The sequence below is a fragment of the Sorex araneus genome, chromosome 6 (genome assembly GCF_027595985.1).
Source record: "Sorex araneus isolate mSorAra2 chromosome 6, mSorAra2.pri, whole genome shotgun sequence".
In the NCBI taxonomy this organism is placed as follows: domain Eukaryota; kingdom Metazoa; phylum Chordata; class Mammalia; order Eulipotyphla; family Soricidae; genus Sorex; species Sorex araneus.
Window position 1 is genome coordinate 109,755,625 of NC_073307.1, and position 71,484 is coordinate 109,827,108.

General features: G+C 45.1%; 1 protein-coding gene across 2 annotated transcripts; it reads right to left on the bottom strand.

Annotated features, from left to right (window-relative positions):
* Window positions 1-234: 234 nt before the first annotated feature.
* RIC3 (RIC3 acetylcholine receptor chaperone) lies at window positions 235-40,523 on the bottom strand. Of its 2 annotated transcripts, none has more exons than XM_055142011.1 (6): window positions 40,232-40,523; window positions 23,287-23,513; window positions 22,132-22,207; window positions 18,623-18,716; window positions 15,254-15,399; window positions 235-2,176 (listed from the first exon to the last, which is right to left on the bottom strand). In XM_055142011.1, exons 1-6 carry the CDS (start codon window positions 40,353-40,355, stop codon window positions 1,746-1,748), a joined length of 1,098 nt encoding a protein of 365 aa, XP_054997986.1. In that variant the 5' UTR covers window positions 40,356-40,523; the 3' UTR covers window positions 235-1,745. The 2 variants fall into 2 exon arrangements, with proteins under 2 accessions (XP_054997986.1, XP_004613727.3); XM_004613670.3 differs by having other exon boundaries at window positions 235-2,215; window positions 40,232-40,519.
* Between the last annotated feature and the right edge of the window lie 30,961 nt (window positions 40,524-71,484).

Consider the following 71,484-nt stretch of genomic DNA (forward strand, 5'->3'; position numbering starts at 1 on the left):
AGGAAGGAACCAAATCCTTCTTTCCCAGTGGCTCTCTCTGAGCACTGTCAACTAAATCTAAAAATGAATAAGGAAAAAAAAAAACACATTCGGTCATTTCTCCCCAGGGATTCCCAACTTAAGGCAAAACAAAACAGAACCGGGAACCCAGGATTCTCTTCATAAACAAGACCATCATGGTGAATCGGGCAGAACATGGAAAGCAAGTTATCCAAACAGCAAAGCACACCTCTATTTTATTGTTCCGTTTTAATTATTTTTTATTTATTTTTTAAACCATATTCTTTACAAGTCAAATATTCCATATAGATATAGATGCAATATACTTTCTATAGACTTAACTTTTCTCTATAGCTCAATTAATTAAAAAAGAAATATCTAGTAGTAGCTGACACATGATCTCGATCTGACCCCATACCTTTGGCATTAGTATAAACTTCTGTGAATGACTGAAACTGTTTTCCCAGCATTTACTCGCAGCAGATACAGTGGAACGCTGTGGCCACTTCACACTCTTTCTCAATGCTTCAAGTCTTCCAGATTTCATGACTAGGAGCATCCTGAGGAATGCGCCTTCCTGAAGTTCTCAGATCTTATGTACGTGAACTATAAGTTCACTCATCTTTGTTACCCTTCTTGGGTGCCTTCTCGTCTCTAGAAGGTACAGGGCAGCCCTGGCTCCCCCTCTCCCCTCCACTCTGGCTCACCCCACAGACCCTGCGACCTGGATGCCATGTGTACAGTCTCCTCTGCCAGGCATCGCTGCACTGCTACTCTAAGACAGCTACACCCGGCACTGTCCCTTCGGAGTTAGCTGGTCTACACACTCAGTCTTCATTTGTTTCAAGTCACATGACTGTGAGCACAAACTCCCGGGAGTTTATTCAGAAACAGGAAGTTCTAGGTAAGTACTGTAAGTGCACGGGTCGTCTCTCCTTCACCCTGGCCTGAGTAGCAGAGATGGGGAACAGGCTCTCCTATCGCCCCAATCGCCTCAACCCTTTGTCTGGCTGGGCAAGAACGAGTCTCTGAAGCATCCTCCCGCTACTCTGGAGCAGAGGTACCAAGGTGCTTTGGGACTCGCAGTTTAGGCAAGCAGAACAGGAGTAAGGGGGCTGGAGAGCCAGGCAGCGTCTGCGTGAACAGCTCGCCCTGCCTCTAGGCTCACTCTGGGCATCCTCTACGGCCCAGAGAGGCTGTAGGAGGCAGCGTGGCCCTGAGGGAGACGCTCCAGCTCAGACAGCAGAGTCCTACCTTACTCTGCACCCCCCTCCCCCCAGGAAGCTCATAGAGGAAATGGCTTCTTCTCAAACCCCAGGAGCCACTACACTGCTCAAGTTCCCCAGGATAAGGCATCTCGGACAGGGACATCTTCACACTCTGGTGCCCGTAAGGCCTCCTCACGAGTAAGGTGATGTCCAGTCACAGGGGAGTCATCTGCTACTCCTGCCAGGGAGAGTCAGGCCTTGGCGCCTGAGCGGTCCCATCTGTAATCACGATAAATCAAACAGGAGTGCGCCGTGCCTCGGCTGTGACGGGGGGAAAGGCAGGAAGAGAAGCAATGATGCTGCCCGGTGTTCCCACTAATCTCGAGGGTGTTCTACAAGGTGACAGGTGTGTGAACACCAGCAACGACACACGATCCATGGGTGTAACTTGGCCGGCGATGACATCTGAAGACAGGGACGGTGGTACAGGGCACAGGGCCAGGACGCATCAGAGAGCAGGCAGCAGTCACCGTGGAACTAGAGTACTGGGCTTCCCCAGGCTGGCGGCTGGCACTCAACACTCTGTGGGGTTCTTTTCCTCAGTGCACCAGAGGCACAGACCTCCTCGGTGCCGGTGCCCTGACTTTCCTCGCTGAAGCCGTGGGGCCACACTTCTCTGGTGGCTTCCTCCGGCTCACTGAAACTCTCTGCCGCGAACCCGGCGTTCTCCGCCAGCACGGCGGGGTCCTCTTCCTCGGGAAAACAGCAAGGACACGTTTCTGGCTTTGGGTCGTAAGCAGGAACCGAAGTGTCTTCCTGGGCTCCGGGATGGGCGGGGGCTGCCCAGCCCACAGGGCCGGTTTCTTCCTCTTCCAGCACGGCCATTCTCTCTGCTATTTCTTCAGCAGAAGGCTCTTTGGGGTCTGGGTAATCCACCAGAATTGTTTCCTGCCTACGCTTGATGCAATCTGAAATGTCATAAATTGGGTAAGTCTCCTCAGGGTAACCTAGAGAGAAAAGTAGCAAAACATTTTACAAAGAATGTCTTTTTAAAAAAATATACAGTGTCAGGCGCACAGGGGCTACTGAGGCAGCAGCCATTTTCTTTTAACAGTTATTTTGCAAAGAACTGAAGAGGAGGCTGGAGGAATAGTATAGCAGATAAGGCGCTTGCCTCCGCACAGCTGACCCAGGTTCAAGCCCAGGCCTCCCGTATGGTCCCTTGAGCCCTCCCAGGAGTGACCCCTTGAGTGCAGAGCCATGGTTAGCACCTGAGCACAGCCAGGTGTTGCTTAAAACAACAACAACTAGAAAAGGACTCCTTGGGGCTGGAGCAACAGCACAGCGGGTAAGGCATTTGCCTTGCATGCGGCCGACCCAGGTTCGATTCCCAGCATCCCAAATGGTCCCCTGAGCACCGCCAGGTGCAATTCCTGAATGCATGAGCCAGGAGTAACCCCTGTGCATCACCAGATGTGACCCAAACACACACACACACACAAAAAAAAACCCAAAACCTAAAAAAAAAAGAAAAAGGACTCCAACAATTTTATGTGTCACTCAAATAAATTCTATGTGACCCAGCTGACTCTGTCGGTACTCTCTGAAACACCAAGCAATTCAGATGAGGACCTTTCTTAAGTGCAGAGTGCTTGGGGCAGGATGGTTCAGAGGCTCTGCGCTACGACAGCAGTATGAGGTTCTAACAAACGCGAGCGTCGGTTGAAAAAGAAAAAAGCAGCACCAAGCACCAGATGGAGAGAGCACAGCTCCCGGCTAATGTTGAGAATTTCTACATAGAACCGTTTCCAACTCTTCTGTGGGAGGGGGCGGGACTGGGGAAGGGAGAGGCGGAAAGGCCGAGAGGCCCTTTGGAACATGCCCTGCCAGCATTCTCCTTTTCGAAACAGCTGAACTCGCTTGTGAGGGTCCGAAGCAGAGGACGCCCAGGAGCCCCCGGGGACAAGCACTCCGTTTCTAGAAGCAGCAGCCCTATTCTTGGTTTCTTTGTCTTCAGAAAATGGGACAAAGGCAAACAACAAACTGGTAAACAAAATGAGGAAGGCTGGTGCTGATTCCCAGCTACGGTGATGAGAGGAAACGCTGCCAAATCAAAGAAGGAAACGCAATGAATGTGTGTCAGCAAGCCGCGCCCGAGCAGATGGGCCCCGCCGAGCTCGTCTGCCTGAGCTGGCACAGCCCCCACGCCACGCTCAACGCAACACGGGAAGCAGAAGAATTCAGAATCCACATTATCATAATTGGCAAACTCAACCCTCATGTAAACCAATTATTGCCTACAAATTCTAAAAAGCCGGGGTCTTTTTCGGTGCAGTGGAGTGTGTCAAGAGATGTTTTAACATTTACTCTTTATTATCATTATTGTTATTGTTATTAGCATTATTATAAAAATCTAACTGTAAAGAATTCGGAAAATGTAGAATTTAAAAAGAAAACGAATCATCCAGAATTGAATCAGATTATACTATAAAAATGCTCTACCCTGATTTTTTTTTTTTGCAGTGCCAGAAATCATGTACCCTAAGTTTTCTCATTTAACATTCTATCATGAGCATTTCTCCAGGTGATTAGATACTAGAGTCGGGGGAGGCTGGGACACACCCAACAGTACTCTGGGGCTACCGCTTACTCCGGACTCAGGGGTCACTCTTGGTGGTGCTTAGGGGACTGTAGGTGGCACCAGGGACTGAACTGGGTTCAGCTGTGTGCAAGGCAAGCACTTCAACCCTTACTGTCTCTTTAGCCCTCTGTCATGGACACTTTAAAGTTGGCTATAGAATATCCCCTCACACAGCTACATAATTGGCACTAATGCCACATTTCTAAGACATTCAGATTCTTCCTAGTTTTCCCTTATTATACATCACACAACATAAGACCTCTCAACGGGGGACCAGTGGGATAGGAGGCAGGTAGGGGATTTGCCTTGCAGGTGGCTGACTGAGGTTTGATCCCTGGCACCCCATATGGTCCCCTGAGCATCATACAAGTGATTCCTGAACACAGAGATAGGAGCAAGTAAGCAAGAAAGCAAGCAAAGGAAAAGCAAGCTCTGAATACAGATCCCATGTACTCTCCTATTGAGAACAGACTTCTAAAAACATGAAATTAGACCAGGTGTTTTTTTTTTTGGGGGGGGGTCACACCTGGCAGTGCTCAGGGGTTACTCCTGGCTCTGCACTCAAGAATTAACTCCTGGCAGTGCTCGGGGGACCATATGGGATGCTGGGAATCGAACCGGGGCTGGCCACGTGCAAGACAAACGCCCTACCCGCTGTGCTATTGCTCCAGCCTCAAGACCAGGAGCTTTTAAGTCTTTTTCACCTGCACAATCTTCAAACTTACTTTCTTGAATTGTGTTCATATTCAGTCTTCCCATTGATGTAAGAAACTGTCCATATGGTCACAGCCTCACTGGCACTGACAGGAGTTATGTTTGTCAAGTACCAAATGATCTCTCAAATAGAAACAGTATGGAGCTAATAGCAAACCCCAGATGCCAGTCTATGGACCAGGGTTTGCTCCGTAGGTGTGGATGAAGATGGGGACAGAGGGGAGGTGCAGCCAGCCAGGGCAGGGGTGGTGAGGTGGTGTAGCAACACCGCCTGCCTGATGCTACTAACAATATTTGTACATCGAGTTGCCTAAATTAAAAGACTTGATGCAGTCTGAAATTTCCAGGCTGGGGGCCAAAGGGATAGTACAGCAGGCAAGGTGTTTACCTTACATGCAGCTGACCCGGGTTCAGTCCCCAGAACCCCATATGGTTCCGTGTGGCCACCAGGAGAGATCCCTGAGCACAGAGCCAGGAGTACACCCTGAGCAGAGCTGAGTGTGGTCCCAAAACATAATGAATAAACAAAAACTGGCCAGGCTTAAGAAAAGCTGGAAATGGAGCTTTCACCTCAGGCCTGGGGAAGACACTGAAGCCTTTACAAGTCTGTTTCTTGGTATGTTCCTGCTTTCACCCCATGGCAAGAACAAAACTGGCTGGAGTCCTTCCGTGGTTCTCTGGTTTAAGATGGGGAGGGCTGCTGATCAAAGAATGAGGATATTCCTCCGTGAGATACAGGGTAGGTTAAATGAAAGCAAAATTCAAAGGAATTGTTGAAGAAAAAAAAAATTTTGTTTTTTCTGGTGTGTAAACACACACAAAAAAGAAGGGGGCACTACACCAGGCACAGGGCAGCAGCGCTCTATCTCTCCCGCTGCCCACATTTGGTAGTCTCCAGCTGCTTCCCCCACCCTGGGGAGGTAGATGGCGATGATGAGGCAGGTGAAGGAACGCAGCCAGGCTGGTTGGTCTCAGCTGCAGTTTATTCCATTCCCATCTCCATTCTCCTCTGATTCTCCTCCTGCTTCTTCCTCCCCCATGCTACTTCATTCTCCTTCTCCTCTGGATCTGGATCTGGATCTGGTTTCTCCAGATCTGGCACTGGGACTGGCCCCCAGCCCACTCTTTCAGCCTAGTTAAATCCCCCAGCATGAGGGGTTGGGGCTTACACATACATAGGTGTGGTCACAATCAATAGGGGTAAAATTCTTTCCCTCAGGGGATGCTTCTTCTAGGACAGATTCTCTTTCAGCAGGACGACCCACCCAAGAGCAGAGTCCCATGGGTGTGTTTCTCCTCTCCTTGTCTAACTAACATATAAGTATTCATAATATCAATCATTTTGTATGGACACAGCAAGAGATGCATTAAACTTACAGAATTGCTCTCCTGGGATCATCTCGATCTCAGACTACAGTGCTCAGGCCAGATTAGTCTTTCCTATCCCTAGCAGGGTCCTAGTCTTGTCGTTACTTTTGGATCATGACAGCATTTGTCCATGACCGAGCTCTTAACTTATAGTTAAGCATTAGGCACTTTGGCAAGGCCCATCTCAATGCCACGGTAGCACATAACTCACCGCTTGCCCTGGGTCCGTCCCGTCCCTCGTCGGGACCCTTCTTTTGGGGGTGCTAAGAAGTAAGGGCAGCTGAGGCTTAAGTCGAGAAAGCAGATGCCCAGGAGTGAATAATATTCAAAGCCAATTAAATCCCATGTTACAAAAGCATATTAACAACGGTCTTTCTTTGTCCATACAAAAAAGACATTGCTTTAAAGTAAACCATTCAAAAGACATAAGGAGAGAAGAAAGGCAATATTAACTTACAATACAAATTCAGTGTCTTAGAAAGGTCTGACCTTACAAATTAAGAGTCTGATTAGGGGGAAAAGCTGATTAACTGGTTGGGGAAGAGAGCATAGAGGAGTGGTAACAGATAGACAAAGGAATGGGAGTGACTCGGGAGCACTTTGATGAGTGTGACCTAAGCTCCTTGTGAGCCTAAGCTCCTTGTGACAAGGAGAACAGGACATACCAATGTTGTCTTAAAATGTTTAGAGATTATTACCAGATAAACCCAAACTCTTTGTGGCAAGAGAGAAAGGACAAGTCAATGATATCCTACACCTGGTGTTGGAGATTAAATGTAGGGCCTCAAACATGCAAATCAGGGGTCAGAAATAGTATAGCTTGTTCTTGCATGCTGTGGATTCAAGTTTGATCCTTGGTGCTCTAACTGGTTCCCTGAGCACCACCAGGAGTGATCCCTGAGCTCAGAGCCAGGAATAATCTCTGAGCACTAATGAATGTGATCTAAAAACCAAACCCCTAACCCCTCCCTGCCCCAAATCACCCAAGGACAAAGAAAACCAAATCGTGCAAATCATGTGCTTTAGAGAACAATCACTTTTATTTGAGGAAGAGGAGGAGTCTCTAAGAAGAGCTCAGGAGCCCTCAGGTCCCCTCCCAACAGTTTTCAATCAAGCAGGCCAGAGGCCCAGTGCAAGGGCCCAAGGCTAAGATGGTGCTGGGGATCACCCGGACACCCCAACAGTGTTTGTGGAAACTGTTCAGGGCAACATGGGCAGTGTTCAGGGTCATGCAGTGTCGGGGACCAAAGTGGGCTGGACAGTGCACGGCGTGCATCTTTTTTTTTTTTTTTTTTTTTTGCTTTTTGGGTCACACCTGGCGATGCACAGAGGTTACTCCTGGCTCTGCACTCAGGAATTACTCCTGGCAGTGCTCAAGGGACCATATGGGATGCTGGGAATCGAACCCGGGTCAGCTGCGTGCAAGGCAAACGCCCTACCCGCTGTGCTATCGCTACAGCCCCACGGCGCGCATCTTAACCCCACATGATGTGCTACCTCTCTGGCCCCTTTTAAACTAGTATTCTCCAACAGAAGAGAAAAAGTTTTATGAATTTAAGCTATCCTACCATTTTCCTTTATAATCTCTTGTACTGTTTTATAAAAAGTAACCTTTTTATTTTGAGGTCATTGTAAATTCCCCTGTAAAACATCATCATCATCATCATCATCATCATCATCATCATCATCATCATCATCATCATCCCGTTGATCACTGAATTTCTCGAGCGGTCTCAGTAACATCTCCATTCGTCCTAGCCCTGAGATTTTAGAAGCCTCTCTCTACTCGTCCTTCCCAACCATGCTGCATTGGAGGCTCTTTCAGGGTCAGGGGAATGAGACCCAGCATTGTTACTGGTTTTGGCATATGAATACACCAAGGGGAGTTTGCGAGGCTCTCCCATGTGGGCAGGAAACTCTCGGTAGCTTCCAGGTTCTCCCAGAGGGAGAAGCAGGCTATAAAATGTTGCTTCTGGGAGCTTGGTTTTAAGTCTCTGGATGTTGGTCGTTGGTGGGATTACACAGCTCAGGGGGCAGTCCCTGGGTGTGACTGCCTAGCTACTGGAAAATGGGAAATCTGGGCGGAAGAGGCCCAGTCCCAATCTGAGCAGGCTTGGAGGTCTCAGCTCCGGGTCTCCCGCAGCTGCATTCCTCTCCCGGTACTTTCATGCATGAGGCTCATCTGAACGTGTGGAGAGGAGCCTTGAGCATGGCTGTGGCTAGGCTCCGAAGGTGTTTGGCCGCCAGGAGCTCTGCTCAGGGCGGGGAGGGAAGCTGGAGCCCACCCACTCCGAGGAGCCCTGGGGAAGACAGCCAGGCGCTCGGGCAAGAGACTCTGCGTTGCTCTCTTCCTGGAGCTTGGTTTTAAGTCTCTGGATGTTGGCTGTTGGTGGGATTACACGGCACTGGGGGCAGTCCCTGGGTGTGACCACCTAGCTACTGGAAAATGGGAAATCTGGGCGGAAAAGGCCCAGTAACATCTAATTTTTTTTTCTTTTTTGGGGGTCACACCCAGCGATGCTCAGGGGTAACTTCTGGCTCGGCACTCAGGAATCACTCCTGGTGGTGCTCAGGGGACCAAATGGGATGCCGGGGATTAGAACTCAGGTCGGCCGCATGCAAGGCAAACACCCTACCCACACTGGCCCACATCTGAAAATTCTTGCCTAATACTAAATACCAAGGATTTTTCTTTTTGAAAAATTAAAAAGCTTGTAGTCTTAGGGCTAAAAAGCTAGTTCAACAGGCTGAATTACATGCCTTGCACGTAGAAATCTGAGGTTTGATCCTGACACTGCATGGTCCCCCCATAACAAGTATCACTAGGAATGTTCCCAGAGCACTGAGCTGAGAGTAGCTCCTGAGCACCACTGGTATGGCCCAAAACCAAATAATTTATAATTTTACATCAATTTTATATGTCTATGTTACATTTTTAATTTTTGTGTAATGCATGAAACTTATGTTATAGGATTTTTTTAAAATTATTTTTATTTTTGCTTTTTGGGTCACACTCAGCAATACTCAGGGGTTACTTCTGGCTCTGCACTCAGGAGTCACTCCTGGAGGTGCTCAGGGACCATATGGGATGCTGGTGATTAAGCTCAGGTCGGCCATGTGCAAGGCAAACGCCCTACCTGCTGTATATCACTCCGGCCCCATTAGGTTGTAGTTTTTAATACAGAATTCTCACTCTCAACACAGTTTATTCAGGCTTTTTTCTATTAAATTGCTTCTGTACCTCTGTTCAGAAACCAGGCGAACTGATTACTTTCCTTTAAATATTTTTCAGTTATCCTATTTCTCCCCTATCTCTTTTATAGTTCTATTTCGGGGCCACTCCTGACTTACTCCTGACTCTGTGTCCAGAGATAACTCCTGGGGGGCTTTAGGGGACCATGTAGGGTGCCGGGGATGGAATACAGGTTAGCTTTGCAAGGCAAACGCCCTACTTGCTGTGCTATTGCTCCAGCCACTATTTCTTCTGCATCTCTACATACAATTTAAAATATCTGTACCTACAAAAAAAATCTTGCTGAGTAAAAAATTATCAACATGAGAACTGAAAACTGTACTACACGGAATCTTCCAATCTATGGGCAAGCATGCAAGAAAGCACCTTAACTCTACTATCTCTCTGGCCCAGTATTTTATTTTATATGTTCATGTAACAGTATTTATTGCTAATACCTATAAATACAATTGTACTAGCAATGCTTTTGTATGCTTGACCTGGATCCTGAAACTTCCTGAGCTCATTTATCAGTTCAGGAGTTCTATTAATAGATCCCGGGGGGGGGTGTGGGGGTGCAGTGGATATAGCTCAGCAGCAGGGCATTTGACTTGCATGTGTGAAGCCCTGGGTTTGATCTTTGATCTCTGGCTGCGTGTGCGCGCAACGTGCACACGCGCATGCGCACACACACATGCACACACACACGCACGTGCACACACCACACACACAAACACATGCTCGCACACACACACACCCACCTACAGAGATCCATGAGGCTTTTTTACATAGACAACACAGAAGGATAGTTTTGTTTCTCCCTTTTTTCCTGTATATCTTTATCTTTTGTTTATCTTACTCGCCTTACTGACTTACTGAACTACCTAGAACTTACAGCACCATTCTCAATTAAAGTAACTATGCTGGTCTTTTCACCATCTTAGGAAGAAAGAATTCTTCTTTTGCCATTAAATTATAAGTTAGCTACGGGGTTTTGTTGGTTCTCTTCATCAAGATGAGGAAGCTCCCCTCTATTCATACTTATCTGGCAGTTTTTATGATAAGTAGATTTTGCATTCCTTTTATGATCAAAATTGTTCTTTCCTGTCAAAAGGCCAGTACACAGTTACAATCATTTCTTTCCTCCCTTTTTGTCCTTTTTTTCCTTCATTATTAACTATATACTACACCTTGGATTATTTTGGTACTTAATGTGTGGTTCTTCTGCTATAGATGTTGGTCGTTGGTGGGATTACACCACCAACGTGTAATGAGAAATCCCACACCAAACCAAACATATGAAGTACCAATTTCCAAATATTACACAACAGGTGGTGCAGCCTGTTCCCTAAGAAAGTAAAACAGAGCCCAGTGGCCCCACTGAGTTGGAAAGAGAGAATGATCACATAATATCCAGGGAAGCCCAAGTGGCGGAACTCATGGGAAATCTTTCAGAAATAAAGGGGCATCATAAAGAAAGAACTCCAGAGATCTGTAGAGAGAATGTTTAATGGTTTGGGCTGAGTTCTGACCTGTACCTATAGGGGACAGAACTACAGCAGGCCAGAAAAGTTCAGAAGGGATCAGGCTGAAAATTTCACAGATCTGCTGAGTGAAATGAGTCAGAAGGAGAGGGACAGATACAGAATGACTACATTCATTTGTGGTATATAAAAAATATATATATATAGTAGAAAACTAATATCCATGGCCAGGGTAAACAGAGGTTAGGGGACTGGTCAGTGGTTGGAACTAACCATAAGTGCATGTGGAGCTGAGGGTAGGTAAGATAGAGAAGAGACCAGTATGACAATAATAGCTGGGAATGATCACACTGGACAAGATCTGAGGGTTAAAAGTAGGTAAGGGATATTCTTGATAACTTTTCAGTATCAATATTGCAAACCACAATACCCAAAAGAATAGAGAGGAAGAGGGGGAGAGAGGAAGAGGGGGAGGGAGGGAGGGAGGAGGAGGAGGAGGAGGAGGAGGAGGAAATATGGAAAATTAGTGGTAGATTATATGGGCTGGAGAGATTATACAGTGGATAGGGCACTTGCCTTGCACACAGTCGACTTGGGTTTGATCTCTGGCACCAATCTAACACCCTGAACACCACCAGGTGTGGATCCTTGAGCTCGGAGTCAGGAGTAAGCCCTGAGCACTGCAGACTATAGCCCAAATCTTCCCAACAAAAACGGGAATAAACTAGATCTCGGGTCGGGGGTGATACCGGCATGCTCTCTGCCGAGATGCAACCCAGGTGGCCGCACCGATCAGAGGCCAGCTAGACTACTTTTGGTACCAGCAGCTGCTTGCAGAAATGTCTCTAGACTGTGAACTAAGCCATAGCCCCACACCAGCCCAGGAGGCGAAAGGTCTTTCTCTCTAGGTGTTTTTCCCCTTTTCGGGGAAAGACGGCATGGCGTCCGCCATCTTATAAGGACCATTAAGGAGGTACTAACTTGGAGGAGTGGGAAGGAAAAAAAAAGAGGTATGAACTTGCAACAGTGGGACGCATGGGCGATCTCCGGACGGGGGCGATACGAGATGCAACCCGGGTGGCTGCATGTGTGTGCGGCCGCTCCGCTGCTGATCAACAACAATCCAGAGGCCAGCTAGATTACTTTTGGTACCAGCAGCTTCTTGCAGAAATGTCTCTAGACTGTGAACTAAGTCATAGCCCCATGCTGCCCCAGGAAGGGAACTGATGCAATTTCTGACATAAATCTCCCTGGATTTAGTTACTAAAATACTAAAATACAGAAATCCCAAACCCAAAGAAGACTTCATATCTCTTCATTCTCAGCAATGGAAAACTAATTATCAAATGCTTCCTTTTCAGCAGGGCTGTTTTTTGGGGAGAAACTACAAAAACAATAGTGTGTTTTGTGTTGAAATATGGAATGTAATCAAGGTAAAGAGAAAGTGAAGTGAAATTTATCAGCTACGCAGGAGGGGGCGGGGAGGTGGGGGGTGGGAGGTATACTGGGGTTTTTGGTGGTGGAATATGTGCACTGGTGAAGGGACGGGTGTTCGAGCATTTTATAACTGAGACATAAACCTGAAAGCTTTGTAACTTTCCACATGGTGATTCAATTAAAAAAAAAAGAAAAAAAAACCTTTGGTACATCTACACAGTGGAATAGTATGCAGCTGTTAGGAGAGATGAAGTCATGAAATTTGCTTACAAATGGATAGACATGGAGAGTATCTTTCTAAGAAAAATGAGTCAGAAAGAAAGGAACAGACATAAAAGGACTGTACTCATTTGTGGCGTATAACATGAGGCTGACACCCAAGGACAGTAGATACCAGGGCCAGGAGGATTGCCCCATAGCTGTACACCTGCTTCATGAGCAGAGGGGAGAAGGCAGATGGAATAGAGAAGGGATCACTAAGAAAATGATGGCTGGAGGAATCAGTCGGGATGGGAGATGTGTGCCAAAAGTAGATAATGGACCAAACATGATGACCTCTCAGTGTCTGTGTTGCAAGCCACAATATCCAAAAGTAGAGAGAGAGTATGGGGAATATTATCTGCCATGGAGGCAGGGGTTTGATCATTGTGTGATTGTAATCCAAACATGAAATCTTGTAACTATCTCACAGTGATTCAATAAAATATTTTTAAAAATTAAAAAAAGGGAATAAACTATATACTACAGAATAAAGACTAATATATTTATTTGTTGAAGAATAACAGAGTAATGCATTTATATGTTGCAGAATAAAAGAATAGTAATTTCGAAAACAGCAAGAAATGCTACTCCAAATTATGCTTGGTGAGAAAAAAGACTGACAAAGAAATGAAAGAGCGATGTCTGGGTAAATCAGTATCAAAAGAATGAGAGAGTTCTAGAATAGTAACAAAATTACAGTTAAAAATACGTGAAAGATCAAAGCTTCCACTTTGAAACACGAGATGGAGAATGACAAATTAAATTAGAGCAGACCAGAGAAAATGAAACAGTAAAAAATACAATCAACTATGTAGGAAAAGGGAGAGGGTCAGGAAGAAGCCAAAATATAAGGCTCTAAAAAGACACAATATTGATTAACCTCTGGTGAGTCAGATGAGGTAAAAAAAAATTTAGAACAGAAGAACAAACTACCAGTATCAAGAACCGAGTAAGGCACATCCCTACAGTTTTTACATATAGTAAAGGAGAGATAAGGGGACTTAACGCATCTTACAGTTATAATAAATATGACACTGGAGAGATAGTACAGTGGGTAGGGTGCTTGCCTTACATGTGATTGACCTGGTTTTGATCCCCAGTATCCCATATGGTCCCCTGAGCCCCACCAGGAGTATAATTCCTGAGTGCAGAGCCAGGAGTAACTCCTAAGCGTTACTGGGTGTGATCCAAAAAAATCTCCTTTTTAACTTAAAAAAATCTCAGTGTATGTGTTACAAGCCATAATGCCCAAAAGTAGAGAGAGAGTATGGGGAATAATGTCTGCCATGGAGGCAGGGGGAGGGTGGGAAAGGGGGGGTATACCAGGGATATTGGTGGTGGAAAATGTGCACTGGTGGAGGGATGGGTGTTTGATCATTGTGTGACTGTAACCCAAACATGAAAGCTTGTAACCATCTCACAGTGATTCAATAAAATTAAAAATAATTTTTTTTTAAAAATGGCAATTTGGATAAAATACATAAATTCTGTGAACTATACAAACTATCAAAGCTCACTCAAGAAGAAACAGATAACCTGAAGAGCACTGTATTTGTGACCCAAGGAAAATATAAGTCTGCCATGAAAAAAAAGCTTAAAGCCCAGATGGTACAACTGAGATGGTTCAACTGGCAAATTCCATCTAATATTTCAGTAGGGAAAAATAGCAACTCTACACAAACCATTCTAGAAAACAGAAGGAGAAATATATCCCATTGCATCTTATGAGCTCAGCCATACCCTAAAACTGAAATCAAAAACTATATAGGAATGTAAAATCATAGACCAATATTCTTCATGAAATCAGAAAGAGAGGGCCAGAGAATGCACACTCTGCATGTGTGAGGCCCTGGCACCAATTCCCGGCACGGAGAAATAAAAGGGGAAGCGGAGGGAGAGGGAAAGGAAGCAGACTGCATCTGGTCCTACGCAAAAGCATAACAAAGTGATGTTTATCCCGAGAATGCAACGTTGTTTAAACATTCAAAGATCAATGCAATTTGCCATGCTAAGTAAAATAGCAAATATGATCTCAGTTGATTAACTGAATGCACTTTTTAAAAATCCAATATCCATTCGTGATTAAGTGCACTCAGCAAAGTTAAGCTAAAAGGAAGCTTCCCCGGCCTGAAAAAGGGCATCCATGGAAAGCCAGCAGCCTGCAGAGCAGACAAGGGTGTGGCCCCCGGGGAGCAGTGCGACCAAGTGTGTGGCCCCGAGACCCCCAGTCACAGCAGCAGCAATAAAAGGAAGGGGGTGAAAAACCCTGCAGCTCACGTCACACTAATGAAGAGCATTTGGATGGTGCCCACCCCGGGACAGGAGCGTAGAGGATGCCCGCTCTCACTTCTACTCAGTAACGTGGTGGAGGTTTCCCAGCCAATGCAAGAGGAATAAACACAGATCAGGAAGGAATATGTAAGAATCAACAACTTTAAATACAAATATAGCAATCTAAACTACTCATATATTTGTGAAAAAAAACATGTTAAGAAAGATTGTACACGGATTAAACTACTGCTGGGATGGGCTGGAGAGAGTATGGTGGTTAAGGAGCTTGCCTGGTGCATAGCCGATCTGGGTTCTAAAATCTGGGGGGCTGGGGACGTAGTATATGGGTCATGCACCCATCCCTAGTTCGACTCCCAGTCTCACACAGCCCCCCTGAACATCACCAGGGGTAGCCTTTGAGGCTGTCGAGCACCGCTGGGCTGGTTCTGAGGGTTATCTGTGACCAGCAGGTGCACACCGGGCCCGAGCACTGAATGAACAGCAAGCCTGGTTGGCCTGGAACTGCCACGAGTGAACTGACGCCTGAGCACCATTTGGGAGCCCTCCCCCAACAACAGAGACCTCTAAGCTCAGGGATGGCGGCCAACTAAAAAAAACTAAGGAGACGGCTGTTTACCTTCCCAGTCCTCCATGTAAGGGGCCTCCTCAGCTTCTTTCTCTGGAGTGACTCGGTCAATGAATTTTCCTTCTTTCATCACCCTGGTGATTTCCCGGAGCTGATGCAGCAACCGTTTTTCTTGGTCAGAAGTCACAGCCTGTGCTCTGTTTAGGAGGATCAGACAATCTAGTCAGTTAGTGGAAATACGCCCAGGCCACGAATATTAACCCCACCACAGTCTGTCTGGATGCTAGTCTTTTGCTTTTTGGGTCACACCCAGTGAAGCTCAGGGATCTATTCCTGGCTCTGCACTCAGGAATAACTCCTGGTGGTGCTCAGATGACCATATGGGATGCTGGGAATTGAACCCGGACTGGCTGCATGCAAGGCAAACGCCCTACCCACTAAACTATACCTCCAGCTCCTGGATGCTAGTCTTAAGACAGCAAATAATTGTCTAAGAACTGATCCTGGGGGGCTGGAGTGATAGCACAGCGGGTAGGGCGTTTGCCTTGCACGAGGCCGACCCGAGTTCGAATCCCAGCATCCCATATGGTCCCCCGAGCACCGCTAGGAGTAATTCCTGAGTGCATGAGCCAGGAGTGACCCCTGTGCATTGCCGGGTGTGACCCAAAAAGCAAAAAAAAAAAAAAACCAAAAAAAAAAAAAAAACTGATCCTGGAACTATGTGGCTAGGAACTAGAAATGTTAATTCATTATTTTTATTTTACTTTTCCTTTGGGGGTGGGATGAAAGTTTTGGGGCCACACCCGAGTGTGCTGAGGGCTTACTCCTGACCCTGAACTTACGGATCATTCCTGGAGGTGCTCACGGAACCAAATGTGATTCAGAGGAGCAAACTGGGTTAGCCACATGCAAGGCAAGTGACTTACCAGCTGTATTATCTTTCTGACTTCTTTTAATTTTATTTTTAGGGGTCTCTTTGGGTGGCGGGGTGGCACATATTTGGGATAACCTCATTTATTGCCCAAGGAGATCACTCCAGGTGGTGCTCAGGGGATGAAGAGGTAGCAGGGATGTAACCTGGGCCTCCGACATGCAGAGCACGCACTACAGTCTGTTGAGCTATCTCTCCAGCCCACTGGTTTCATTTTAAAGTAAAATAAATAGGGATTAGAGAGATAGTACCACTGGTAAGGAACTTGATGCATTGGATTCAGTTCCCAGCACCACATATGGCCCCCTAGAGCCCACCAAGAGTGATCCCTGAGTGAAGAGTCAAGAGTAAGCACAGCCATGTGTGGTCCAAAAGCCAAAAAAATTTAAAAAATAAAAATAAATTTAAAAAAATATCACCCCAGGATTGGGGCTTTGGGGGATGTGCAGAGACATATCCCAATAAGCTGCCAGAGCACATGTCACTGTTTGCAGGAGATCTGGGCTTGACCCCCAACCCAGCAGGATCCTCCCCCGCGCCTCCCCAGCACCAGAACAGGGAATAACACCCAGAATGCCTGAGTGTGGGCGAAAAACAGCTAAAATCAAATTAAACATGGGAACACTAAGGCGCTGTGGATCAAATGATCGCCTGAGGCCTCCCAGTCAGGCAGTGTCAATCCTGGGACCCCGACCCCAGTGCCTTGCTCTCAGTCCAGGTCCGTCCCAGGACACTTCACATGGCCCAACATCTCAAATCTCAAGACAAGGTCATTGTTACTCATGTTACTCCATTAACAATAAGTCCCTTTTCTTTTAATTTTGGTGAAGCAAGACAGAATTTGTTGAAACTGACTTAGAGGTGAGGCGAGAGAAAGAGAGGAAGCAAGTGTTCAGGAGAGAACCTGGGCTTCACCGGACTGGAAAAAGCAGAGAGACATAAAGACGAGCAAGCGAGATGGATGTTCTGTGGATAACCTTGGTCTGGAAGAGCGAGCCTATAGGTCACTTTTCTTGAAACAAGGTTATCAAAAGAAAATGCCATTAGCCTCAACTAGCCAAAAAAGAAAAGATAAGAAGAGAAAATAAAGGAAAAGAAAAGAAAAGAAAAGATAAAAGAAAAGAAAAGGAAAGAAAGGAAAAGTGACTAGGCCAGTGCTAGAACCATCAGGCTTACTCTGTGAAGAAATAAAGATACCAGGAAATACATCCTAAAACTTCCGAGCTGGATCATTCTGACCAAGAACTAAAACCAGAGAAATTGGGGAAACAGAGGCCCACTGAGGGGAAACTGGAGACTCAGCCTGGGGACCACTAATAGTTCCTGAGCACTCAGTGTCGATGACGCCATCCATGCTCTTGTGATTTTACCATTGTACTCCAGCAATACTACACCGCGATGAGACAATGAGGAATCCACTGAGACAATCATTGCAACAAAAGTAGGAGATATAAAGGACATAATGAATGATTTGATATAAGTACGGGGTGCATTAATTCTGAGTTAAGAGGACGCCTCATTTGGAATTCTTCGAGGGAACTTCTTTCATCTATTTCTGCTTCTCTTAACCATATCACCTCTCTTTTAATGAAGGATTTTGTCCCTGAGTTGGGACACAAGAGAATCAAGACAGCTGCACTTAATACAGAGCAGATGGCACTAAGTTCAGCCCAAGCAGTAACATGTGCCACCCGAGGTAAGAGCTTGTGATGAGCACACAGGGTGACCTAGCTGTTCCAGAAGCTTCCTGCCAAAAGGGCTGCTATAATAGCAAGAATCTGGGATAATGTAAGAAAGGTGAGTGGTCGTGATGAAGCCAGACTTCTGCACTGATGGAAGGAAGGGACTGCGAGAGCCCTGATCAACGTCACATGTGCAGCGGACAGGCTTGCGGCGTCAAGGGCAGTGCTTGGAGGAAAGGGAGCTCCTGATTCTGTTTCCTTCCCACTGGGATCTGCGGGAATGCCCCATCTCCCTTTCCCTCGATTACCATCACACCACTGGAAAAAGAACAATTTTTTTTTTTCTATTAGTCCTTGGGGCTAAATTTCATTCCAACAAACATAAGAAGAAAACAGATGGGGGACAGCATGATTAGAAATATAAATGGCTGGTACATAAAGTATCATGACTTTTTCTTCGTGACTCTTAATGTTGACTTTGAATGTCTTTGAGTGGGCCCTGAGTGCAGAGCCAGGAGCAATCCTGGAGCACTGACGAGGGTGGCCCAGAATCAAAACACGAAAAACTAGTAATTTCATCCTGCAGGACCTTCCTCATAAACTTACTCACTTAGAGCAATGTGGACAGCACTAAATACACATCCTGAGACTGAGACTGCCAGAAAGGACACAAGAGGAAACACTGGGTGAGAAACATGTGAGTAGTAGGCTGACAATCGGAAACCAAGCAACTCAGAATAAAAGAAAAGCATTTTAAAACAGCAATTTAAATGGGGAATAAGCTGAGTCCTGTGATGGGAAACTTACCTCTCACCGTTAGATCCCACTCTGCTGATCAGTTTTTCCATGGCTTCCTCTGTCTCCTTCAGTTTTTCCTGAAGTTGAGCGAGCTCAAAATTGGCTGGAAAAAAATAAATAAAAGCTTCAATGTAAAAATCATGATACACAACACTGTAAGCTCTTTTCTGGAAAAGAGCTGGCTGTGATACTACAAGAAGACCATCACAATCTGTCCCGCTAACCAGTCAGGACAAAAAGGGAGGTGATAAGTGCTTGAGAACAGACAAATGGATAAAGAAACTATGATACATCTACACAATGGAATATTACCCAGCTGTTAGGAAAAATGAAGTCATGAAATTTGCCTATAAATGGATGAACATGGAGAGTCTCATGTTGAGTGAAATGAGTCAGAAGGAAAGGAACAGACATAGAATCACTGCATATATATATATATATGTATATGTATGCTCAAGGAACAGACATAGAATCACTGCATATATATATATGTATATGTATGCTCACACACGTCATATATGTATACACACGCACACACATACATATAAAGACTAATATGCACAGGCAGGGAAAACAGGGGCTAGGAGGACTGGTGAATGTCAGAATCAATCACAAGTGTGTGTGGGGCAGAGGGTAAGATAGAGAAAGGATCAGTATGACAATAACAGCTGGAAATGATCACTCTGATTTAAAGCAGTTAAATGCTTAAAGAAGTAGTTAAAGAGATATATCTGATAACCTTTCAGTATATGTAGTATCTGTACTGCAAACCACAATGCTCAAAGCGGGGAGGGGAGAGGGAAAGAGAGAGAGAGAGAGAGAGAGAGAGAGAGAGAGAGAGAGGAGGGACAGACAGACAGACACAGACACAGACACAGAGAAGAAAAGTGCCTGCCAGGCTGGGGGGTGGGAGGGAAACTGGGGACACTGGTGCTGGGAAATGAACACTGGAGGAGAGACGGATGTAGGAACACTGTATGGCTGAAGCCTAATCCTGAACAGCTTTCTAAGTATCTATCTTACAGTGATTCAATTTAAAATTTTCAAAAATTTTAAAAGGGAAGTGAGGTCTGGGTACCAAGATCAGGCAAAGGTACATTTCATTTAGTGCAAGATAAACAAATCACTCTCTTGCACGCAAAATATAGCAGGAACAGCTAATGAACAGACTTAGGAGTGATGAAATACCCCTGACTACACTGTCATCCTAGAAAAATGAAGAAAATAAACAGATCCTTTACTAATCCGGATCAGGCTTGAGGGTAAAGGACAAAAACCTAAAGGATATTCGAGAAAAGGGGTGTAAGCCCTGGGATGAGGGGTTGGGGGAGTGTTCAGAGGGCTGGAACACACACGCACCTGTCCCAAGTTCACTCCCCTGTACCATGTGGCTCCCTCAGCAGTGGGGGCCCCTGAGCACCGATGATGTGGCACTAGTTCAAGCCCCACACCACAGTGCCCAAGCAGTGACCCACCAGGCCCTCGGAGCCAGGCTGAGGACCCCTGGGAGTGGTACCAACCATCGTTTGGGAGACATACACAAAAAGTGGGGGGCACAGGGGAAGACCCTAAGGTGAGTAGTATTTCACCTGCAGTAAAGATCTGAAGGTAGAGCTGGAAGATAACAGCTTAAGTGTTGGCAATCCTTCAGCCAGGGAAACCTGGAGTGAGGCCGGGGCTCTCCCCACTCAGGGTTTTCTGCCCTGGGCTCCCCTGGGGTGAAGTGGTCTAACTCTGTCTCCCGGGGGGGAGTTTTCTCCACAACAGCAGAGAGCACATCTTCCGAGTGGAACTAAAATTAAAACGCTAAAACAGACAAAAGATTACCCCATCAGGACAGAAAATGGAACTTTCCGGGGAGAAGAGAGTAAGACTCTAATCCCTGTGTAGTAGTTCTCATACCGGAGCATTCTAATCTCACCGAGACATCTTTAAGGGTCGCTGCAAAATGGCATCTTTCAAATGGCTTTTAATACTTGTAGAAAACTAGGCCACAGAAAAGTTCAGCTTATTTTCCTTTTCTGCATGACTCAATATTAAATAGTAAAGAGCGCAGGTCTATGAGCCTGGTCCAGTCCTCGGCACTGCATGCCTCCTCCACATGGCCGGGCACGGTCCTGGTGGCCGTCAAGCACCTCTGGGGATTCTAGAGGTTCCCAGCACCACAGGTCCTGAGCAGTACCAATGCCGGGGTGTTTACTCACACTGTCAGTTGGTTGGGCATCACTCAGAGCGGCCCTTAGGTACCCTCAACACCGCTTGGGGAGCAAAAATAAAAATGTGACATAACTGCTACTACATTACAGAATACCTGTCCTGAGAACTTCACTTTGCTCTGTTTTAAATAAATTCTGTGACAGGATATAGAATTTGTGCTTCATCAGAGTCCACAAACCTGTAGAAATTATTTCACTGATGCATTTAGCATCACTGTTGGTTAGACACAATTTCTATTATAAACTGTAGCCGTCTTAAAAGTATTCCTTGGAAAATTTTAAGATTTCCCAAATAAGATCCAGAATATGACTGGGATACCTAATTCCACATATAATCCAGGAGTAAATTTTAAAAATTGCTATGGTCAAGAACAGAGAGATTAGTGGTACACCCTCAAGTCATTCTGCTGATGTTTTTTTTGCTTTTTCAGTCTTCTTGGCCTATATCCCATGGTGGCTGGGGGCCTCTCTTGACTCAGTGCTTAGGTGATACGTGAAGTACCATATTATGCCAGAGCTTGAACTGGCCTAGTCCCTCTCTGAAGATGTCTATTTAAAAACAACAACAACAAAAATCTTTAGTGATACTTCATTATCCAAGGATAGAGCAGTTTGGGCCCACCGCCTTCACCAACACACCATTAGCTTCCTTCTCTCCAAGAACGATGCCCCTTTCCCATGGTAGCCCTGGTCAGACTGCCTCTTACTCAAGCCACCCTAGCTTCTGCCATGCCCTCCTCCACAGACCCCCAACTGGTTTCTGCCAAGTTCCTTCTCTCTAAGCAGTAAACTTGCCATGTGTTACTTTTCCTGACAGCCATCCTAGATGATATAAATCCCTAGATGAAAGGGGTAGGCCACACACATTTTGCTTCCCCAGAGAGCACAGAATACTCTAGTTGTCCAATATATTGTGAATGACTATGTTTCAAGAGTAGAAGCTTTAAACACTATCCTTAAAATCCAACAAGTGACGTGGCAATGACCTGTGTTTTTCTACCTCAGTTTTCCCTTCCTGAGATAGTGCTAGCACTATCGTGAAAACTAAATGAGAAATGTGAATTTACTAATAATTTTGAAAGTGAACAGATGCTCTTGTGCCTTTCTAGCTTTGCCTGAAAAGCACAGCATCTGTATGGACACTTCGAAAACTCCCCTTACTAAGGTAAAAATGGTATCAGCTTTAACTTGAGACAACTCTGAGGAATGTGTCCGATATATATATTCACAGACTGTCCTTCTGCCCGTATCACAGCCGAATTGAAACTTGTTCATGCATAACTTTTCTAAAGGGGCACTTACTAATTTTCCTGTGGGTGTTTCCAGGTGTGGCAGTCGAGCATTTCCGATCCTCTCCCGCAGCTTTTCCCTTCGAGAGCTGAGAATTGAAGGAGGTACAGCAGGTCAACAGCAGCTCAGAACCTCAAAGTCATGGAACCCCTCATATTAAATGGAAAAAAAAGAAAGGTTTGGGAAACAAAAATTAAATCAGAAATCAAATATTAGCAAAACACTGTTTTCTAAAAAAAAAAAAAGAAGAAAGAAGAAATGAAAAGTTTCCAAGTCAATGATCAAGTCACAAGGAAAAAGATTTCTGGAGGGGTCATCTGCCTTGCTCAAGCTCACTGAAAAGGGAATCTCTTTTAGACTCAGTGTGGGCTGCTTACAGAATAGCCGGGGCAAGAGGAAGCTGACCTCATGCTCTAGTTAAGAGGTCAGAGTGACTCGGGACTTCATTAGGAATCTACTTGTAAGAGACTCAAACTATGTCTCTCCAGAACTAGAAAATACCAGGCTTAGTTTCAGTGCATGACAGGTCAGATTTAGGACAAATACTGGAGATATTAAACAGCACCTGGTGGGGAGAAAGAAGAACCAAGTGTGGTCATTACCTGGCCTCACAGTGGCTGCTTAAGAGATCACTGTACCAATCTTAATAATAGAATATTTCCTGCTACAGAAATTCTTCCTGGAACATCTTCATACCTTTTTAGCTTACAATTCAAAAGCAAAACTGAATGACCTTTGTGACTGTTTTTTGTTGTAGACCGGGGGGAGGGGCAAGGGTTTTTGTTTTTGATAGTGGGAGGACTAAACCTAAGACCCTACACATGGAAGACACGCATTTTCCACCGAGCCACATTCCACGTCCTCGAGTGGACCTTCAACACAACTACTCACTGCACCTGGAGCTAAGAGCTCCAAGTTCAAGTTCGAGTTCTGTAATTTTAGTTGCAAATTTTTAATTTGCCTCAGCTGCAAACTGAGGCAAATCATTTAAACTCTGCACAGAGACTTATTGTTTAAAGTCTATAGAACTGAGATGACAGCTCAATGCACCATAAAAAGTTCAAAGAGATGGTGGATGTGAAAAATGGTTATGTACTGTAAATGGGTTTTCAGGCCACCATGATTTTTATGATGTTCAGTGGATACAGTCAAGATGATTTCACTTACCTTAAACAGAATGTACAGTATATATAAAAAGATCCCAAAACCATAGATTGGGATAATCTGTCCCATCAAGCCTCTTCTACTACCTCCTCCTCCAGTGCCTCCACTGGACCCTTTGGCCTTTGCAAAGGCCTCTGCAAGGTGAGATCTCTGGAAACGAGCCCCGGGGTTCTGGCCATCTGGGGGTGCCTGGTGTTGATGCATCATGGGTGGAAATCGACCTAATTTGCCTGAGAAAATAAATCAATTAGTATTTCTTCTATTAAAATGTGCTTATTATGAAAACAACTCATGTATTAAAGTATAGTTTTTAACGCTTTTCCCTTTTTTTAGGGATCAACAGTTTCCTTTCTTCCCTTCCTTCCTTCCTTCCTTCCTTCCTTCCTTCCTTCCTTCCTTCCTTCCTTCCTTCCTTCCTTCCTTCCTCTCTCCCTCCTCCTTTCTTTCCTTCCTTCCTCTCTCCCTTCCTCCCTCCCTCCTTTCTTTCCTTCCTTCCCCTTCTTCCCTACCTCCTTCCCTTCTTTTTTCCTCCTCCTTCCCCCCCATGTGCTCAGGACTTATTCATGGTTCTGTGCTCAGGGGTCATTCAGGTGATGTTCAGGGAACCATATCTAAGGTCAAGGACCAAACTGGAGTTTCCTGCATGAAAAGCAAACAACAAAATCCCTTTATTATCTCTCCAGCCCAAGATGGCATTTTTCAATTTCCTGAAAAAGGCAAACGTGACCATATGATTGAGCTCAAGTTAAAAGAAATAATATGTGCTTGGCGTATACACCTTCCACTGTACTGAACTCCATGTTCGGTTCCCTTCTGCAGGCTAGAGGCTGATACCGAGACCTTAGCAATGTATTGGAATGGGTTAGCCTCCATCTTCAGGGGTCCTGACTAATTGTGGCAGAGCTCTCCTTTGCTATCATCCCCGCTCCCAACTTAGAACTCTTTTACAAAGGGGTCGCATACTCAGTGGTGCTCATGGTTTATTCCTGGCTCTGTGCTCAGGGATCATGCCAGGGGACCATATCAAAAGCTGGAGACCAAGCCCAGGTCAGCCGTGTATAAGGCAAGTGCCTTACACAGCATAATCCGTGTAAGATTACGTACCATCCACTATACTGTTGCTCCAATCCCAGAACTATTCAGATTTTCATATGAATTCATGTGTATAAGAAATAAACCTGTACTGTGTTGTGACTGTTATACATGTTGCAGACTGTTACAGCAGTTCGTTACCACTAATATAGATAAAACTAGAAATGGAAGGTCACCAGAACATGAGGAAGCTAATCTCATACCCTAGCTCAGTGTTTCTGTCTATGGGCCATTCACCTTCCTCTATTCAATCTCATCTGTAGACCATTTCTACGATTTCTTTGTGATATGAAGAGAAAAAGCACCTTTAACCCCTCAATTCTTCAAGAGGCTAACAAAAAATGGTCAAAATTATAAATTTTTTGAATGACAATTTTGAGCGCTGAGCAAAGTCTCACATAGCACTAACAGGGCCACAAGTGCAAGACAGAGCAGGACTTAAGAAAGGAGGAAACTGGTACTGTATAGGGGTTATAATGCATGCCTGTGGAGTATAATATAGAAGTTAAGGTTAAGACACTTGCCTTGGGGCCAGAACAATATAGTACGATGGGTAGGGCAGTTGCCTTGCATGTGGCTGACCCAGGTTCAATTCCCAGCATCCCATATGGTTCCCCCAGCACCACTAGGAGGAACCCCTGAGCATCTCTTGGTGTGACCCAAAAGGCAGGAAAAAAAAAAAAGACACTTGCCTTGCATTGCATTCACCCTACCCTGCTTTAATCCCCTGAGCAGAGCCAGGAGTAAACCCTGAGCACTGCTGGGTGTGGCCCAAACATTAAAATTAAATAAACAAATAAATAAATAAAATAGCACTTATACCTACCAAAAGGGGCAACAATGAAAATGATGAATGATAACAGCAAGAGTTAGTAAAGCTGTGAGTCAGTGAGCACCCTCATGTACTGTGGATGAGCGAATACGCTCAAATAAGTAGGTAGAGACAATGATTTAAATTGGAAGGGATTATGGTTAGAGAATGACTGACTATACATTTCCACATATTTGTTTTCAGGTAGAGGTGGCATATTCAGAGGCATTTTTTCTAATTAGACTTTAGTGGGATTTTTATTTTTTATTTTTTTTAGGTTGTGTGGTTAGGCTTAAGAAACTTGAATCTGGGGCTGGAGCGATAGCACAGAGGATAGGGCGTTTGCCTTGCACGCGGCAGACCCAAGTTCGATTCCCAGAATCCTATATGGTCCCCTGAGCACTGCCAGGAGTTAATTTCTGAGTGCATGAGCCAGGAGTAACCCCTGTGCATCGCTGGGTCAAAAAAAGCCAAAAAAAGAAAAAACCCAAAACTCAAAATCAAAAATCTAGTTTAAACTGGGTAAATGACAATACCAAAATCTAAAAACATTCAATTACCAAAACCAAATGACTAGCTAAAAAATAGATGACCAGCTATACATACACAATTAAATACTACTCAGCTATAAGAAAAAAATGAAATCATGCCGCTTGCTGCTACATGGATGGGGCTGGAAAGTATCGTGCTGACTGAAGTCATCCTGAAGGACAGGGACAGAGACAGAGTAATATCTTCTATGTGGGATATAAAGAGACATAGTAAGAGAAAAAACCAAATGGCCAAAGGCAACAGAACCTGAGAGCTGGTCTACAGAAGTGGGGGAATACAGAAGGTAGGACATGTGCCCTGCACACAGATGACCTGAGTTTGATCAATCTCCGACATCCCGAAATGGTGCCCTGAGCACTTCTAGGAGTAATTCCTGAGTGCAGAGCCAGGAGTAAACCTGAGCATCACCAGGTGTGGCCCAGTGCCCTGTCACAAAAAACGGAGACTTAAAACTCATCCAGTTTTTCAACAATTGGTATAGAGATCATTTTATCATTTTATATCCCCACGCAAAAGAAAGACATCAGACTCCCTACCACAAACCATAGTCTGTCTTTTAAAAATTAATTCAAAAGTGGGCTAAAGGGGCTGGAGCAATAGCACAGCAGGTAGGGCGTTTGCCTTGCACAAGGCCAGCCCAGGTTCGATTCCCAGCATCCCATATGGTCCCCGAGCACTGCCAGGAGTAATTCCTGAGTGCATGAATCAGGAATAACCCCTGTGTATCACTGGGTGTGACCCAAAAAGAAAAAAAAAACAAAAAACAAAAGTGGGCTAAAACCTAAATGCAAAAACTGAAACTATGAAACTTATAGAAAAAAAGATATAAAATTTCCATGATTTTCAACTGGGTAACAGTTTCTTAGATAAGACACTAAAAGCAAAAGTAAAGAAAGGATATATATGTATATGTATATACATATATATAAATAAGTTAGACTTTATAAGTTTTAAAACATCTGTGCTGCAAAGAATACCATTATGAAAATGACCACAAGCTACTGAACATGAAAAATATTTGCAAATCATATCTAATAAGGGTCTAACATCCAAATTTATAAATAATTCTTGCCATTTTATAAAATAAATCAAAGAACCCGATTAAAATTAGGGAAAATGGGCTAGAGAGATAGTATAGTGGATAGGGCATTTGCCTTAAAAGCAACCAACCTGGGTTCAAATCTCAGCACCACATAAGGTCTTCTTAAGGCCCGTCAAGGAGTGATCCTTGAGCACAAAAGCCAGTAATAAGCCCTGATTATTGCCAGGTATGGCCCAAACCATGCCCCATCCCAAAAAAGTGGAGTAAAGATTCTAGTAGGCATTTCTCTAAATATAGTTGTGGCCAATAAGCACATGAAAACATATTCAACACTATTAGTCATCAAGGAAATGCAAATTAAGCCCACAGTGGGATACCACTTGACACCCACCAGGATGCTATAATCAAAAAGACAGACAATAAAAACTATTGGCAGGGATGTGGAGAAAATGGAATCCGGACAGACTTCTGGTGATAATGAAAAGTTCAGTCACTTTTTAAAAGTCTGGCAGTTCCTCAAAAGGGAAAACAAACTTTTCATATAACCTATCAATTCTATTCTTAGGTGTATAGGTGTATATCAAAGAGAAATATACTCACAAACAGTTCTACACATATATTCACACAGAATAGTCATAATAGCTAAATGTCCGACCACTGACAGGTAAGCAAAATGGTGTATATACAATGGAATAGTATCTGACTATAAAAGGAATGAACAATCTAAAATAGGAATAAACTTTAAAAATATTATGCAAATAAAAAACTAGTCATATATGACTACATATTATATGACTCCATTAATATGAAGTGTCCAGAATGGGCAAATATACAGAACATGAATCAGTGGGCTGCTAGTTTGGTTTCCTTTTTTTTTTTTTTTAAAGGAGGGAGGTATAGCAGTGATGTAGTAAGAAATAAAGAAATCTTGGGGCTGGAGCGATAGCACAGCGGGTAGGGTGTTTGCCTTGCACGCGGCCAACCCGGGTTTGATTCCCAGCATCCCATATGGTCCCCTGAGCACCACCGGGGTAATTCCTGAGTGCAGAGCCAGGAGTAGCCCCTGTGCATCATCAGGTGTGATCCAAAAGGGAAAGAAAGAAAGGAAGGAAGGAAGAAAGGAAGGAAGGAAGGAAGGAAGGAAGGAAGGAAGGAAGGAAGGAAGGAAGGAAGGAAGGAAGGAAGGAAGGAAGGAAGGAAGGAAGGAAGGAAGAAAGAAAGAAAGAAAGAAAGAAAGAAAGAAAGAAAGAAAGAAAGAAAGAAAGAAAGAAAGAAAGAAAGAAAGAAAGAGAGAAAGAGAGAAAGAGAGAAAGAGAGAAAGAGAGAAAGAGAGAAAGAGAGAAAGAGAGAAAGAGAGAAAGAGAGAAAGAGAGAAAGAAAGAAAGAAAGAAAGAAAGAAAGAAAGAAAGAAAGAAAGAAAGAAAGAAAGAAAGAAAGAAAGAAAGAAAGAAAGAAAGAAAGAGAGAAAGATGGTAAGAAGTGTTTAACATCTGAGCATTTTATAGTTGAATCTCGCACAGCAGAGCCTGGCAAGCTACCCGTGGCATATTCAATATGCCAAAACAGTAACAATAATGGGCCTCATTCCCCTAACCCTGAACATGACAGGGACGAATGGAGACATTACTGGCACTGCTCCAGCAAATGGATGAGCAATGGGACGACAGTGATACAGTGATAGTTGATGTAATAGTTCGTGTACTTACTACTACTTACCTGTCAATGTACCAGATACTGTATCTGACCCTGACATTAAAATTATAAATAAAACTGCAATGCTGACAGCCCAGAACTTAAGGAGTTTGCCTTGCATCCAAACAACCCGTTTTACTCCCGCCCCTGCTGATGGCCTTCTGAGCACAACCAGGCGTGATCTCTGAGCACAGAGCCAGGAGTAAGCCCTGAGCACCACCACGTGTGGGCAAAAACCAAAAAAACAAAATTATAAATGAATCACTATCTTTAAACAATTTACACACAGAAATATTGCCATAGCAAAATGATAACAGGATCATAACCACCAATAGTTAAAAATTCTAATGGCTTTTTGCTTAGTTTTCACACATAAGATTCCTCTGCAACTCTCAAAAGTGGTTATCATGTTTTATTCCCTCAATAAATATTGGATCGATCTGAATAAATCCTTGCCAAACTTTCCTGCCTTCATCTCCACAGCACATCACTCTCCCAAACTCTTCTTTTGCATTATGGGTCCTTTAATCTTACTTCTCATTCTCTTTCACTGGTTCTTCATTAATCCCTTTTCCCCTAATTTTATCTCAATTTGTTTTTTTATCCCTTTTCCTTTAGCAAACTCATAATTCTGAATTTACTCGTTATAATTCCCAAAAGGTACACTTTCAGTTCCCACTCTCAGGTTCTCATCTCTTATTTCTTTTATTTCCCTTTTCTTTTATTTCAGTGTCTAGGCCACAGCCAGCAATGCTCATGGCTCACTCCTGGCTCTATGCCAAGAGGTCACTCCTGATAGGCCAGGGGACCATATGCATGAATGAAACTCATTTGCCCCTAAAACCTGTTCTCCTTCTAAATTTTTTCTTTGTGAATTATTTTTCTCACGCTTTGAGGTTTGATAGCTATAACCACTGCCACCTGTGAGCAAGAACATATTTGAGATAGCAGGCTGGAGTTTTGAGTGTTGAATTTTGTTTTGTTCTGTTTTGTTTTATTGCTTTTGAGCCACACCCGGCTGTGCTCAGGGATCACTCCTGGTGTGCTCGGGGGACAATATGGGAACAAACGCATGCCTGTCACAGGCAAGATAAGCGAAAGAATGCTGAGCCTGGGAGAGATGTTTTCTTTCTTGGATCTTGGCACCGCAACTTTCCTTAGAAATGAAAACAAGGGAATGAAGGAAAGAAGGAGAAAGTCAATGACTATGAACAGCCTGGAGATGTACAGCTGAAATGATTTTTTTAAATACCATGATTTACAGTACTGTGAATGATCATTCCATGTGTTCCTCATTTCAACATAGCACCCTCTTCCAGAGTGCCTGCTTCCTTCCACCAACTCCCCAAGGTTGAAACGATTTTTAAAGAAAAACTGTATGAATATTCGATGTGCACAAAAATGATAATACAAGCATTAGTACATCTACCATGCATTTGTGGCTCTCTGCGGCAGCCACAATTCTAATTTAGTGTTTGTTAACATGTGTGCTTTTAGATTTTTACTGTGTAGGAATGTATGCATAATTTAATAAACTGCATTGTATGTTTTAAATGTTTCTATTATGAACAGATGATGATAATGCCTATATAAAAAGGTGAATGTAACTAATGTTATTGATGGCTGATGTATGTAATTAATGTCATCTAATGGTTAAAATGGTCAATTTGTGGAGCTGGAGCGATAGTACAGCGGGTAGGGCGTTTGCCTTGCACACAGCAAACCCGGATTCGATTCCCAGCATCCCATATGATCCCCTGAGCACCAGTAGGAGTAATTCCTCAGTGAAGTGCCAGGAGTAACCCCTGTGCATCGCCGGATGGGACCCAAAAAGCAAAACAAAAAAAAAGTCAATTTGTGTCATAAATATTTTATTACAACTTTATGTTATGGTATTATAGTATACTCATGCTTTGAAAACTTCCCTTTTTGTCTTTCCTTCACTGTGGAGAATCAACATTTTGGTCTAGAAATGTATCCATGCTGACAGAAACTTTAGTTCATTCACTCATATTGCTACACAGCATTCTCCAGCTGATGAATATTTAAGATTCTTGCCTATTTTTCATTATTACAAACATTCCTACTCTATAGCTACATTACACACAAGACATGTGGGGTTTTAAAAAACTGCCTAAAAAAAGAAACATCTAAAGGGCTCAGAACCTTAAAGTTATCAGAACATTAAAATTGCAGACTTTCCAAAATAGAAATGTTTGCTATCTCTATATGTACTTAAGTATTCTATAAAATGCAACTTGATGAAATCCTAATTGTTTATTGAAAGCTCTCCCCATATTTAGGTTTATTCAATTATTAAAATTTCACTTAGCTTATCATTTAGGCTTGACTAAAAACTTAATGGATTTTACAGAGTGAAGCTCTACTTCCCTTGTTAATAACCATCCCTCTACCTAAAAACAAAAACTCCAGGACTGTTAACAAAAGCTTTCTGAAAGTATCATTAAACCATCTGCAGCATTTCATTCTTGAGCAAAAAAAAAAAAATCAATAAAGAACTGGATGCGTTTATCGTTCTGATTACCACAGTTCAATAAAGGCCCTAGTGTGCCTGCTCCTAAAATATGTAAGTTCCTCCCTTAGTACTGAGTATGCTGAAGGGGCCATACTGAAATCAGCAATCATTTAAAAGTGGAGGTTGAACAGCAGCTCGGTATTTTTACTCACTTGTCTCCTCCTTACAATTCCCTCCTACCAAACTTTACTTTGTTACAAACACTGCTGTGGTGTTTTCAGTTTGACCAGCTAGTTAGCAACCTGACCACTCCTCTTCCTATGCTGGCAGTAAAATTAAATTCAAATTGCTAGCACCATGCCTACATTAAATACTCAACTTACAGTAACTATTGTTTTCCTACTAGAGTTCTATTGTTAAGTATAATTCTAACAGGTCTGTCATTTCTCTACTTAAAAGCTTTTAGCATCCACTGATAAAAGATTATTTTACACAGGAGACAACAAAGAAATTAACACAAGTGCCATCTTTTCCGTTATATTCTGGCTGTGCCTCTTACCTCCAAATGGAGATTAAGTTAACCTTTCTAGAACTCATTTTATCTTCTGAAAAATGGGTATAATGATACCTATTTCTCGGAGCTGTTACAAGGATTACTGATTAAGATAGCAGCAGCAGACCTGAATAGTTATTATCAAATTCTGCTTTTCCCCTCCCTGAATTCCTAAAGAGGTAAATGTCATAATCTACCCTCTAATACCTATTCTACCCCAAATACCTCTCCACACTTCTTTTTCATTATATTCCTCCTGTTTTTGCCACACTTGTTTTCACCATGTTTTGAGTCTCTCGTGACTTTCTGCCTTTTTCATTCCAGGGGTTATGCTTCTCTCTCCAACTCCACTTATAAACCAAACCAATCCTTCCACACCCTTCCTTCACCCCTAACCTACTTTCCCACTTCACCCCTATGCTCCTAGGGTACATGGCTTGAACCCCTTTCATTGTACTTAATACGCCCGGCTTTTATACTTGAATAAACAGGGAAAGAAATATCCACTAAGTCTCATTCCTACCCCATTTTTTTTTTAACCAGGGGGAGGGGATTCCCAGTGGTGCTCAAAGGACCGAGTGACTCCAGCAATACTAAACCCAGCAGTGCAGGCCTGATGGTTCAATACCTGGCCCAACAACTCAGCGCTGCTCGGGCCCAGGAGTGCTCAGGGGCACCAAGGCCATACTCTGCAGTGTTCAGAAGCCACCAGGATATACCAGGCCATGCTTTCAAGGACATGAAGTGCTACAGACTGAACCCAGGGCTTACAAGCCCTTCAAACCATTTACCTGGCCCTCTACCAATGTTATGTACTGCTTACTCGATATGTACTTAGTGCTTACGTACAAATAATATTCTAACAACAAGAGAACCTGGTTTTGATGTCCAGAAGCTGGCCTGATATTACCTACTTGGCATTGCTAGGAGCTGACCTGAAGCTCACAGTTTAGGTCTTGGTGTTCAAGAACTCGAACAATTTCAGAATAGCAAAGCCACACGGGGTCCTTACTGTATCAAGCTAACATAAAAAAATGAAACCACTTTTATTTGTCTGAACACAGACAAAAACACATTGTCCAGATCCTTCACCCTGCAAAAATTATTAGTCCCCATGTCAAATCAGCGCTGTTGCTTCCAAAATGCTGTAGTCTTTTTCTAGTCTGTTTCCTTTAAATCAACATACTAAGTGACCCAGACCCAATTTGCTGTGTCTCCTGACAGTGCCCTACCCAGAGCTGCTTATGATGAATCTATGCAGAGGCCCCAAAACTGTCAAAAATTCCAGGTACACGCATGTGTCTTCAGACTGAGAACTCTGGAGTCTTCCCGCATACCTCCAGAAGCTCCAAAAACCACAACCACATCCATGTGAAAGCACAGTCTATTTAAATATCTTGATGTTTCTGGAGTGCACAGCTGCCTTTGTGGCCATGCAACACCCCCAAGTCCTACAACACTGACATCCCAGTAGGAGCACACCAAATAAATGGGAAAGTAACAGAGAAACCAATTAAGCCCAATAAACAAAATCAATAACATAGAGGCACAACTAGGAATGAAGAGCTTAGTAAATCCTTAGACAAGAACTTAATGACCCCATGGTGAGATATAACAATTTTCACAAATCTTCTTTTACTGAAGTATTTTTTTTATAATCCCACTAGCCATTTAGTTGTAACAAGCAATATAAAGTAATATTTGTTGTGTGCCTGCTAAGGGGGCAGGCTTGGGGGTTGGTCTGGAATATGGGGACAAGGCGAAGGGAAGGCCACACTGGTGGTAAAATTGGTGTTGTAATATTGAATGTCTTTAACAAATGCATCACAAACAACTTTGTAAACCATGGTGTTTAAATAAAGGCAAAACTCCTATACTTCTGTGGGGTCTCCTTACTAAATGGTGGGTGGAGTGTGCAGACCGGAGAAGAGATAACAAAAAGCGTAGATTTTTTTTTTTCCCACTAAAATGGTCAAAGAGGCGCCGGAGTGATAGCACAGTGGGTAGGGTGTTTGCCTTGCACGCGGCGGACCCGGGTTCGATTCCCAACATCCCATATGGTCCCCTGAGCACCGCCAGGAGTAATTCCTGAGTGCAGAGACAGGAGTAGCCCCTGTGCATCACCGGGTATGACCCCCCCCAAAAAAAGGAAAAAAATGGTAAAAGATAGCTCAGGAGAGGTAATCTGAATAAAAACCTAGAAGAAATGGAGGGGAATAAAAAAGATAAGAAAGAGCAGTAGCGGCAGAAGGAAGAACAAATGCAACAGCCCGGAGATGGGAGCAGGCCAGAAAGCATGAAGGATGCACCTGTGAGCAAAGCAACTGGGAAAGAAAAGTAGACGGAAACGGGGAGCATAATTAAGGAGGGCTTTTTTGGCTATGCACATGTACGGATTTTATTCCTCTGATAGCACAGGGACCTCTAGAAGATGCTGTGAAAGGGGAGAGATTTAAGATCTGTGTGACAGCTGTGTTGACAACAGACTGACCACACAGGAAGCCAGCCAACCACAGTCTAAGACAGAATACGGTGGAGTAAAGAAATCCAATGGTCAACTGATAAAATGACTGGTGTGACAATTACAGCAGTTCAAAATTATTGGTCTAGGGGCCAAAACAACAGTACAGAGTGTAGGCCACTTGCCTTGGATGGGGCCAGCCCAGCTTTAATCCCCAGCACCCTATATAGTACCCCAAACTCGCCAAGAATAATCCTTAGAGCACAGAGGCCAGGAGTAAGCCCTGGGCCTCCAGGTGTGGCCCAAACACCAAAATAAATAGTGACTGATCTACAGAACTAAATTTACCATGGTAGGGGGAGAGAGGAGGTGATGGAGGGGAGCACTCGGGAGGAGGGTGTTGGAACACTGTACACATGACATAACCCTATCGTTAACATAGGGCTTGTAAATCAAAGTACCTAAAAACAATTTTTTAATGAAATAAAACAAACGCGGAGAACTTTGAAAACAATTTTAATGACATTTGGTGTGGTGGTTATGTTTTAAGAAGAATCCTTGTTTTTCAGAGGTATTTGCTTGCATATTTAAGGATGAAATGATCCCACATCTGGGATCTGCTTCAAAACAGACTGTAGGGGGCAAAGCAGGTGGGGGTTCGTGACACCAAGCATGGCTGCTGACTCAGGTGATGTGAGTCTACCTTACTACTCCTTCCGCTTTTGCTTGTGTTTTAAAATGTCTTTTTGAAAAGTTTCAAAGTAAACAATACTGAAACAGCTGTTTTACCAAGCAGTTATAGAAAACAAATAAACTGAATGGAACAACAAAATTTAAAGAGGCTAGAATTCTGGATCAACTTTAAGGAGACAAAACGCAATAGGGAAACTATCAAGTCCTCTATTTGGTGCCACTTTGACTGAAAGTTAAAAAACAGACATAAGTGAACCAGGTGCATTAACAAAATTCGGGAATTTATAGAAGAAGGGAAAGAGGTGATGGAGTACTTGTTTTTTTTCTCTTTTTTGGGGGGTCACACCCAGCAATGCACAGGGGTCACTCCTGGCTCTGCACTCAGGAATTACCCCTGGCGGTGCTCAGGGGACCATATGGGATGCTGGTAATCAAACCCGGGTCGGCCGCGTGCAAGGCAAATGCCCTACCCGCTGTGCTATCACGCCAGCCCCGGAGTACTTGTTTTATACTTGCTGTTATTCACCTCTGATGAGAGTTGCATTCCAACACCTGCACCTTCGTCATTTGTGAACTATAACAGAGCTCGAGATGTGATCATAGGAAAATAAGAAAACAAGAAAAAAGAGAATTCACCATCGGTCTCCTCTAATTTACTTTTTCTCCATTCCTATTTTGGTCAAAGGACTCACCATCTATCTTTTAACCTAAATCAATAACACAAGAATAATCCATGAGAAATCCCTTTCCTTCACCTTCCACTGATATTCAAAGTGTCTCCAAACTGTTTTTTTCCTTCCTAACACTGGCAACCTTCCTTTTCCCATTTCCTTTATCATTTCTCCAGGACCTGTATTTCCCCTTGGGAATCATTCTCAACTCTAAAGTGGCTGCTTAGCATAGTTCTTCTATCACATTGCAAGGAATATCATTCAAGCCATTAATATGGGTACCAGTTAGATGACTTCTTGGGCGAAAATAATCCAGTGAGAAAAATGTTTAAAGAAATAATATTCTCAGTTTCCAGGTGAGGCTTAGCTCCAGCTGAAACCACTAGGCCTCACCTGGAACAGGGGACAGAGCCCCTCCCTCGGCATAGGTCCCTGCGACCTCTACCCCTGACCTGTGCCAGATAAACGAGCACACACCACAGCTTCTGAAGCGTGCTGCCACTTATATGTCCGCACACAGATCTGCTCAATAAATAACATGCTGCTCACACTCTTCCTGTCATTTGGTGAAGATGTGCAAAGAAGAAAGAGCAGCCCCGGCCTAATCCATCAGCTTCTTCCAGGGGGTTTGACAACAAAGACTCACCCTGAGCACAGTAAGAACACCAAAGAAACAATAGGAAAGCATGTAGATTCCCACCAAGTTCAATGCGCACAAGCAATATCACCAAAGCCATGAACACCACCAGTTAAACTTCAAAGTCTTTAGTGACACCACGATGACAATGATCAACAAGATCAAAGAAACAATGGCACGGTGAGTCAGCAACACACAAGAAAGCATGAGTCCAAATGAAAAACTACTACAATCAGAAATGACAGAAATGAAGAACGTGGTAGGTGATATTAATAAAAATTCTACAGAAGCTCTTTATAGTAGACCAGCAGAAGCTGAGCAAAGATTAAGGAGCTCCCAAATGGGGAGGAAATCACCAGGAAACAGCAGAAGGTGGAGAATCGTCTGAAAAGAAATGAACAGCATACCAAAGAAGTATGGGATGAGTTCAAGAGGAACAATGTAAGAATCACTGGTGTCACTGAAGAACAGGAGGGCAAATGTGATGGAGAAACAACAGTGAAAAAAATCTGTAAGAATTTCCCAGAGTTGAGGATCATAGGCACTGAGATTCAAGAACCCCGAAGGGTCCCAGGAAAACTTCAAGACACATTTTACTCGAAATGACAAAATTCAATGTTAGAAAGAGAATACTAGGGGCCGGAGCAATAGCACAGCGGGTAGGGTGTTTGCCTTGCACAACGGGTGTGACCCAAAAAGAAAAGAAACAAAAAGAGAGAGAATACTGAAAGCAGTAAGATCAAAAGAGGAACTTACATGCAAAGTAAAGCCCATAAGATGTACTATATCATTGTATCACTGTCATTCCATTGTTCGAGTGGGCGCCAGTAACGTCTCTATTCCTCCCAGCCCTGAAATTTTAGCAGGCTGTTTTCACTCAGGGCGCCCAGAGGGGGCAGGTGAGAGAACCCTCCAGGCCCCCAAGGACCCAGACCCCACAGAGGACCTCCACTATCCAACCGCCACCACGTTCCAGGCCGCTTTCTGGACACTCCAACTGAACCTCAAGCATGAATGAAGTCCCACGAAACCCAGATAATGCGGAACGTTGTGATCTTGGACTCTGGACTAAACAGGACCCGGAAGCAGAGATCCTCTGCCTTCTATCCCCCAATCTGCGGTGACCCAGGGATCACACCCATAAGCCACCCCCTGCTACACCCTGCCTTTTCATTGGCCATCCTCCAGATCTCAACCACTGCTCCTCTCAGATGGGAGTGTAAAATAAGGTCCCCATAGCCATGCCACCAGACTCCTCGCCAGGCTGTTTTCACACCAGGCACCCAAGAGAGGGCAGGTGAGAACCCTTCCTGCCCCAAGGGACCCAGCCCTGGCAGGAGACCTCCACTACCCAACCATCACCATGCTCCAGGCTGCTTTCTGTACCGCGAGACACATTATAACACACTTCCTACCAATTTTCCATAATTACCACACCATATTTGATGGAGTTCAGACAATAGGCAACAAATAATAGAAGGTAATATATACACACACCTCTCGGAGACCCCAGCTAGCTACTGAGAGTATCCCGCCCACACAGGCAGAGCCTGGCAAGCTACCCTTGGTGTACTCAATATGCTAAAAACAGTAACGATAAGATGTACAGAGCTATCAAATGAGAAGTCATAAGAGAAGGGAGAAAATAGTACAAAATCTCAAGGAAATGAACACCTCACTACATGAATCTCTACCATTTCAGACAGATTTGAGTAACTGCAAGTAACAACTTTAAAAAAAAATTATTTATTGCATTTTCCTCTACTGAACTGTAATTTCCTCGATCAGGGGAATCACCCCCTTGGAATCCACAGTATCTGTACACTGTATGTACACATAACAAATAACTGCCAAAAAATTATCTTAATGACTCTCATATGGAAGGGGAATGAGCTTAGTTTGTATACTCCAATAGGCAAAAATGAAAGCTAAAATGAGATGAATTTTAAGAATTTCCAAATAAATGGGTTCTCCTTTTCATCGAAGCAGTTGTTTCTGAGTTATATGAATTCTCTGAATATTCTGAATGTATGTATAAACAGTATGTGCATTTTTCTTTTTTTTTTCTTTTGCTTTTTGGGTCACACCCGGCGATGCACAGGGGTCACTCCTGGCTCGTGCACTCAGGAATTACTCCTGGCGGTGCTTGGGGGACCATATGGGATGCTGGGAATTGAACCCGGGTCAGCTGCGTGCAAGGCAAATGCCCTACCCACTGTGCTATCACTCCAGCCCCAATATGTGCATTTTTCTAGAGAGAAAATAATCCCTAACTTTTATCATAAATCCAAAGCAATACAAAATTCCCAAATGATTAAGATTTTTAAGTGTCAGGGGTCAGAGCAATAGCTATATATTCTGAAGCCAGGTTTGATCCCCAGCACTGAATGGTCTCCGTGAGCACTGCCAGGAGTAGCCCCAAGTACCACCAGGTCTGGCCTCAAGCCCCACCCTCCAAACACTGATAAAAAAAAGGTGTGAATATAGAAGGCAAATTATATTGGCAAATTTCAGTTTCTGGAATATATTCCTCCTCAAGGTAGATTTTTGCCTAAACTAGATTTCAGTAAGTAATACAAACATCCATGATAGCAGTAGCTTCATGGCCTTTCATGATTCATTTTAAAAGCATTTACTTAATGTCCATTATATGCCAGGTATTAAAGAAAGAGTGGTAAAACAAAATCCCTGTCCATATAGAATTTAGAAAAGATTCCGGGATAGGATAACAAAAGCTAAATAAACAGCAACAATAAAATTATGTAGTAATCCTACAACAGTGAAAGTGAAACAATATTAATGAACATGGAATGATGGGCATAGAAAGGAACTTATTTCAGCTAGCTTCCTGAGGGGAAACCTAGAATCCACACTTGAGTTGAAACGAAGTAATGAGGAAGCTGCGGGATCAAGAGGACAAAAAGTGAAAATTCTGAGATGAGAACATTAAGTTCTCATCACTGACAGCACAGAGCACTTGCATTCAAGAGGAAGAGCCATGTCTTCTGTCTAGCCTACATTACAGAACATTCAGATATTTCTCTCTGATTCGCAGTCAAGAAAAGATTTTAAAGGTAATTCAGCACAACAATAATTCAATTGAGAAAAATGCAATTTTAGAAGGCTACTACTTTTATAACAGTGCTATAGTTACAGTGCTGCTACTTTAAACCATCATCAATTTTCTCTTGGCAGAGAGTGTATTATAGACAACATGAGCAAAAGCATGGGGATTTTGTAATCAAGAGGAAAAGGAGAGAATATGTAAAAGGTTTTCAGACATCTCTTTAAAGTAGATAGTTTTACAAATATAAATATTAATGAGCAAATTCTGACTTTAATCTGCCCTCCAACACTACAGCTTAATATTTTGTATTTTTAAACTATAATCTAATGGTGTAAATAGAGGTGGCACTACAGCTGCTGTGTACAAACTAGAGGAAAGATTTTTTTTTTCCCAAGGAGCTGTCCAATAATCAGGACGAACATTAGTGGAAGAGTTGGTTAACCTTTTGAGGTTGTTAGAGACCGTCTACTGGAGAGTTACCATTTGAACTGCCTGACCTGATCTACAGGGACTTATTCTGGTTCCTTCTCCCAGACATCGGTCCCTTTACAACTACTCATTATATCTAAGAGCCCCAAGTGCAATGAGCAGGATGGATTTTCATAGACAACATACATCACGCCAATAGCGAAGGGCTAACAAATACTTGTTCAAGGAAGGTGGGCGCTGAGATTATTTTTTTAATCTCAGCAATTCAAGCTTGTGAATAAAATCTTCAAGTCATATTTAAAAGACCCCATAAACACCTGAAGCAGTGATCCCCCAACACCACGTTGAAGTCAAAGCACAGATTACACGAAGCTGGGAGACACCGATTCTGATTTTATGCTCTACGAAAGCACCAATTCTGATGTTACTGCGTACAAAAGCACCACCCAGAGCCTCCGGAGACCCAAGTCGGACTCACAGCACCTGAACAGATGGTGACAGGTTGAGCCAAGCCAGGGAGAGCGCTTTGGGTGTGTGCGAGGTCACCTGGAGAGGTGCCCGCGCGTGTGCGGCGACATCAGGGGGGACGCAGGGTGCCGGGTGGGCGCGGGTCGTCACCTGCGTATGCCCAGAGAACCTGGGGGGCCTTGAGAGCCTCCCAAACGCCACCCGTCCATTTTCTCGAGCCCATTTCGCGGCCATCCCGAGTCCCCCTTGCCGGGAGCATCCTTCTCCGCTCTGGTACCCGGCGGCGGAGCGGGTCCGCGCTTACCTTCGGGGGCTGCTGGCGGCTCCTGCCGCTTTCCCCGGGACAAGAAGGCCTTGGGGAGCAGCAGCGACACAGCCAGGACGAGCCCCGAGGCCAGAGCCACCCTCTGCACCGTGGAGTACGCCATGGCAGCCCGCCGTCCCCGCAGGTGCAGACGCGAGCCCGAACCGGAACCGGAACCACAGCGCCCAAGGCCTCCCGCGGCTGGACAGGGGCTGCGCTGACGGCGACTCACGAGGGACAAGTGCGCAGGCAAGTCAGCCTCCTCTGCCCGCGCCCTGCCGTTTGGATGAAAACGGTGAGAAACTCCTCCTCCAGGCCCCACCTTCTGTGCTATTACCTCCTCAACCTGCGTCCTCACTTCCCACCCCAGACCCCTCAGCAGCATCCTCGGTACTGCAAAGAACTTAGTCCTCCGCAGCATCTCACTCCCACCCCACCCCCCCGACGCCCCATCGCCCCCATGCGCCTCACGTCCATTCACCACCTGCAGCCAAGAGTAATAAAGTTGAAAAAGGCTAATGATCTCTCCCCACTGCATAAAACCTTTTCCTAATCCCTGTTTAGCCTCCAAAGACTCGTCAGATTCCTTCTCTGTCCCAAGGCCTTGCATGATGCAGTCTTATCATGATGCTAGAGGCATAGTCCTTGCTTTCCAGCAACCTTGACTTGTTTTATTTTTTTTCTGGCTGGAAAATTCTATTTTCTTTTTAATTTTTTAATTCAATATCCATGAGACAGACCATTATAAAGCTATTCATGATTGGGCTTCAAATCTATAATGATCCAACACCCATCTCTCCACCAGTGTAAATTTCCTACACCAATGCCCCCCAATTCTCTCCCACCACCCCCTAAAACCCCACCACCCACCCCCAGCCTGCCTCTACGGCAGGCACTTTTCTTCTTTATCCTCTTTCCTTTTCCTTTTTGCATTAAGGTTTGCAGCATAGGTACCAAATGGTCATCATGTTTTTTCAGGGCATTCAATATTTTTATTGGAAAGGTAAAGCTGGAATCGTTTTTTAACTAGGTGGCAGCTTAACTTCATCACCTACTACAAAAAGCTCTAAGAGAAATGAAAAATGCTCTTGTGAAACTCTTTCAGTTTGCCTCTTCTTCCTCTGTTTCCCTCAGTTTTTCCTTAATATCTTAATGCATTTGAAAAACATTCACTTAGTTCTTCCTTTGTGTCACACCCTGAACTGGCACTTGATGGATTTCCTAAGGGCACATAGATATTGTAGCAAGAACGTGCAGGAAAGAGTCTGGAACCTAAAACTACCAGCTTGACAGAAAGGAGAAATCCAGAAGAGTAAATAAAATTTAGGGGTATTTAAAAAATATGTTAATGAACAGATAGAAAAAGTAAAACAAAGTATTCTAGAAAGAGGACTCAGGGACAACAAAGGTAAAAAAAAATCCTTGAAGTTTCCTGGTGTTTCAGAAACTATTACTAATTCATTTTGCCTGAGCCATAGGGTTGGTGACAAGGTGTAAAGTGGTAAGATTGCAAATATATGTTGTTGGGAATTGCAACTGGTGCAGACTAGTGAAATGAGTCGGAGGGAAAGGGACAGACATACAATGATTGCACTCATTTGCAAGCTATTAAAAAAGATAGTATGAGACTAATACCCAAGGACAGTAGAAATGAGGACCAGGAGGACTGGTCCATGGTTGAAAATGTGTCACAAGTTGGGGTGTGGGAGGGAGAGCAGTTAGAACAAAGAAGGGAACACTATGATGATGATAGTTGGAAATGATGACTCTGGGCATGAACTGAGTGCTCAAAGGAGGTAAAGGGATATATGCAATAACCTTCTAGTTCCTATACTGCAAACCAAGATGCCCAAAATAAGAGAGAGAGAAAGAGAGAGAGAGAGAGAAGTGCCTGCCATAGAGGCAGGCTGCAGGGGAGGGGGGAGCTGAGAAGGAAACTAGGGATATTGGTGGTGGAAAATGTACATAGGTGTTGTTGGAACATTGTATGACTGAAACTCAATCATCAACAACTTTTTAGCTGTATATCTCATTGTGATTCGATTTGAAAAACTTCAAATATAAGCAGGATCTAGATTGTGAAAATCTCAGTTAAGACTTCAGTTAAACATGGCAGCTTTGCCACTACATGGATGAAACTAGAAAATATTATACTGAGTGAAGTGGGTAAGAAGGAAAGAGACAGACAGAATAATCTCTCATGTGTGGGGGCAACAAAGAGCCAAAGGCAACAAGAACCGGAAAATTGGTCCACAAAACTGGTTTTACTACAGGGTGGCAGCTTAAAGGGGGTGCATTTGGGACCTTGGTGGAGGGAAGTGGGTACACAGGTGGGACACCATCATTAACAGTATTGTAAATCACTGAACCTCGATAAAGATTTTTTAAATAGCAGATATAATACACTAATTTATCTTGTTTTTTTCCCAGGCACATCATAAAAATGCAGAGATTAAAAGTAAATCCCAACTGTAAGATCTAGTAGAATGGTGAGGATACATTACAGTAGATAAGAAATACCAAAATTTTGTAAAATAGAACATCATCCAATAGATATATAATGCCAGCACTACATGATTTTAAATGTTCTAGAGTTTAGAGATATGACTGAAAGGGTGAGCACATACCTGGCAGGTGTCAGGCCCACTTGTGGCCCCTGAGAACTGTCAGGTTCTGAGTACTGCAGCACCAGGACTGGGATGGAATCATCAGGCCTGTGACACTAGGTTGGGGATTGCCAGGTGTGAACCCCTAGGAGTCTCTTGAGCACTGCTAGTTGTAAGATCCATAAAAATAATTTTTTCTAATATTGTAAGGGAACAAAAAATGGTTAAAGTCATCAAAACTGAAGATTTTGTCTATAGACTGAGCTTGTTTGGGGGAAAGATGGGAGGAGTCCTAGGGACACTGGTGAGGGAGCCAGGCTCTCTGGTAGTGGGCACCATCTCAGACTACTATATCAATGGAAAGTATGAGGAACAATATTGTAAATTCCTGTACCTCAATAAAAATGTTTTAATAATATCTTAAATACAAAAAGTCTCTAATAAGTCACATTTTTAAAAAGTAAAAAGAAACAGGTGAAAATTAATTCCACGTGGCTCCAATATACTCAAAATATTATTTCAACATGTATAGCACTAGTAAGTCACAGTTCAGTGACTTAGTAGCAACATATGCCTAGCAGTTATCATACTGATCACTGCAGGTGAGGAACACAAAATGTCAATAGAGACAGGGCTGGGGATGTGGTTCAAGTGGTGAAGCACAAGCATCATTTGCATGGGCCAGGCCTGGGGATAGAAACACCATCACACAGGTGTCCCTGGTGTCCCCAAGCACTGGGAAAGTGTCCTAACCCCCACCCCTCAAAAAGTGAAGTGCATTAAAAGGGACTGTATCACTGTATCACTGTCATCCCGTTGCTCATTGATTTGCTCGAGCAGGCACCAGTAACATCTCCAATGTGATATTTGTTGTTACTGTTTCTGGCATATCAAATATGCCACGGGTACCTTGCCAGGCTCTGCCGTGCAGATGAGATACTCTCGGTAGCTTGCTGGACTCTCCAAGAGGGGTGGAGGAATAGAACCCAGGTCTGCCGTGTGCAAGACAAATGCCCTACCGCTGTGCTATGTTCCAGCCCTAAAAGGGACTATAAAAAGTAAATTATTTTGTTCCTCAGAATCTCTACAGCCTTAGGAATTGGATGCACTAAGATCTTTTTAAAGTATAGGAATGGGGGGGGGGGGCTGAGCTATAGCACAACAGATAAGGCCTTTGCCTTGCCAATCCCAAGCATCTCACATGGCCCCCCTGAAGGCTTCCAGGAATGATCCTAGAGTACAGAGCCAGGACTAAGCCCTGTGCACTGCTGAATGTGACCCCCAAACCAAAATAATAATATCAAGAATATTAATAATAATAAAATTTTAAAAGTAATGCATAAGGAATGGGACTGAATCAAGAATTAGTTAAAAGTCTGGTTGTAGAAGCCGTTGGTTTCCTCCAAATCGCCTCTCTTAATTCATGCAGCCTAGTGGTTGCTCCCACCGACAGGGCCCGGGCATCTATATCATTGGTAACAACACCACTCAGAGATACCAAATTGCAGTTTGTTGTTTTTAGAGTAGCTGTAATAGCGGTGGCAGCAGGCCTTCCTAGGCACACTTTTGAGTGCTTTATGTACAGAGTACAATGATGGGGTCCCAGGAGATAGCTTGGGGCTGGGGATGCGTGCTTTGCATATGGAAGGTCCAATTCTCTGAATAGCCAGGACCTCAGGGCCTTCAAGCATCAATGGATGTAGTCCTGGAGGCCCCACACTGCTGGATATAGTCTTTAGTAGCCCCAAGTGCTTCTGAGTGGTCCTAGTGACTCCAAACACCAAAGGCCCGAGCATATGGCAACACCCAACCCCGGCATTGAATGGCTGATCTAGTTGACTGAGAACCACCGGAAGTGCTCCCTGAGTTCACTGGGTGGGAGCATCTCCCCCGCAAAAAAAAAAAAAAAAAAGAAAAGGAAAAAGAAAAAAGAAATACATTGCTCATAATATAAGACTATAATATAAATGCCAGCTCTCACTTTTTCTTGTTTTGGAGGCCACATTCATTGGTGCTGGAGCAGGAAGAAGGTCGCTCCCAGCTGGGGAATGGTCCCATACCAGGGGCCTAACCCAGGGCTCCCACATGCAAAGCATGTGCTCTCATTATTTTGAGCCACCGCCCAGGCCCCATGCCAGCTATTATTTGTAACACTTGTTTTATTTTTAACAGTTTCATTCTCAAACCTCTTTTCCTCTTGCCTGCAGCACCACTATCACAGAGTTTGTGAAGTATTCCCTACTAGCTCTCTCCCATATTGCTGACATTCTCACCCCCATGCTAATTAGTTGCTTTTCCAACATCCTGATTTACCTTCTTTTCACTTCTTTGACACCCAGTTTCAGTACCTCTCATAGGCCATAAGACCCAGGGAAGAGAGCAGACCCCTACTGCATGCCAGAGGGGGGCTTCCCAGCCATGGGTCCTAAGAAAAGGATCCCTGACTGCTCCATACTTTGTGGAATCGATTTCCACTCTTCCCTGGAATGACATCAAGACTCCCCAAAAGCCTGCAGATGAAACCGACTACCACCACCTGAACCTGGCTGGGCCCCAAACTATTCCTACAAGAGGGGTATCAAGAAGCCATGCAGGGGCTAAGCATGTGGCTCAAGTGGTAGGGCAAAGCTTTGCATGTGAGATGCCCTGGATTTGACACTGCATGTGCCCCATCTCCCCAGCCCTGCCAGAGTTGCCAGAGTGGTCTTGGTGCCCTCAAACACTAAGCACCACTGAATACATTCCCTACGACAATTTTTAAAATGCCACTTGGTGTAAAGTCAGCATATACATATTGGTTGCCCTTCAGTCTGCTCTTCAAATGGGTTAACTTGTTTCTGTGACTGAGGTTAGTAAGTCAAGATGGCAGATCTTGAGCTCAGAAAACACAGGAAGCAAAAGGATTGGGGTAGGTGTCAGAATAAAATTAGGATTAAGCCATTTGGAGATAAGTGACCGTGTGAGGAGGGACTTGGATAACGGCCCAGGGGAATGGGCCAAGGCCATGATCACTTCATTCCCAGAAATGTCCTAAAGCAATCTGGAAAGGCAAGGTGAAGTGCAGAATATCTAGCTGACCCATATTCATTGTGAGGGAGGCTCTAGAGGGCCAGGGACCTTCACAGGGGTAGAACTGCCCACCAGTTCAAGAACCTGGGAAGCAGCGTTCTGGGGTGACTGCTTTTGGTTAGTGATATTGCCCTGACTCCAGGATTCTTTGGCTTCCAGCACAAATAGAAATTGACTTGAGATCACTTGGACTTGTTTGAATATTTTTCTAAATATTGGTAGAATTTTTACAGGGCTAGGGACAGCTGAGGGAAATGCAATTCAAAGAGCTTACTTGATAAATAGTTAGGAAGTAAGACGTTTCTGAGTTTGAGTTTCTATGTCACTCCTAAACATGAGGTCACCTGGAATGTACTCAAGGAACATTCCAAAGAAGAAAGAAGAAAGAGTGGGGCATCAAAGGAGAACTTGCATCAGCTGTCTGAAGGAGGAAACATTTCTAAATGGTAAAAAGCATAAAGTTGGAGAGAAAAGTGGAGGGAGAAAGCAGAGGAGGGGAGAAAACCAGGAAAGAATGGATGGGAAACAGCAACTTTCTCATAAACTCCCTGCCCACAGGCTCCTTCCAGACCAGGTTAATATCTCCAAGCCCCAAGCTCTGGACCAGGCTCTGTTCCAGATTTTCTGTGGTTCCTTTCTGGGTGCTGCATTGCCTTCCAACTCATTGGCTTCTCCTCTCAGGATATGCATAATTACCTTCTTGCCCCAGAGCATGCTTTTCTCTCTAGACCAGCATGAGCTCTGTTTACTCCTCTCTTCTGTCTTCAGCACCCCTTCTCTCCTTTGAAAGAAAATTCAATGAAGATAGAGATCGAGAGACAGACAGGAGTCCTACTGGGTCTGTGTCATTGGAGAACACTAATATAGTGACGTTAGTTATTGAGACTTTTCTACCTTTGATGAGAATCCACGAGCATCTCATGAACTCTAAAGTCAACTGTAAAGGAGAAGCCATTAGGAATCACAGAAGCGTTGCAGTAGAGAGTCAGAGACCCTTGCTACTGGCAGGTATCAGACCAGGTAGGAGGAAATAAGACCAAATGACCCTTGCCAAAGAGAGCAGGATGCACACAAGTGGGTGCATTTCTCCTGGCTCTTGGAAGTGGGTAGAATTTCCATATGGATGAAGGGAAACATGAAATGCACCTGTCAGTTTGCGGATATCCAGAATCTTTGGATATCCTTTCTTTGATGTAATCCACATGGAAAATCTCACATTCTCAGTGCTAAGTCCAACCGGTTTCTTTCCTTTTGCCACTGGGGTGTGGATTCATCATCATTTCCCTAATCAGATGCGCCACGCCTGAGCTCAGAAGCCCTCTGTGACCATCCTGATGCCCGCAGGTGACAGCAGAGGTGAGGCAATGGCCATGGCAACATCCTGGCAGGCTGAGCAGAAGCCGAGGGACAGCCACGGCGGGGCTCCCTCACAAGGCCAAGTCCGTGGTGTGGTTCTGGGAGTGGTTCCAAACTCTGGAGTTCTGGTTTTCTCATCTGTGAAATGGAGACCGAGTTTTTCTCTCCCCCGAGCTAGCAAATGTGATGGAGTCTGGAAGGCAATGGTGTGTGATAGCGAAACAGCACCAGTGGCTGCAGCTCAAAGCGGGCCGCAAGGAAACACACTGGAAATGAGAAAAGAGAAGACAGTTTCCAAGGAGACCCTACAAGGAATGAGGTTTTGGAAGGCTCTTGTTTATTATCCCACCCTGAGAGCAGGTGGGTCAAGGCCCAGGGCATGGGACCCAGGCTTCCTGGTGGTAAGAAATTGAGGTCAGAAAGTGGCCCTAACTTGCCTACCAACTGCCTGTGGCCCCTGCCCCAGTGGAATCAGAGCAGAGTAAAGTCACAGTTGGATACCTTGGGCCGAGCTGCTTTGAATGAGAAAAAAAATAGTCTTTGGCTCCAATTAATTAAGCAAACTGATAGAAATTCCCCGCTTAAGTCACACTTTGCATATCCATAATCTCTGCACTACATTTTCTGTATACTTTACCCCTGGGTAAAAATTGGTGAGCATTTAAATGCTTCCTCACATAATCTTGCTAAAGCACACTCTTGCCTATAAATATTCATGCGACTGCCAAAACATTTGCAAGCTTTCCCCAAAGGTGAAATGTGTGTAATGTACTTTGTCTTCTGGGTATAAATATTATCCAATACATTTTGGTTAATATGAATACACTAATTATTCCTGTAACCCTTTTTAAAAGGGTCATCTTCATGATGTGAATTTTTAAAAAATGTAATTACAGTAATTGGATACTTAATCTAATTAAAATTTGCTTTATCTTTAATGGGAATTTTTCTAAAGAGGCAGGATGACAATTGGATTTTTTGATAATGACTGTTTTTCTTTCTGCAGGGGATCAAGTTGGTAAGAGCAGGAGAACTAGGCAGTTTTGTGTCTGTCAGTGGCCTAGTTGCTGGGCAAGACTGAGCATGTCTGGTTCCAAATGACTCAGTTTTGAAGTTGGAAATGCGGGCTTTAGTTGCTGCAGAGAATGGAGAAAAGGATGGGAAACCTCTCCAGTTCCAACAGATGAAGCTCTTTCCCCTTTGTAAGAAGCGTCCCCCTGTTGGGCCTGTGATTGGCCCACAATGAGCACGTGACCCGAGTCTCCAGGCTCCTGTTTTCTGAGTGAGGCTGTACACTGCTTTGCGGGGTCGTGCTGCTGGAAAGACTTACAGTGAATGGGACTTTGTAGGTGGCCCTTGCCCTATATCCTGTTGGTCCACCACCCTTGACCAGGCTGGGCACAGTAGAGGTAGGGGAGAGGCTACCGTTTGTATTGTTTGAGGGACCACACCCTGCTGGTGCTCAGGGATTACTCCCGGTGCTGCTCAGGAGACCACGTAGGATGCTAGGGATCTAACGCAGGTTGGCGGTGTGCAAGGCTAGTGCCTCACCTTCTCCTCCACCCCGCTCTACTCTAGCTTCTCCCAGACTAGTGAGGTTGCTAGAGAGCCCTAACCCTATGGTAGCTGGTAGGTCATTCTTTTTATTCATTTATTCATTTATTTATTTAATTAATTTTTGAATCACCATGGGATAGTTACGTTTTCATGATTGAATTTTAGTCATACAATGATCAAACACCCATCCTTCCACCAGTGTAACTGTCTTACCAACAATGTCCCCAGTATCTCTCCCTCTACCCCACCCCACCCCTCTCCTGCCTTTATGTCAGGCACTTTGCTTCTTACTCTCTCTCTGCTTTGGGGCATTATGGTTTGCAATACAGATACTCAGAGGCCATCATGTTTGGTCCTTAGTCTATTTTCAGCACACATCTCCCATCCCGAGTGATTCCTCCAACCACCATTGGCTTAATGGTCCCTTCTCCCCTGGCACTTGAAGCAGGCTTCCAACCATGGACCAATTCTCCTAGACCTTGTCTCTAATGCCCTTGGGTGTTAGTCTCATACTATGTTATTTAAAATTCCACAAGTGAGTGCATTCTTAACTGCCCTGCTCTCAGGAAGGTAACCTATGGGTCCTCTGCACATTTCTTGCCTGGCAGCCTAGGGAGCCTCAGCTTCAGCTGAACTGCACTCATGCACTGACCCTTTTGCAATCTCCCCAGTAGAGCAGTCCATCCAAATTCTTGACTGGTGCCTTTTTTGGGGGAGCCCAAACTAAAATAATTGCAAGCTGGGGTTTCCAGGTGACTGTACTCTCCTTCAAGAAAGTTAGGCCTTGGGGCTGGAGCGATAGCACAGTGGATAGGGCGTTTGCCTTGCACGCGGCCGACCCGGGTTCGATCCCCGGCATCCCATATGGTCCCCCAAGCACTGCCAGGAGTAATTCCTGAGTGCAAAGCCAGGAGTAACCCCTGAGCATCGCTGGGTGTGACCCAAAAAGAAAAAAAAAAAAAAAAAAAAGAAAGTTAGGCCTATCTGAAGATGGCCTTGAAGCCAGCAGAAATAAGCAGAGATGTGGTGCATGCTGGGTGCATGCTGGGTTCATGCAAGGTTAGACCCGAACACCTGAAGAATCTGCTGCCAGTACTCAACAATACACTAGATCGGCTCTTCACATGCTACCTGTCTGAATGCAAGGTTCCGTCCCAGTGGAAAACCAGTAGGATCATACTGTTGTACAAGAAGGGAGACATCCACGACATCGTCAACTGTCACCTGATCTACCTGTTGTCCATTGCCTACAAGTTGTTCACTCGGTCACGCTGAATAGTATTGGCAGAACACTAGACGAAGGACAACCATGTGAACAAGCTAGGTTCTGAAAAGAATTCAGCATGATCAACCATATCTACACGGTGACCAAGCTCATTGAGATTTTGCGAGAGTTCAAGATGCCGCTCTGTCTAACATTCATTGATTTAAAGAAGGCCTTTGATTCTGTTGAGACTGAAGCGGTCATTGAAGCCCTAGCCAAACAGCGTTTAAACTCAGTACATCAGGATCCTCTGCAGCTGTATTACGGATTCGCCACCAGGATCTCACCATTCTACAAGGAAGTGATCATCGACGTAAAGAGAGGGGTTTGGCAGGGTGATACCATTTTACCATAACTCTTCAGTGCCACCCTTGAGAATGTGATGCAACAACTGGAATGGGAAGGAATGGGAGTGAGATAGACAGTCAGCAAGTACACCACCTTCGCTTCGCTGATGACATCGTTCTAATAACACCAAACATTATCAAAGTGGCACGAATCCTGGCCGACTTCAACCATGAGTGTGGAAAGGCCGGACTGCAGCTGAATCTCACTAAGACAATATTCATGAGAAACAAACTAGTTCCTGATGTTCCATTTGCTCTCAATGGAACAAACATCTCTGAATGCAGCAGCTATATGTACCTGGGTCGAGAACTCAACATGAGAAACGACTTGGTGCTAGAACTGCACAGGAGGAAGAGAACAGAGTGAAATGCCTCCAAGAATGTCAAAGAAGTTGTTAAGAAGATGAAAAATCTCTGGCTCTGGGCACATCTTTTTCACTCCACCATCCTTCCTGCACTAACATATGCCTCAGAGATCTGGGCCCTATGAAAACAGGATGAGAATGCTATTTGGGTCTCCCAAAGAGGAATCGAAAGAGCTATGCTTGGAGTATCACGCTTCACTCAAGTGAGAGAAGGAATCCGGAGTTCTGATCTCCATCAACGATTGAGGATCAGGGACACTGCCTCATTTTCCAAGACATCAAAAATCAGATGGGCCAGACACATAATGCAATTTGGAGACAACCGCTGGACTAGAGCCATTACCGACTGGATTGCACGGGACGTCAAAAGAATACCTGTCCACCCACCTACAAGATGGTCAGACTTCTTCGTCTATGAACAGTTTGATGCTCTTCGTGTTCCTGGAGCAAGGAGATGCAATTGGGCTATACTAGCACATGACAGAGACAAATGGAGATGTTACTGGCACCCACTTGAGCAAATCAATGAGCAACAAGATGACAAGTGATACAAGTGGTGCATGCCATGTGTGATTGCTGTGGCTCCTGGCTCTGCTCTAAAACTCTCTTCTCTCCTGCTCATCCTTTGATTCTGAGTTTTCTGAGCCTCTCCCAGCCAGGTGAGTCAAGATACCTGCCCATTTGTCTTTCTTGTATTTCAAAGCTTGCTGGAATCATATTTCTAGCTTTTCTTATTCAAAGCATCATGACTTTTACAAAAGAAAAACTTGCATTTGCATGTGGAGCATTTGTAATAAAACCTGTCTCAGATTTAATGCTATTACTATTACTTCTACCCTAGTTATTAAGCTTATTTTATCATTATTCAATATCTGAGCGGCCTCCAGAAGGGACTATGGATCAATGCCCTGGAGTCCAGAAGAGTCACAACAGAAATCAGTTTAATTTTACCAAATTTCCTTCCCTTTGTCTTTTTTTCCCCTCAAAATTTGATTTGGCTGATACCCATCCACTCTCTTTCTCACCTGGAGATTTTTTTAAATGCAACCAATAACTTCCATTGACTATCTTTTTATCTCTAAGAATTAGCAATGAAATATTATTCAGCTTTGCCTTAAGAATCACGTTAGTTTTTTTCTTATTTCACTGCCACATATAAGTGAAATAGACAAGCCATTCAATATGAATGGTCCAGACATTTCAAGCTCATGTGGACTCCACCTGGCTACAGGGCTACATTTGGGTAGTCTTGGACTCAGATGCTTTTGCCATAATGGCTTCCATCCTTCATTAAAAATAAAAAAAAACTAAAATTACATTGTGTGACTACATTTGCATAAAGACAAGTATAGTATATTCATATGTTAATACTTTTCTACCAAAACAATCTTTTTTTCCTTGAAATGGAATGGAAACATTTTAGGACCTTGGCCCTGGTTTGTTTTTCCTAACATGTGACAGTTTTTAACTATAGCAAACATCAAAAGGTAAAATGCTGCCATTTTAGGCATTGTTAAAAAGATGGTTTTGGAAAAGTTTATTTTGCTGCCCTGCTTTATTTTTCTCCATGGCACAGGTAGTAGCCAGCTCAGGCAGTTCTGATGGCTTCTGGAGAGAAATACATTTCACAGTCCTAGATAGAGTTTGGCAAGTTCACGATCAGGGCCCAAAAGACCCATGTCTGGTGAGGGTCTTCTTCCTCATTCATAGACAGCTGAGATTTCCCTGGGTTAGGGCCTCTTGGACCCTCTCTGATCAGGGCAAAAATCCCACTCACGAGGATTGTTGCCTCCCGACCTTATCACATCCCAAATGCCATCACATTGAAGATTAGTCTTCAACATATGAGTTCTGGTGAAACACAGGTATATAAGGTCACAACCTCACACGGGGCCACATTGTGAGAATTTGTTTCAAAATAAAAACTCGTTTTTGAGTTATTATCATTAAATGTTTGCTTTGCTTACCTATTGCATGGGCCGATATACTCAGGGTTGCATAAAAATTTCTCAAGATAGAAAAAGGAAAAAGTTTGAGAAGTCCTGCTCTTGAAGGTAAACTGCAAAATTCTGGGACTTTGGTCCATTTTACTCACTTCTGCATCCCTTGTGGCTAGAGCAGTTCCTGGCACATAAAAGACTTCAATAAATTCTTTGGATAGATGAGTGAAGATGACAAGGTCTAGATTTTACAAAGTGATTTGAAGAACTTCCCAAAACTATATAATAATGTTTATTATATAGCAGCTGAGAGTGTATTTGGGTCAAGGAAGTGGGAACAGGTTTTACACGGAATGATTGATCGTTCACATTTTCCTGTTGGGCTTCCATGGTACTTGGTACTTGTGCTATAGCTGGAAGGTTTTTCAAAAAGGTGTTCTGTAGAAACACGCACTTCAGAGCTCCTTTCAATGTTCTTATTTTTTATTTTCAGAGGTTAAAAAACTATTTTGAAGACAAACCATATGCATAAATGTTGTATCCAATAAATTTAAACGTATGTATGTATATATATATACATATATATAGTTTTTTTCTGTTTTGGAGGGTCATTCTGGGCAACTCCTGGTTCTGTACTTGGGGGGTCATTCCTGGTGTACTTAGGAACCATTGATACCCAAGATCAATGCCCTTCGAGCTATCTCCCCAGACCCTGAACTTGAATATATTGACAAACCTTGCTGTAGTAACAAGTACTGGCATTTCCAAAAGAAGAGATGTTTACTATCTCCAAAGAGATAATACAGGGGTTAAGACACTTGCCTTGCGGGTTTAGTCCCTGGCATCATATATGGTCCTCTGAGCATAGTCAACTTTCAAGGAAACAAACAAAAAAAATTAAATAGTGGAGTCTGAGAATAAAGAACCTGCTTCCATTACTATTATTCATTAATTATTTCTATAATCTATATTTTATAAATGCAAACCTATATCTGGCCTTCTAATAGTAAGGTTCATAGATGATTATTTTAAGTCTGGAGTTCTTAAAAGCAATCAGGGCTGGCGTAGATGTGGGGGAAAAGGGACGCTTTTTCACTGTTGGTGGGAATGCCGACTGGTCCAGCCTTTCTGGAAAACAATATGGACAGTCCTTCAAAAACTAGAAATTGAGCTTCTATATGACCCTGCAATACCACTTCTGGGAATATATCCAAAGGATGCAAAAAAGCACAGTATAAATGACATCTGTACCTATATGTTCATTGCAGCACTGTTCACAAGAGGCAAAATCTGGAAACAACCAACGATCCCTAGAACTGATGACTGGTTAAAGAAATTTGATACATCTACACAATGGAATACTATGCAGCTGTTAGGAGAGATGAAGTCATAAAATTTGCTTATAAGTGGATAGACATGGAGAGTATCTTTCTAAGAAAAATGAATCAGAAAGAGAGGGACAGACAGAGAAGGACTACACTCATTTGTGGAGTATAGTATATGAGGCTGACACCCAAGGACAGTTGATACAAGGGCCAGGAAGATTGCCCCATAGCTGGAAGCCTGCTTCATGAGTGGAGGGGAGAAGGCAGATGGAATAGAGAAGGGATCACTAAGAAAATGATGACTGGAAGAATCAGTTGGGATGCAAGGTGTGTGCCCAAAGTACATAATGGACCAAACATGACAACCTCTAAGTGTCTTTGTTGCAAGCCATAATGCCCCAAAGGAGAGAGAGAGTATGGGGAATATTGTCTCCCCATGGAGGCAGGGGGAGGGTAGGAAAGGGGGGGCATACCTGGGATATTGGTGGTTGGGAATGTGCACTGGTGGAGGGTTAGGTGTTTGATCATTGTGTGATTGTAACCCATACATGAAAGCTTGTAACTATCTCACGGTGATTCAATAAAATTAAAAAGAAAAAAGTCTGAAGTTCTTAATTTCTGATACTTTATTTAATGCAAGCATTCAAATCATTTTGGTGATTATTGGGTAGAAAATAAATTTCAAAAGGTTACAATTTGTTCGTCTCCATATTTGTGGTTATTTGCCCATTATGTGTACTTCCTTTTGGACTTGATTAACTAGTAATTTATCTATTTTATTTACTTATTTATTTTTGGTTTGGGGAATATACCTGGTGCTGTTCAGGAATTACTCCTGGCTATGCACTCAGCGATCACTCCTGGAGAGGCTCAGGAGTGCCGGGGTGCTGGGGATTGAAACCCAAGTTGGTCACAGAAAAGAGAAACGCTTTAAGTGCTGCACTGTCTCTCGGATCTCCCTTTCATCCATTCTTACATTAATGAACTGTTCTTATGAATTTTCTTTTTTGTCATTAACTTCTTACCGCCTTTCTTAGCATGATTTTATTATTTCCTTGTTTTTTTTTAAATCATCTTTATGTCTTTTATTCTAATTACCCTGGGACAGTGGGTAACTGGACCTGAGATCACTGGATATGTGTGTATCGGTCCCCTACATATCACAGAATCTCTCAACCATGTGATGAGTTGTCAATGGACTATAATGTATGTAGGAGAGTGTATTGTTTGTCTGAATGGAGATAGTTCTGAACATTTCCCCACTGTTCTTCATTCCTCTTTCACCACAGTCCACCTGTTCCAGTGGCTCAGCTGCTGGAGGATGATGAGTGAATCATCCTCCATCACCCTGCATTCCTAAGTTACTTAAAATATAGGTAGCACAGATAAGAAATAACTTCCATGGTGCTAAGCCACAGCAATTGGGGAATTGCCTGTCACACCAGCTACTAGTTTCTTATTTCATCTACTGTGCTTGAGGTTATGACTCTTCCTCTGAAGACAGCTTTAGAAAGATCCAAAGATTCTGATAGCCAACTAAAATGATAATTTTTTTAAAATTTGCCACTCAGAGATCTATGTACCAATTCCTCTTTGTCCAGTCCCACAACTGTAAGATACATCTGCTCACCCAGTGTTTGAAATTTCACTCTGGCCATAACTCCAGGCTCACTCACTCCACTTACATCTGCTCATCGATGCAAATTGTGATGGCCTGCCCCGGCCCTTCCTCCAGGCTGGCTGTGCTTGTTCTTGGCCTGCTTCGTCTCAAAGGTCACACCCTACCAGGTCACTAATTCCTGCCTCAAAATTTCCTTCATCCATCTCCTCCTTTGGTCTTGACATTTGCAATCTTATCCCTTCTGTGGTTTGAGGTTTTCCTAGAGATTAGCTCAGATTTGGCTCAGCCCATCTGGGCTAGTTTGGGACCAGCTCACTGGATTCCCTTCAAATATCTTCTATAGCACCTGGTGCCCCAGCTTGGCCCTGTCTGGCCAGTGTGGGGAGAATGCCATCTTAGGCTGCTTCATGGACCCCCCCTCTCTCATTCCTGCTTCTAATTCTCCTGCATCTGAGGGTCTGAGCTACATGGGGTTGCACTGAGTAGGTCCTTAGGGCTGGTCCGGGTGTTTCCGGTCTCCGTTTGTTAGGACGAGAGCTTTCTGTCATGCAGTGAGAAGCCCGAGCAGGGGTGGAGACGCTGCCTGCCGCCTCCACCGCTTCACAGCTCTCCGGCAATCTGTCTGTATTCCCCGGCCTTCTCTTAAGGAGGGAGTGTGGGACTACATATGATTTATAATGTAAACAATATACACTGACAGGATGGGAATGAATAAAAGATGAATAAATAAAAGCGCAAGAATAAATAAGCCTCCTACCTTGGCCTTGTTCTGAGCAGCATGAGAAACGGCAGGAACAGCATTTAGCAGGACAGGGTGGCTGGGGCTGCTGTCTCAGCACTGCCCTGCCCGGAAATGGGGGTCCCCCAACCCCAACAGTCCCCTCTCTAAAGCTTTCCAAGGAGATACTACCCTGGCCCTGCTGTCTCTTCCCACCACTATGCATTGATGCAGGGAAGCACCAGACTGATACCAATCAGCATCCACCCTGGGGAGGGCCAGTCTCCCGGGCCCCTGCTTCCCTCCTGACCACGGTCTCCCATCTATAATGAGAGTAGATGTCCACTGAGTTGCTCAGGAATATGCGCTTTTTTTTGGCTTTCTGGGTCACACCCAGTAGTCTTCAGGGGTCACTCCTGGCTGTGCACTCAGGAATTACTCCTGGAAGTGCTCAGGAGACCATATGGGATGCTGAGGATTAAACTCAGGTCAACCGCGTGCAAGGCAAACGCCCTATCTGCTCTACTATCACTTCGACCCTGGGAATGTATTTTCTTATCAGGAAAATCGATACTTCTGCACCTTCATTTTCTTCTCAACAAAGAGTTGGTTCCATGGGAAGTGTCAGAGGTGCTCTGGAGGTCACCTGACGCCGCCGCCACCTTCCCCCCCCCCGCCCCCCCTTCCACCACTGCCTCCAACCCTTTATCACCAGAAGGATCCGGGCTTCAGTCCTGTTGGTCAGCTCTGGGATGGACTGGTCCTCTGGGCAGACGGTCCTCAGGCACACCTGAAGCTGCGCTTCTCTCTGACATCCCGTGCCCCTGCTCTGTCGCCCCCCCCCCCCCCCCCAGAATGACAGAGAGGACAGGTGCAGTCTCCTAGTCTCCTGCCTGAGTGCACATTTGTGCCTTCAGGTACACTGAGCCTCAGGGAGCGAGTACACAGCCAGGGAGCTGGGGGTGGGGGGTGGGGATGAGACAGTCCCGCGGGACCAGCAAGGGGGAAAGTCTTTCCCAGGGCTGAGACTTCCTGCTGGTCCCCAGCTCTGGGCGGCCTTCGGATCATTTCTCCGTTCTCCCAGCAGATGGAGCTGTGCCTATGGGAACGGAAGAGACCGCTCCTGGGAGCATCGTTGAGGATTTCACAGGCAGCAAGAAGGAAGAGGACCCCTGCTTCTTCTCTCAGAGCTGGTGACAGGTTAGGGGGGCGGGGGTCTCTTCCCTGCAGAAAACCCGCCAACTTTCCTGCTGAGGTGCGTCGGGAGGTTTGCTTGTCAGTGCAGAGCCCAATCAATGTGGACAGGTCTCTTCTCTCCCCCAGGGGCCAGGGTCCCCCTGCTCTGCCCAGTGTCTGGGTGGGGTTAGGGTTGGCTTCAGGCTCTCGAGCACCCCCACAGCAGGGAAGTCCACCCTGTGTAGCTTGTCTCCAACTCGGAAGTTTCCGCTGCTTCTGGGTAGCTCTCCTCCTTCCGCCCTGTCCAGCGGGACCAGTAGGTCCCCAGCTCAGCCTTACTGATGTGGGCCCTTCTCTCAGCTGACTCGTTATGGCCCACACAGTTCCAGGAGAGACACTTTATTACACACAGACTACTCTTGATGTCTCACCACTCAGAGGTCCCCCTACCCCTCGGTAGAAAAGGTTAATCGTGGCCAGTGATGGGGTTTGCCTGAGGGGCTCTGCGGGTTTGCTGTATTCTGGGGTCTCTGCTGTGCAAGAAACCGAGCTTATGGAGTAAGCAAGGTAAATAAACAGGCAGAATTTGCCTCCCAGAAACTCAAGAGCAGGACCCTAATGGTTCAGGACATCAAGGGCCTGGGCTGGAGACTGGTTGCAGGCCCCTGTGGCCTGAAGACCTCAGTGGAAGGTGCTCAGAAGCCCTATTGCAGGTCTCTGTCACTGACTGACACCATCGCCCATGTCCGTGTCTCATCCGCCACATGCCTCCTCCCACCTCTTTTTTTCCACGATTTCTCAACTTCTGTCTGCCACAAACCTCCAGGTCCTGCAGGCCTCCAGATCCCTTCCAAGATGCATCTTTCTACCTTCTCTTTCTATTGTAAACCGATTTTCTCTACATGCTACCTAGTGCAAATTGTTTTTCTCTACACCAGGAATATAATTTTCCTTCTTCTGGCCAGACACCAACTTCCTGTACAGTGTATTGTCTTGGGCGGTTGCATATATCACTCGTTACCTACAAGAGGGTGATGCCAAGCAGCATGACAGCATGCAAGGGTGCTGCTTTCAATTGGGTTAGGGGTGCCCTACCTAAGGGTATCTGGCTGAGGGGGGCAAGATGGGGCTGTCATCCCTTCTTAAGTACTACGCAAGTTATTGTGTGAGGCTTATAGGCCCAAAGGAGGGAGCAGAGAATGCCTGTGGCAGAAGGGAAGTGGCCCTTAGGTGGAGCAGATACTATGACTGGCAGATAATAATTTTACTGTTTAGGACAACGCATCTCATCTCCCCTTCATTAGTTCTGAATCATTGAAGTTTTGCTGCATAGAACATGAATCCCTTCTTCTCTTCTAACTACACCCACTATAGGCTGAATGCTTGGATTCCTTCCAAATCATTGTGTCCAATATAGTGGCAAAATTAGGTTCAAGGATGAAAGTCTTACAAGGAGATTAGTGCCCTTTTTAGAAAAGTCAGGAGACAGATGATGTTTCTCTCCAGCATGTCAGGATCCATCAAGAAGGTGGCCATCAGCAAAGGAGGAAGAAGACTCATATCAGGAATGAAATCATTGGCTCTTTGCTTCCAGATCTAAAAGAAAGAAGTCTTGTGTAAGCCACCCTGCTGAGGCATTTTTTTAGAGAAGCTCAAGTTAAGACATTCCTCAAATTTAATATGTGAAATAACAACCCTTTATTATTACTCACAAGTTCAGGTCCTGGCTGGGTGGTTTTGCTGATTTGAGCTCAGGTACATTGATCTAGGCTAAGCCTTTTCATGTCTCAGACTTTAGCTAGAGGCTCAGCTGGGGACTGGATAATCCAGGATGGCATCATTCACACAGTGACAGTTCTGTTTCTGGAAGTTGGTCAGCTGTCAGAAGGGGCAGCAGGAGCAATTGGGTACACCTCTCTTGTCAACTGGCAAGGAAAGCTGGTTTTATTCACACAGAAGCTCAAGGAAAGCAAGAGGAAGTATACAAGGCCTTTCGGGTGGTGGCTCGGAGTTTGCACACTCTCTCTTCTGCCATATTCATTTTATAAATAAGAAAAGCACTGCAGATTCAAAAGATAAGAAAAAGACTTTTGTTGAGAGAATGCTGCAAGTCAAAATACAAAAGGAAAAATAGAGGAAGAATCATCTGAAGTCATTATTGCAACCTGGCACATACCATGTCTTCAGATCATGAAATTTTAATGTAGGTAAGAAATAGATATTCAGTGAGAGAACTTTACCATAGTACAAGGAAATTCTTGAGGGCAAAAACACATGGTATTATTCTTAAGTCTTGTATATATATAAAATGTTCTGCAGATGTAGGGTTAACTGGGTGTTGGCGGGAAGAGGGGAGCTGGGAGCTTATTTTCAGTTCTCTAAACCAGGTTCTTGTAATTGCCTAGCCCTCGATACTGCCCATCCACCCCTCTGTTAGCTCTCAGCATGCCTGTCTCCTACTCTCCACAAAACCATTTCAGGATTTATTATGTCTTCTTTAACTTTTGCCACTTCATTATTATCAGAAAACCCTAAGGAATTGAAGCACATGAAAATTTCCTTTGATGCCTTTTTTTATCAATAACAAATCATAACTTTTCATGCCAACTGGTTTTGATATAACTGTTCTTAAACTCTAGCTTTTCCTTCCTTTGCTAGTCAGTATTTTGCATATCTACTGAAGCGATAGCACAGAAGGTAGGGCGTTTGCCTTGCACGTGGCTGACCCAGGTTTGATTCCTCCGCCCCTCTCAGAGAGCCCGGCAAGCTACAGAGAGTATCCCGCCAGCACAGCAGAGTCTGGCAAGCTACTCGTGGTGTATTTGATATGCCAAAAACAGTAACAAGAAGTCTCACAATGGAGACATTACTGGTGCCTGCTCGAGCAAATCGATGAACAACAGGACGACAGTGCTACAATGCTACTTATACTAGTGGTCTGCTTAGGGCTCACCTAGGGAGAAATAAGCCAGGTGGCTGATGGGGGAATGAGTGATCTGTGTGCCATGTGGAGGGTGTATGTCGGGGAAGGGGGCACTTCCTGTACAAAGCAAAACAGGGAAAAGTTAAAACAGACTTCATTTTTTAAAAATTACTTTTATTTTTTGTAGTTTTGTCTGTTTTTTTTCTAACTTTTTTTTTCTTTTTGGGTCACACCCGGTGATGCTCAGGAGTTACTTCTGGCTCTGCACTCAGGAATCACTCCTGGCGGTGCTCAGGGGACCATATGGGATGCTGGGAATCGAACCTGGGTCAGCCTCGTGCAAGGAAAACGCCCTACCCGCTGTGCTATCGCTCCAGCCCCAAAACAGACTTCATTTTAAGGAAAATCAAAGCCCATGCACTCGAAATACCCAGAACTGATTTAAAAATCCAAAAAGATTAGAGTTTGGATTCTAGAGCAAGAGATTAGAGACACCTGGCAGGGTCAGAAAGAATGGATCTGGATTCTGGATAATTTCTCTGATCAGCCTTGGAACATTCAGATGTTTTTTGGTCTTTGGGTGCCTCTAAATAAATCCTAAGAAATTGAATTAAACGTATGGAAGAGTAGGGTATAATCACGTTTTCCCTGTACAACAGTCTAACTCCCCCTCCCCCCCGGCCCTGCAAGGAAATAAAGATGTTCTTGAGAAGAAAGAGGGTTTCTGCCTTCTTGCTCTATCGTCCATAACCCATGAACTGAGCTGTCCATGCTACCAATGCCCTGCGTTCTTCCTTTTCTGGGTTGCGACAGCTAGATGGGGAGAGGGGTAAGGCAGAGGCTGGGGACTGACCAGATGTGATGCAGGACACTGGGTGGCACACAGCAGGACTTCACCTGGGTTATGAAGATTTATGCTCCCTGTGTGCCAGTTAAAATGGACTTTGTTGGTTCCATATCAAGTCAATTCTGGCAAATCCAAATTCTCTCCCTCTCCTATCATCCCATCTTGGGAGATGATAGCTTCTGTGGGAGGAGTTTTAGACTCAGAATGGCAGGCTACTCCCAGGAAGGGCAACACACAGCATCGCCCTGGTGTGGTCCCTTCACCATCACTGACTTGGTGAGTGATCTTAGAAAATTCACCTGTGCTTGGGGTCTCAGTTTTCCCTAAGAATGAAGGTATGTGTCCTTAGAAGGGCAGTGAGAAAGTGAAAGAAAGCCATAAACTGAAAGTGATGTTAACATAACATGGTACATAATGGCACTGAGGGCTGGATTCAAGAAAAGATGAAGGCTTAGCCAGGAAAAATTTGAAAACTCAGAATTAGATCATGTGACTGGTTCTTGTCCATAGTCTTCCGGGGCCCCAGGAAGAATAGTATAGTGACCAAGGAAGTCACTGAATAGAACTACGTCTCCTCCTTTAGAAGACCCTTAGGAGTGACCCATACTGGAGGTCCTGGGTTTGAGGAAGGCAACATTCTCCATCTCCTGCCATTCCCCAGATACTCATCCTTTCTCTTTCTGCACTCTTCTTCTTCATCCATGGGAAATACCATGGAATTTGAAGCCACCAGCTTCACCTGGTGCCTCTCCTGCTGTCATCACAGATGGCAATGACTGTCTCTGTGCACAGTGTGGCTGACTACTCCAAGGGAGGGCACTGCCCAGCATCAGCTTCTGCTAATCAATCACTTTCTCAGAAACATAACCTCATGTAAAACAAGGAGCAAGATTTTTTTTTCTTGCTATTGGAAAATCTGTGTAATAAAAAACTATATTTATTGAGAGTCTTAGTGTCCCTGTGTAGTTTTAAATTTCTTAGTTCTGTTTGGTTCAAAATCTAGAAATATGGTATAGTGGGTAGGGCACTTGCCTTGCACATGGCAAACCTGATTTTGATCCCCAGCATCCTATGTTGTTCCCCAATCCTACCAGGAATGATCGCTGAGCTCAAAGAAAGGAGTAAACCCTGAGCACCACCAGGTGTGTCCCCAAAACAAAGCAAGATAAATTTTGATAAGTACACAAAGTAAACCCAACATGCTTATTTATACCAGATTCTGAGGTCCCTTGTGGGCATAATAGTACCCACTTGCCTTCCTCTCTCTCCTTCGATGGCCAGTCCCTAAGGACATTTAATCCCTATCCCCTGGGCACTGTCAGAGTGCAATGCTGAGAGAAAAAGATGTAAGTTTAGATGCTTGAGAGAAGGCAGATTTCACTCGAGCCCAGAGCCCACTTCTCAGGAATTGGCAAAGGCAGCAGAAGGGCTCTTGGATATTCATCGACACACTACATCTGTTTGCAGCTGGCCTGGATGGGCATCCAGAGCTGCTCCTTTAGTAGTGACAGTAGTGACACGAGTCATGAATGGGTCTCCTTTACTCCTTTTCCCGCTGTTGCTCAAAAGAGACACGGGTCCAGGGTTCCACTTTGACAGCTCTGTCCCTCCTGGGTCTGTCTCCTTAACGTTCCCCATACCTCTCCGGCCCTCTCTAACCCCGTGTTTGATGCTAGGAATGAATCTGTGGTGGGAGACAGAGAGGAGAATGGGAGGAGCCTGTGGTTAAGCGTGGGATGGCTCAGCAGTTTCCGGTCAGCCCATCTTTGTGGGACACCATGATGCTACAGACACCCCTGGGACCAGTCCTTTATTCACCCACCTGTTGAAAAAACCCGCAGAAAGCACAGAAGCAGCACCAGGTTCAGCACAACCACCTTTGCTGATTGAAACACGAGACATACCATAAGAACACTTTTGGTAAAAGGTGAGGTGTCAGGGCTAAATGCCAACAGAGACAGAGCACATCATTTTTCAAAGACAGTCCCTGCCCCATTTACTTGCTCTGTGATATGGATGAATTATTAAATTTCTCTATGGCTTATTTCCGAATTTGTAAGATAGAATATGAACAACAGCAAATGTAGGATAAAGATTAAATGAGATTATCCTGGTTTAAACCATATGAAATTGTCACCAATTGGCTATTTTTGAACTACAAAGAAACAAACAAAACAGTAATTTCTTTTGACTTAACCAAACAAAGTGGTTGGTTCAGGGCTTGGTATAAAACATCTGCTCAGGAGTAGGGTACCTATGCTTCTTATTAGCCAGATGGTACAAGCCTGTCAGTGAGTTCAGCCACTTCAACTTTCTGTCTAGTGCTTATGTCTGGAGGTGAAACTCTTTAAAGAACCACTAAGAAGATAGTACCAGATACTACCATTTTGGTGATTTTTTTTTCTAGGAAAAAAGTTTAAATAGGCAGAGGACTAATTTCACTCATGACTAGGGTATGAGAGCAGGCAGTGACTGGCTCTGGTTCGAGCCAAGGAAATAGGAGTTGGCATTTCCTTAGGTCTTATTCAAAGTATTACACATCAATTAAATATAAAGTGAACTATTAATGCTAATTAATATTCTCTTAATTTACTTGATCAGAGTTTTATTTCTGGGAAATCATAATGGAGTGGGAATTGTCTCTACACTTAATCACAGAAAATGCCCTCATTAATCCCCAATATGTTTTCTTAAGCTCCAGGAAGAAGGGGGCATGTAGATTCTCAGCTAAAAGGAGCAGGATGGGAACAAAGGAAATAGCCGGTGAGGTAAGAATCTGTTTTCCAGAAAACCCAAATCCAGAGGGAACAGAGCCTGGAAACCAGGGCCCCTGGGCAATGTCCTTCTTTCTTTGCATCTTTTTTTTTTTTGGTGGAGTGATGACTCAAGCAACCGTCCTCACCAAGTCTGTCCCAGAACCCAGCCCCCACATCCCCACGAGTCCATCTCCTCTCCGAGCAGCCCCGCTCAGATGCCCCGAGGTGAAGAGCGAAGAAGCACCTGCCAGCTTTTCCATGAGCACCTTGGGACCAACCCAAGCTTCCTTGGCTTCCTGAAGGTTCTCTATGCCCTTAGGGCTCTCCTCGCATTTCCTGCAGTCAAGGTCCAATTGTTAGTGTTCAAGGGAGTGGAGCAAGGCTGCTAGCTCTGTCATCTCTGGGAGCCCTGGGGCTTGGCAAAGCAAAAACCAACCCATGCCTGCACTTGCCGCAACTGCGAGCTCCTTCTCATTGTGCCTCATCTGCATCCCCCCCAGCAGTTTTCGAATCCTTAGACGGGGATAGGGAGCCTGAATCCCCTTTGACTTTTAACAAAGAGGCTGTCTTCTTATTTATGAGAAGCATCGGGAAAGCAAAATTATCCCGTGGTTTGCCAGTCGTGGCCTGGGAGCCAGAAGCCCCTCGCCACGTGTTGCTCTCTGAGCTGCCGAGCTCAGAGAAGGGGAGGGGCTGGCCCAAGGTCACACAGCCAGTCTCTTTCCCTTGCTCTAATAAGCTTTCCTTCCCACAGTGTCCTGTGAAGTGCCAAACTGTAGGCCACCCCCGGAGAAGGAGAAGAACAAGAGCACCAATCTCAAAGTCTGCATCTCAGCCATAGAACCTTCTGTGTTGCGAGGCCCTGGGGAATTGCAACCCCCCAAGTTTGAAGTGAGGAGGCCTCCTCTTGAAAAAAAAAATCAGTTAAAATGCCCTCCTTTATGCACATGCCAACTTCGACTTCAAAAAGACTTTATTCCCAAGGATAAACAACCCCATGTTTGTGTAATATAATTAAGTGAAGGCATCTTTAAATGTCATACTAGCTTGTGCCCATTTCAAATTGTTATGCATCAACAGAACTTAACGAGATAGCCAAGCCTTCTCCTTGCTGTGAGACTGAGATAAGCCACAGCACTGTGGGCCCTTTAATAGATTGCCAAAATAAAGCATTTTCTATGCAAATTATTCATGCAGTGGGACAGCTAATAGCTTGCCAAGAGCCCGCCCACTGCCTCTCTGCAATTAGTCGTGAAGTTGAAGGAGCTCCAAACTCTGCAGGCGCACTCAGGGCCTCCTGCTCTTCTGGCTGCTTTCAGGTAAGGGGAAACTTTCAGCCCCTGGTGTGGGGCCCAGCCGGCCCGGAACTGAAGACATGTGAGGGGAAGCAAGGGGTGAGCCCTGGGGAGCTAGCTCGCTCCAGGTCAAAGAGAGATCATGCCTGGGATGTTGTCCTGGCCTGCACCTGCGTCATGGACGATGTGCCCTTGGGCAGCCTCTGTTCCCTCATCCATAACATTTGGGTGGACACTGAGTAGGAAGCTCCTGGCAAGCTTTGCCTTTCCTCTGCTCTAGAAGATCCACTTGGGCCTCACAGGGGGCCAAGGCAAGGTCAGAATAAAGCTTGGGAGTCAGGAAAGCCAACAGATAATCCAGTTTGCGACCACTCCTAGTATGGGAACCACAGAAACTCCCGTGGCAGCCAAAGGAGAGCCTGACACAATTGAAACAAGGATTGTGGTCCCCTTCATTCTCAAATGAACCAGCCAATCTACTAGCGCTGTGGTTTTCAGCCTCTTCATACCTATAGACCAGGCCTGGGGCATAGACTGGTGGTTGCAAACCACATCTCTCTCTCTCTCTCTCTCTCTCTCTCTCTCTCTCTCTCTCACACACACACACACACACACACACACACACACACACACACACTTTCTCTCTCTCTCTCAGCTATGTCTTTGCATCTCTCAATGACCCTCCCTCTCTCCCAACAACTGACTCTCTCAGAGTGGGTGCAGGGGTGAGGGTGGGAATCTAGTGGCCTCATGAATCATGATTAAAAGAGATTTCTGGGAAAGGAAGGTTAGGTTGGAGAATCTGGAGAATCTTCCTGGTGCACCAGCCTGCATAGGATGGCAGCTGGGCTTCAATTTCAAGTCAGGGCCCAATCCTAGTTGTCCAAAGGAGCAGACAGGCTCAGTGAGGGGGTCCGTGAAGTAAGCATGGTGTTGTGCACACATGTGGGAAAGGATGGGGATGCTTTCAATGTCCTGGGCAGCTTCAGAGGCTAATTGCTCACTTTCTAGTGACAAAGAATAGTGATATATGTTGGAGTCACTTGAGTTTGGCAGCTTTTTAAAAAAATTATTTATTTATTTATTTTTGAATCACTGTGGGATACAGTTACAAGGCTTTCATGTTTGAGTTTCAGTCACAAAATGATCGAACACTCTTCCCTCCACCAGTGCACATATTCCAGCACCAATGTACCAAGTATCACTCGCCCTCTCATCCCACCCTTCCTCCTGCCTCTATGGCAGACAATTTCCCTCTTACTCTCTCTCTACTTTGGGGCATTATGGTTTGCAATACAGATACTGACAGGCCATCATGTTTGGCCCTTTTTCTACTTTCAGCACACATCTCCCATCCCGAGCAATCCCTCCAACCATCATTGACTTAGTGATCCCTTCTCTATCCTGGCTGCCTTCTCCCCAAGCTCATGAGGCAGGTTTCCAATCATGTATCAATCTTCCTGGCCCTTGTCTCTACTATCCTTAGGTGTTCATCTCGTATTATGTTATTTTATATTCCACAAATGAGTACAGTCATTCTATGTCTGTCCCTCTCCTTCTGACTCATTGCACTTAGCATGATCTCCATGTTCATCCACTTATAAGCAAATTTCATGACTTCATCTTTCCTAACAGCTGCATAGTATTCCATTGTGTAGATGTACCAAAGTTTCTTTAACCAGTCATCTGTTTTCTGGCACTCGGGTTATTTCTAGATTCTGGCTATTGTGAACAGTGCTGCAATGAACATACAGGTGCAGATGTTATTCCTACTGTGCTTTTTGGGGGACAGATTTTAAGTCCCGAGACTCTGAGGGTCAGAGCTGGGCACCCACATCCAGTCATCTCAGGAATATCCATCTCCAGGAAGGATGGAAACAAAGCCTGCCCACCCCAGACCACCCTTCACAGAACCTTCACCAATCATTTCTCAGTCTTGAACTTAATTTGACTGGCACTGGACCAGAGTTACACTGAAGTCCTAACTGATTTTCATTGTGGATGTCAGCCCTATTCCATCTGGGCCTTTTGAATTCTTTGAACGTGTATCCCATGCTCCCATGTTAGGCTGCAGTCCTAACAACACAGAAAGCAATGCTTATCTTTTACTTCCACTAGGTCTCTTGCATTCTGGAACCACAGCAGGTTCGGTAGGGCCTGGGCCAACTGTGGCCTCTCAAGGAACACTTTGCTTACTAACCCGAAGGCTATTTTTCTCATTAGGGTTCATTATTGCCTCTATGGCTGCTATTTAACTGAACCATGGTAGATGATGGGTGTGCGCCTTTAATACTCTTTGACAGGCTTTTGATGTTCTGGGAGGCCAGAGAAGACATTAATGAAGGGGCTGTTTGGTTGAGGCACCAGAGTCAGCTTCCTTCCCAGCCGGGTGCTAGAGCTTCATGTGGTGCTGTCTCCACTCCCACCCACCCCAGGCCGAGGGATGCTCTAGAACTCTTGTTAGGCTCTGCGCACAGAGGTCAAGTGCCGAAGGGCCAGTTGCTCAAGATGAAAATGGCCCAGGAGGTTGTTGCTGCTGAGTCAGAAAGGAGCAGCTCAAATGTGCTACCTGCTGCTTCCCTAGTCTGCTACCTTCCCTCCCCTCCCCTGTCATCCCCTCCCCTCCCCTCCTTTTCTCTCTTGTTCCTCCCCTCCTCCCTCCCTCCCTCCCTCCCTCCCTCCCTCCCTCCCTCCCTCCCTCTCTCCCTCCCTCCCTCCCTCCCTCCCTTCCTTCCTTCCTTCCTTCCTTCCTTCCTTCCTTCCTTCCTTCCTTCCTTCCTTCCTTCCCTCCCTCCCTCCCTCCCTCCCTCCCTCCCTCCCTCCCTCCCTTCCTTCCTTCCTTCCTTCCTTCCTTCCTTCCTTCCTTCCTTCCTTCCTTCCTTCCTTCCTTCCTTCCTTCCTTCCTTCCTTCCTTTCTAGTTGCCCCCATGGTTCCATTACTTCACTAAAACCCAAACTGACCCCCAGAGAAGGCAAGGTATGGGGTACGATCAGAATAGCGGATTATCCCTACTTCCTTATTCTAGGACGGTATCAAGCCATAGTCCCACTAAACCTTCTAGCTCACTGACTCAGACTTGCTCCTTCACTCGTGGAGCTTCTCCCTGTGTGCTTGCACCTCTGCACAGGTGGGTCTGGATGGGAGATGGCAAATCTGGGAGCCTCTGAGCCCTACCTGAGAGGGCAGCCTTGAAGAGAGAGCAAAGGGGGGCACGGCGATGGGGCAAGAAGATAGGCATGCCTGGTAATGAAGACACTGCCCTCTGCTGAGAGCCCATCAATTCCCCTTCATCCTCTTCTTCCATGACTTTCTCTATTTCTTCTCTTCCCCTTCTCACTCCACTCCCCCACCCCTCCCAGTACAGACTAGCTTATCTCTGGGTCTCTCCCTCTCTGGCTTGGGGACCGATAACGGGCAGAGCATTACTCCTGGGGAAAGCACCTTTGGAATGCCGAGTGTCTCTGGGATGGGGTCTGGAGACCAAGTTTTATGTGCTCAGAGTCTGTCTAACACAGCTGGATGCAGGTAGCCCCACCTCCACTGGACAGGCCCTCTGGTGCCCAGGACCATATCAGCCTGCTTCCCTGTCTCCTCCTATCCATCCTTGCTTTCTGAGCGCTCTGCCCAGAGATGCTCAGAGCACACACCTCGGTGAGTGGCAGAAGAGTCACCTACCAGGCCCTATGACCGAGGCACAGGAGTATTTTATTCTCTACCACTGTAGGGGATTCTCAGATGCAGCCAGACCTTGGATTCCAATGATATCAACTGCATCCCAAGTTGGGGAACACATCAGAAGCATCTCATGAGCATGACAAAAACAGATTCTGAACGGGGAAGCTGGAGGCCGAAGGGAGAAACCGAGGGTCTGGGTGGCTAAGGATGCAAGGTCATAGAGCACACTTGAGAGTAGCCCGGGGCTGGCTCAGCCTCCCAGCCAAGCCGGGAGGAGGATGCTGGCCAGCCAGGCACACGCCCGCCGTGAGGGTGCAGCTTACCCCAGAAGGCCAACAGACTCAGGCCAAATCCCGGTGGGAAACGTGGCCACGTGGCAGGCCTTTGGCCTGGGCATCAAGGGTGTGAGTGGCTGTCATTGGCTGTTCACTCATTGATAGGTTGTCACCAAAGGCAGAAACTTGGCCAATGGCAATCAATCAGGAGACCCGCGCAGCCTTAAATACCAGCAGAGCGGACGGCCGCAGACAAAGCTGCGCCATATATCAATTACCAAGAGGCTGCGTGTTCCTGGGGGTGGGGGGAGCCCGAGCACGCGGCCAGGGCTGCTGCCCCGGCTGATAAGGGCCTGCATTGTTCTGGGACAGCTGGCAGCCCGATAAGGGCCTGCTCGCTGGAGATAATGGCAGTGGGCAGGCGCCTAGCGGCAGTTTAGAATTTTGTGGGTCTCTGAGAAAGGTTCTATTAAGCCCACTGACCCCAATTGAATATTAATTAGCTAATTAACGGATTTATTGTTCCACGCCATTTCGGGAGAGGCCATTTTTTTTTTCGAGTGCCATTATTTTTGTAAATGATTTTTTCGCATTGTGCATAATTGAATCTTTGCAGCTGCCAGCATCTTCTGCATGATTTGGCAAAAAAAAAAGAAGCAGAAGCACTTAGGGTTCCCCCCCTCTTCCCTCCCTGAACAAATGTTTCCAGCCCCTCCCGCTGATGCTGGAGGGAGGGAGGCAGGGGGGCTGGCTCTGTTTCACAGGCTTGTTTCTGAAGCTGAACTGCGCACTCCTCTCTCCTTCCTTTGTAGGCACTCCGGGCGGCTCTGCACCAGCTCTTTGTTTGAGTCCCTCCAAACTGGCCACGCTTCACTTTTCAGGGCCCAAACTCCTTCCGGTGTCCCAACTCCAGTCAGGAGGGAGCTTGCAGGAACCAGGTCCCAGCTGACGCCCCCCAGAGCTTGCAGGGGAGCCTGCAAAGGGCTCCTCTGGGCAGCCAAGCCCCAGCCCCTGGGTACCTGACCTCAGTTTCTGCCCTGAACATCCCAGCCCCCAACTTGGTCTTCTCTTTCTGGAGCCTGCCCCTGGTCCCTCTGCTTTGGGGGAACAGAACCCAAAGCTGGCACCTCTTCTCTGCAGCTCTTAATAAGTCTTTGCTCCAAATTTCACACCAAGGCTGCCGGACTCCCTGGAGCTGGCATCTGCCCCTAATAAGTTGACCCAGACAGTCCCATGGGCGACGGGCTGATTGAATCGAGCCCATTCCTCAGCAGAGGGGCTGGAACAGGAGGGGGTGCGGGCGTGGAGGCGGGGTTGGTGTGGGCGTCGCGGCGATATTGTCAGGCCGCGCTAGGGAGTCCTGTTGGACCTCGCAGCCCTTCGGCATCATTAATGAAGCCAGGGGCAGGCAGAAGCTCCAGGAATATTATTTGGGGCCCCCTGGTGGGCGTGTCTAAGGAAGGCTGGTGCCCAAGACCCAGCCCTGGCCGCCAGGGGCTGCAGAGCTTTATTGGGATTTTTTATTAAGTCACCTCTCCCCTGCCTTCTTCCATGCCCTCTCCCTGCCCTCAGCCCTGTGCCTGGCCTGCTGAGAGAGGATCCCGGGCACCGTACTGATGGAGGCGTGGGTAGGGAAGGCATTCTCGCGTCCTGTCCCAGGCACTCTGGGTCCAAGAGCTCCCCTTTGGGCTGGAACGACAGACAGATGGACATGAAAGCCCCACCCAATGAGCACTGGGGGAAGGGTCACAGAGTCTGCCTAAGAACTGAGGGACACCCGTGAAGTTGAAGAGGGGGCGGGGGGTGAAGGGGTGGAGAGGGCTCCCTCAGCCTTTGTTGATTTTGGAGCAGGGCTTGGGGCTGTACCCAGGGCTGCTCAGGGCTTACTCCTGCTTCTGTGCTCAGGCGTCACTCCTGGAGGTACTTGGAGGACTGAGTAAGGTGGGGATTGAATCAGACTCGGCTGTGCGCAAGGCAATCACCCCACCCACTGCACTCTCTCCAGCCTCTGCCCGTGTGTTCCCCCAGCCTGCTCAGGCCACTTTGATACTGACAGAGGGAAGGACATCTTTACCCTCTTCCCGTCACCTGCATCCCTCGCATGTCCTTCCATGACAGCCTAACAGCAGCCATCATA

What these genes read in the sequence shown, in the direction of transcription:
- RIC3 (XM_004613670.3), bottom strand. Translation starts at nt 40,355, where the DNA reads ATGGCGTACTCCACGGTGCAGAGGGTGGCTCTGGCCTCGGGGCTCGTC. An exon ending in AAACACCCACAGGAAAATTA is followed by an intron (nt 18,717 to 22,131) that starts GTAAGTGCCCCT and finishes ATTTTTTTCCAG; the next exon opens with CCAATTTTGAGCTCGCTCAA. An exon ending in TTACATGGAGGACTGGGAAG is followed by an intron (nt 2,216 to 15,253) that starts GTAAACAGCCGT and finishes TTTTCTCTCTAG; the next exon opens with GTTACCCTGAGGAGACTTAC.